The 72,089-nt window shown below is 38.9% G+C and overlaps 1 protein-coding gene, 3 long non-coding RNA genes and 1 other non-coding gene across 5 annotated transcripts; 2 read left to right on the top strand and 3 right to left on the bottom strand.

Annotated features, from left to right (window-relative positions):
- Positions 1 to 16,306: 16,306 nt before the first annotated feature.
- On the top strand, positions 16,307 to 16,725 carry LOC110901652. The gene is made up of 2 exons (XR_004876606.1): positions 16,307 to 16,342; positions 16,453 to 16,725. It is a non-coding gene; the product is annotated as an uncharacterized LOC110901652 (long non-coding RNA).
- A 6,560-nt stretch (positions 16,726 to 23,285) lies between these two features.
- Positions 23,286 to 25,099, top strand: LOC110908957. The gene is made up of 3 exons (XR_002575046.2): positions 23,286 to 23,482; positions 23,847 to 23,987; positions 24,774 to 25,099. It is a non-coding gene; the product is annotated as an uncharacterized LOC110908957 (long non-coding RNA).
- A 1,184-nt stretch (positions 25,100 to 26,283) lies between these two features.
- LOC118485548 lies at positions 26,284 to 28,052 on the bottom strand. Its single transcript, XR_004876605.1, has 5 exons — positions 27,956 to 28,052; positions 27,075 to 27,267; positions 26,803 to 26,876; positions 26,484 to 26,716; positions 26,284 to 26,391 (listed from the first exon to the last, which is right to left on the bottom strand). It is a non-coding gene; the product is annotated as an uncharacterized LOC118485548 (long non-coding RNA).
- On the bottom strand, positions 28,052 to 29,347 carry LOC110908898. Its single transcript, XR_004876604.1, has 3 exons — positions 28,799 to 29,347; positions 28,595 to 28,707; positions 28,052 to 28,235 (listed from the first exon to the last, which is right to left on the bottom strand). It is a non-coding gene; the product is annotated as an uncharacterized LOC110908898 (transcript).
- Positions 29,348 to 29,624: 277 nt separating this feature from the next.
- Positions 29,625 to 32,744, bottom strand: LOC118479332 (putative disease resistance RPP13-like protein 1). The gene is made up of 2 exons (XM_035982474.1): positions 29,741 to 32,744; positions 29,625 to 29,651 (listed from the first exon to the last, which is right to left on the bottom strand). The coding sequence occupies exons 1-2, from the start codon at positions 32,687 to 32,689 to the stop codon at positions 29,625 to 29,627; spliced, it is 2,976 nt and encodes a 991-aa protein (XP_035838367.1). The 5' UTR covers positions 32,690 to 32,744.
- Between the last annotated feature and the right edge of the window lie 39,345 nt (positions 32,745 to 72,089).

Here is a 72,089-nt window from a genome sequence, read left to right as displayed (position 1 = left end):
GGGGACTTGAAAGGCAATACCGGCGACAAAAAGTAGGTTATTAGCGGCGACAGCTGTCTCCGCTAAAAGTCTGTGTCCCACATTAAACCCTAGCCACACAAATCTTATCCTGATTAACCCAATAGCGGCGACGATAGGATCAATACCGGCGACAAAGCGTCTCCGCTAAAAGTCGAAACGTAAAAACACTTTATCAGCGACTTTCCCTCTTTCTTCTTCACTTTCCCCCCAAATTTCTTCCTTCCACCGCCGGTTCTTCCCGAATTTTGGCCCACTCGGTTAGTTTAACATGTTTATGCTACATTTCTTCTATACATTTGTTACATACGTGTTATAGGCTTTAATTTTTGCTATTTTTTGTGTATTTTTGTGTTTGTGGAAGAAACTCCGGTCACCACCATCTCTTCTCCAGTCACCACCATCTCTTCTCCGGTCACCACCTTCACTTCTCCGGTCACCACCTAAAAAACCGGTTAGTTTTTTTTTTTTTTATTTTTTTTTGTTTTAAGTTTAGAAATTCTATAATTTTTAGTTTTGGTATGTAAATTGTGTATGTTAGTATGTATGTTTGTATGATTGTTAGTATGTAAAGTGTATGAATGAATGTATGTAAGTTTGTATAATTGTTAGTATGTAAATTGTATAATGTAGGTGTATTTGAAAAATGTGTATGTCAATTGTATAATGGTTAGTTTTTTTTTTAAGTTTAGAAAATGTATAATTTTTAGTTTAGTATGTTAGTATGTATGTTTGTATTATTGTTAGTATGTAAATTGTATATTTTTTAGTTTAAGTTGTATGTGGGTATGTAAGTGTATGAATGAATGTATGTATGTTTGTATAATTGTTAGTATGTTTACATTGTATAATGTAGGTGTATTTGAAAAATGTGTATGTAAATTGTATAATGGTTCGTTTTTTTTTTAAGTTTAGAAATTGTATAATTTTTAGTTTAGGTATGTAAATTGTGTATGTTAGTATGTATGAAATCATCATTTCAAACATAACGAGCTAAGAAAACACCCAATCGAAATTGAAATCATGATTTAAAACATAACATTCCGCCCAAAATTTAAAACAATCATTGAGAACATAACAAGCTTAAAAAATTGTACCCGTGTTTGAATTAATCATTTTAAACATAGCGAGCTTAGAAATACCCGCCCGAAATTGATTTAGAAATTAATTTCGGGTTGTCCCCGTTTATCTTGGGACTGCTTTTTGAATACTTTATCTCATTTAGGATGTGAATGTGTATTACATGATTGTTTGTTTAAGAAGGATTCGGTTATCATTTTCTCTTTGCTCCTCGGGTATATATATCATTACATATATACTTGGGAGCTAAGAGGAAATGCTGCCGAATTTTTCTTAAACAAACAATCATGTAATACACATTCACATGTGAGATAAAGTGTTCAAAAAGTGGGTTTAGCAGCCTACCCTTGTCTTGTTAATCCTAAATTAGATTTTCTTTTAGTTGCATAATGCCTATCGATAAAAGTTGGATTGATTCCCCACGTCATTCACCTCACTACAAGCAACGCAAAACTCTGGGGTGGAAGTGGTTGGAGAGAACGGTGTGAAATTTTATGGCCAATTAGAAGAAATTATTGAGTTGCGTTATACAAATGATTATTCCACTGTCCTATTTCGGTGCAAGTGGTTTGATACTCAAAGGGGTGTAAACCATGACAATAATATCACCAGTATAAGCACTGAACATGAATGGGACAAAGACGATCAACTCATATTTGCTTCGCAAGCCAAACAAGTGTTCTTCATCCAAGAAACGTCTCGAAACCAAAAAAAATAAACATAGGTGGGTAGTCGAAAATGTTAATCATCGAAGAATTTGGGATCGGCCATTAAGTGATGACCGCGTCAATAAGGTTCAAAATGTTGGCAAACGCTTAGAAGATAGTGACGTTGTTGACAACAACTCTTCATCTGACTGTCCACTTGTCATTGACTTGACCCAATACTTTCAAATTGGATCTTCTCATGTTACTGCGGGTGAGCCTTCAATTGAAGTTGATCCCCCAACGGCCACCGTCGATGAAGTGTTTGAAGTCGAGACTGATTCTGATGAGGTCGAGGCTACTTATGATGAGTGATGTGCGGGTGTAAACACGTCATATTATGTATAGTTTGTGTAGGTTTTACGCGTTAGAGTGTGTTTATTTATAGTGATTTGTATATTTATTGGTTGTCGGGTTTTTCAGGCTTAACAGCGCGTAAATGCAGCACAATGACCATTCAAGCTGGAAAACGGGTATTACAAGGCAATACGGAGTGAGGAAGCGAAAATGCTGGAAAACATACTCCCTCGCGCCACGCGAGGGAGTCTATGTAAGGTATCGCGTGGCGCGACAGGTGAAAGTCAACGAGCAGTCAAATTATGCTCCCTCGCGCCACGCGAGGGTGTCTATGGAAGCTGTAACGTGGCGCGACAGTGGTACAGCGCGGAAAAGTGTGATTTTAACCTAGTTCGAGAAAAAAAACGGGAATCATTCAATACACAGCCGCCAGAGGACGTTTGGGAGGACTTTTGGGCGATTTCTTTTCATCATCTTCAATCTTCCAAGCAACCGGTTCATGTTTAACCAATTTCTGGCAGATTCTGAAGCAACAATGACCATGATGCGCGGCTAATTCGCTTGTAACTTCTACTCGGATGAACTTTTGCTTAGTTTTGCATTGAACTTTGTTTACGGATTCTTGTAACTGGTACAGCTTGACCACTCGTGTTGGATTCTTGGTAAACGTTTATTGTGTTTGAATTATTTGTCGTTTATTAAGCGTATTGGCAACTTTCTTGTGTTGTTAGCGGGTTGGTAAATTGGCGGGTAGTTGACACAATCATACGGGTTATTAGGTTGCATAGTGAATCTTAAAAACTATCCTTGATAACTGATCAGGTTCATTAATTCCGAGGCCATGTCTATGTGGTGTTTTGAATCAGTAAACAGGTTTTGATGTTAAACGGGTAATTGGGATTCCGGGTAGAGGTTATTCTTTCTTGTATTGATTACAACTCTCTTAATTAGTTTCTTAGTTTTTACAATCAAATTCACAAAACCCCCTTTCTAGTTAACTTAGTTCTTAGTTAAAATCACGACACTGACCACAAATTCCCCGTGGATACGATACCCTACTTACGCTATCTACGTAGCTTATTTAGGTTTTTGCATGACCCTTACGACAGTCATCAAAATGGCGCCGTTGCCGGGGAATTCGTGCGCTTAGTGTTAGTTTAGTATTAGTTGTTTCTTTTATTGTTTTTGAAAAAATCATAAAAACCCAAAAATATTTCTTTTTGTTTAGTTTTGTCTTGTTCGGTATTACGCTTTGTTTTCTTGTTTACTTGTGTGCAGGTGATCTTTTTGCATGCATACTAGGTTTTCAGGAAGATCTTCTCCGCTCTTGTTCGATCCCGAAATTGAAAAGACCGCACGCCAGAATCTGCTTCTTCGTTCAGCTTTGAAAGGAAAAGCAATTCAAAACACCATGAATCCATCAGAGAACCAATCCACTCCACAACAGCAAACACCACAACAAACATCAACTACTGAACTGCCACCAATGCCACCGCCTCCATTCACATCTGAACCACAACAACAGTCTACACCCACTGCACCATCATCAAGCACGACCACCCAACCAACCTCTGCTCCAACTGGAGAATTTCATTTTGTTGGTGGACCACTCTATTCTCTAGAAAGCCGATTACCACAGCCCGATCCTTTACGGACAGTGAATCAACCAAACTTGGTGCCACACCCGAATCGGTCGGGTGCTATGTTTGAGCAAGTGGATCATAGGGCAAGAACAGAGACATGGGATGATGGATACGGAGACGATGAATGGGGGATAAACGATGGGTATATGGGGTATCCAGCTGGGTACCAAAATCAGCCAGTTAATCGCAATCAACCGATGTATCAGCAACCAAGACAGCCACGGGGAGTAGATGCTTATCAGACCCCGCCACAGGTTCATAGGGCACCGGTTGCACCTCGACAAAGACAAAGAGATCCTCGTTTCCCGGATCCGAATATTCGAGGGGTTGAGAGCCACTTCAGGCCACATATTGCTGAGCATGCATCACCGATAGTGATGCCAGTTGCACCGGGTAATGTAGAACGGTCGTTTGAAGCAAAACCACATATTCTGAACATGCTACCTACCTTTCACGGGAAAGGTAATGAAGAGCCATATGCACATATAGCAGATTTTGAGGCAGTTTGTGGGATGATTGCGGGACACGGATTCACTCCAGATCAGGTGAAGTTGGTATTGTTTCAGTTTTCATTAAAGGATGCTGCGAGGGATTGGTTTACATCGTTGCCATATGCTAGCATTTATACATGGCAAGAGCTGCAACAACAATTCTTGGATGAGTACTATACCCCGCAAAGAACTAAAACGGGGAGATTAGCAATCAGAGAGTTCCAACAATTACCGGGTGAGCTTCTTTACGAGGCTTGGAAACGGTTCAATCAATTGATCCGTAATTGTCCTCACCACGGTATTCAAAGATGGGAGTTGATCACTGCATTCCACGATGGGATTTCCAATGAGGATAGACGGGATATTAAGGCTATCACTGGGGGTACATTTTTGAAAAATCATGTGGATGTAGATTGGGATTATTTGGATATTGTTGCAGCAGATTCGAAGAGACAGGCACAGTCGGATAGGAATAAAAAGTATCCGATTGTGGCACCATCAAGTACAGGAGCTTCTAATGCAAGGGTTGCTCAGTTAGAGAGAGAAAAGGAAGCATTGGAACGCCAGTTAGCAAAATTTCGAGGTTTGGGCGAACGAGATGCAGTGCATGCGACACAAACTTACCCGGTTTGTGATTCGTGTGGAAATTTGGGACATACGGTGGAGGCATGTCCGGGTCAGTTTGTAGCGGCTGAGGAGGACGTGAACATGGTTTACGGAGAGCAAAGGAATTATGATATGAATTCAAACACATATCATCCAGGTTTGCGGAATCATCCAAATTTTCGGTATAGTAATACTAATCAATTGAATCCTCATTTTCAGGTACCGAATCAAGGGAGGCAGCCGTACCAGAACCGTCAATCGAATTATAATCAGAATTACCCTCAAGGAAATTACAACAAGGGCAACCAAAGAAGCTATCAACAACAGCAAGAGCAAAGCAAGGTAAATACTTCAAACGAGGAGGTTTTCAATCGGGAGATTATGGAAATGTTGAAGCAAATGAAAAAAGACCAAGAAGTGCAAGCTAAATCCCATCAAGCATTGGAAAAGCAAGTCGCTCAACTGGCGACCGAGATGGCACAAGGGAGAAAAGATTCGAGTCGATTACCTAGTGATACCACGAAGAATCCACAGCATCAAGGGAGTTCGTCTAACGCCAGAGTTAATCAGGTAAGTATTCTTCGTTCTGGGAAAGTTTATGATAATCAGGTTGGGACTCCTCCACAGTTTGTTGAAGGTGTTGTGGAGGAGGTTGATGAGGAAAATGAGTCCGACGCGGAACCGGAACCTAGTAGCCCTAAAAAGAATAAAAAAGAAAATCTTGAAAATAATAGGGTGATAGATACTGAAACGGGTGATAAAAAGGAGAAGGGTATGGAGGGTAATACCGTACCATTTCCTAAGGCTTTAATTAATCCCGAAACAAAAGTTGTCAATAAACGGGGCCCACAACAGGATGAGATGTGGGAAGTTTTTAAACAAGTGAAAATTAACCTCCCGTTATTAGACGCGATCAAGCAGGTTCCGGCGTATGCAAAATATTTGAAAGAGCTTTGCACCCAAAAACGGCACAACAAATTTCCGAAAAAGATAGCTTTAACCGAAAAAGTTAGTGCCGTTTTATCGGGCGATCTTCCACCAAAGCTCCGAGATCCAGGCGCTCCTCTAATCCCCATTCAAGTTGGTGAATTTAAGATGAGTCGAGCTTTGCTGGATTTGGGAGCAAGTGTTAGCATCTTACCGGGAAGTTTATACGATCAATACGACTTCGGACCATTGAAACAAGCCGACACCACCGTGGTGTTGGCCGACTTGACGTTAAAACTACCCCGGGGGATCTTACGTGATGTCATTGTCAAAGTTGACGAGTTTTATTACCCAGTTGACTTTTTGGTTTTAGACTACGTGCAAATTGAAAATACTAAACAACCCAATGTCATACTTGGTCGACCATTTTTAGCAACCGCTAATGCACTAATCGATTGTAGAAATGGTACGGTTGACATCACATTTGGAAATCGTAAGGTCCGATTAAATGCTTTTGCCCGTGCATCTGATTCTCTAGTCAATGATGAATGCTTTATGGCGGACATTATTGACGGGTGTTATCCTCACGAAAGTGGGGAATGCACTATAGAGACGTGTTTTGTTTGTGACAGGGATTTGGCAGAAATAGAGGTGGAATTGGAATATGCAGAAGAAGAGTTGGAGGTGATGGCAGCTACGGAATTGAAGCCGACTTGGACACATCAAGTCGAGAATTTACCGGATCATATTGACACTCAATTGAAGCCATCACTTGAGTCACCTCCACAAGTCGAGTTGAAGACATTACCAAAGCATTTGAAGTATGCTTTTGTGGGCGACAACAACACCTTACCGGTAATTATTGCTTCCAATTTGTCACTTGAACAGGAAAAAGCTTTGATGGAAGTGTTGATAGCCAACCGGGCTGCAATTGGGTGGACAATCGCTGATCTCAAGGGGATTAGTCCATCCATTGTTATGCACAAGATCATCACGGAGGAGGGAGCAAAATCGGCTCGAGATGCTCAACGAAGACTGAACCCAAACATGCGGGAAATTGTGAAAAAGGAAGTTTTAAAGTGGTTGGATGCAGGGATCATCTATCCCATATCGGACAGTACTTGGGTGAGTCCGACACAGACGGTGCCTAAAAAGGCGGGCATCCAGATTGTTACAGGTGAAGATGGTAAGGAAGTAGCCACCCGGCCGGTAACCGGGTGGAGAATTTGCATAGATTATAGAAAGTTGAATGCTGCAACTTCAAAGGATCACTTCCCACTTCCTTTTATTGATCAGATTGTGGAAAAGCTCGCAGGTCAGAAATTTTACTGTTTTCTTGATGGTTATTCAGGTTATAATCAGATTGCTATTCATCCTGATGATCAGCAAAAGACTACGTTTACCTGTCCTTACGGTACTTTTGCGTTTAGGCGAATGCCGTTTGGACTGTGTAATGCCCCGGCCACCTTCCAAAGGTGTATGATGAGTATCTTTTCAGATATGGTCGGGGAGTCTTTAGAAATTTTTATGGATGATTTTTCAATCTTTGGCACATCTTTTGAGGCCTGTTTGGAACAATTGTCACGAGTGCTAAAAAGATGTGTCGAAACAAACCTGGTATTAAGTTGGGAAAAGAGCCATTTTATGGTTCAGGAAGGCATCGTGTTGGGACACGTTGTCTCGAGTAAGGGGATTGAAGTGGACCACGCAAAAATTCAAGTAATTTCGACCTTACCACCACCCACAAGTGTCAAAGGCGTCCGTTCCTTTCTTGGACACGCCGGTTTTTACAGACGGTTCATTAAAAATTTTTCAGTTATCACAAAACCGTTGTGCAATCTCTTGTTAAAAGATGTCCCATTTGTTTTTGACAAGCATTGTAAAAGATCTTTTGAGACACTAAAACAAAAGTTAGTTGAAGCACCCATCCTACAATCCCCTGATTGGTCACTTCCATTTGAAATAATGTGCGATGCTAGTGACTATGCAGTAGGTGCAGTTTTGGGACAGAGAGTTGACAAGAAACCGGTGGCAATCTATTATGCGAGCAAGACTCTCGCGGATGCTCAGTTGAATTACACAACCACGGAAAAGGAGCTACTTGCTGTTGTCTATGCTTTAGACAAGTTTAGACCTTATATTTGTGGTAGTAAAGTAATTGTGTTTTCTGATCACTCTGCCATCAGGTATCTTATGGAGAAAAAGGATGCAAAGCCGAGGCTTATCAGGTGGATCCTCTTATTGCAAGAATTTGACTTGGAGATACGAGATAAGAAGGGAAGCGAGAATGTGGTGGCGGACCACCTGTCACGAGTGGTGAACGAGATCGAAGGACCTGAACACGATATTCTGGAAACTTTTCCAGATGAGCATTTACTTACTATTGATACGCAACCATGGTTTGCTAACTTTGCTAATTATGCTCACTCAGGTATCATTCCGGACCATTGGTCGAGATCCAGGAAGGCGCACTTTCTTTCACAAGCAAAGCAGTATATATGGGATGAACCGGATCTGTTTAAAGTTGGAGCTGATCAGATTATCCGGAAGTGTGTTGAGGATGAAGAAATTCCATCAGTTCTGTCATTGGTGCACGAGTCCGCATGTGGTGGACATTTCAGTGGACAGAAAACAGCACGAAAAGTGCTATCGTGTGGGCTATATTGGCCTACGGTGTTTAGGGATTCGTTTGAATATGCGAAGAATTGTTTACGATGTCAACAGATGGGTAGCATTTCGAAACGGGATGAGATGCCCATGCAGCCAATCCTCGTTGTCGATATCTTCGACGTATGGGGAATTGACTTTATGGGCCCATTCCCGAATTCGTTTGGAAATCTTTACATCTTGGTGGCAGTGGATTATGTGTCCAAATGGGTTGAGGCCATTGCCACCAAGACGAATGACCATAAGGTTGTTTGCAAGTTCGTTCAATCGAACATTTTTTCGAGATTTGGTGTCCCTCGTGTGATCATCAGTGATGGGGGGTCTCATTTCAAGAATTTCAACTTTGGCAAACTCCTTAAGAGATATGGTGTTGATCATCGAATTGCCACTCCGTATCATCCTCAAACGAGTGGACAAGTCGAAGTTTCTAATCGGCAAATTAAAGAAATTCTACAAAAAACTGTGCGAGCCGACCGCAAGGATTGGTCCAATAAATTGGACGACGCTTTGTGGGCGTATCGTACAGCGTACAAAACACCGATTGGAACAACACCGTATCGATTGGTTTATGGGAAAGGATGTCACTTACCGGTTGAAATTGCACATCGTGCATTTTGGGCAGTTAAACAGATTAACATTGATTATGATACTGCAGGTAAGGAGAGACAATTGACATTGGGTGAACTGGAAGAGATTAGGAATGAAGCGTACGACTGTGCTGCTGCATATAAGGATAAGATGAAGAAAGTACACGACGCGAAGATTAAACCGAAAGTGTTTGAAGTTGGCCAGCTTGTGTGGTTATACAATTCCAGGCTGAAACTGTTCCCTGGAAAGCTGAAGAGTAAGTGGACAGGGCCGTATCGTGTGACGAAGGTTGGAAAACACGGTGATTTTGAGATTGAGGACTTTGATGATCATATCCGCCAGATGGTGAACGGCCACAGACTGAAGCCGTACCTTAATGCTCGAGAAATTAACGGTCCTGGGAAGAACGTGGAGGTGCTATACGTGAGCACAGTCCGCGAGGATGTTGAGTAATCGCACAGGTACGATCTGGCTGAAGATCTAAAACTTAGCGCTCTTAGGAGGCAGCCTAAGTCTCATTTGTAATTATTTTTCTTGCTTTCGTAGTTAATTAGACTGTTTTTAGTGAGTTTTTTGAGTATAACCGGGCCGTTAATCAAGTGTGGGGATGCTCGGGTGGTTTGGTTAAGCTTTAGTGCAGTTGAGGGCAACGCACATTCGTTGGGGGTAGGACAGGGTGATTTTCGGGTTGAGAAATCAGTTTTTGGGGCATTTTTGCACAATTTTCGGTTGTTTTCGGGTTGTTTACGGAGTATTGCAGGGATATAAGAGGATTCGGAAAAAGAAAACTATCATAGAGGAGTCCCAGGTACGTTTACATTGTTAAAAAATCATAAAATTTCGTTGTGGGGGGTGAAGGAAAGGAAAACAAGAAAGAACCAAAATTTTTTCTAAGGCATGGAAGCCATAAAAAAGAGCACACCCGCTGGAAAACATATTCCTTCACGCCACGCGAAGGAGTTATGTTTCTGGCGCGCCACGCGAGGGGTCGCGTTTCCGGCCCCAATTTGTTTGACCTAAAGGTCCGTAATTGTCTCACAAATCATTCACCCCCCTCATCGTTTTCTCTCACGATTCCCCCATCCACCGATAACCACCATCACCACGCACCTTTCCTCTTCACCACCTCCGACTATCCTACCCCCCCTCACTTCCTCGACGACCGGCCACCACCTACCACCCATCCCCGATTACCCTCGCCGACGATTACCCCCAACTTCCGACCGTCTTCACCTCCGATTCCCCTTCGACCGACCACCGTAACCACCGTCTCCTTCATCAACGGCCGACGACTACTCTCATACATCGCTGTACCCACCACCATCTTCATCGCTGTCGGCCGATCACCTTCCGGCGACGTTCGAGCGACCAGTCATCATCTCCGATTAGCATCAAAGTTCAAGTTTTTCTTAGTTTTCCGTTCAAATCGTGAATTCAGGTATGTAAATTTGGATTGTTATATGTTCTGAGCATATTTTACATGAATTAATTCTTGAATTAATTAAAGAATATAGCTTATGAGAGGGTAGTGAAAGTGATGAGTGGAAGATAGGTTTGAACACAGAGAGAATGCAAGAAGTGAGATAGGCTGGATTTAGGGCCAACTTATGTTAAAATTGGGATTAATGTGATTTTGTTGAATAGTGGAAGTTGAATGTAATTGTGAGAAAACTTGATGATTGAGCTGAGGGGGTTAAGTATTGAGTTGTGATGTTGGGCTCAAATTGCGACGAAACGCGACTTGGAATGTGTTCTGTGGGTAGTGTCGGATTGATCGGCGCTTAGGAGGTAGTGAGTTTAAGTTGAGTTGTTTATTATACTGTTCATGGTTTGAGAAAGTAAGTTAAGATAGGAAGTGAGTTGAGGCTAGTAATTAATATGTGCGATAATGCTTAGGATTGTAAGAAAAGGCCTATGAATGGGTAAATAGTATGTGTGCACTCGTTGAGAAGTTAAAGGGTATCAAAGAAGACGATAAAGTTCGCATTATAGTCATTGAGTGTGTATTAGTAGTTAAGATGTGCGAGTAGCAAGGAAAGTGAGTAGTGTCGAGGCAAATAAGTGAGCGCGGAGTCAAGATAGGTGGTTTCGTCGGGGCATAGCATGTATACATGTATATTAATATATATATATATATATAAAAAAAAAAAAATTACTATTGTTTGGTAATGACTTCGTAACCGCGAATGAAATGCTATACGGTTACGAATGTCGTCGGCACTAGAATAACTTGAATTTTTGTATGTTTTCAGGATGTCGGACGAAGGTGCATCAAGCGCAGGAGGAAAACGCAAGCGCAAGGCAACGAAAAAGAATCAACCGGTCCAATATAGGATGCCAGAGGAGCGTCCGGAACCTAATGCAGTGGCAGTGCCTCTTGATCAACGGGAGCTGCGAACTCATACACTGTTACAGTTCATGTTGGGCACCGATGAATATGAGAGATGCGAAAAGTTTTTGGAAATGGAGTTATTTCAGCACAGGACCGTAAATTGGGGAATGATTGATGCTATGGGTCAGCGAGAGAGATTGGAAGGATTGTTAGGACAGAGATGGTTAGAGGCGATACGGTGCGCAGAACCACAGTATGCAGAACTCACTGTTGAGTTTCATTCGACTTTTAAGTACTCGCCTGAGTGGTTCATGCAACCGTATACGGTTCAGTTTATGTTGGGGCGTCAGCCATTTCGGATGAGTGTTCCCCAGTTCGCAGAGGCGATTGGATTGTATACCAGGGAGGAATCAAGTGTAGTGGGTTTTAGGAGATCGTTACGGGGAGTTACAGTTAATCGAGAGGATTATCATGTGACGGAAGCAGAGTTAGCTGAGTTTTGGCTGACGATAGATGACTCAGAATGGTCGACACGTGCGGTGGCATCTTCGATTCGGGACCCGTTTGTCAGATATATTCATAGAATCATCGCATGCACAGTCATGGGTAGGAAGGGTGGAGAAGATAAGGTGAGTCAGAATGATCTGTTCTGCTTGTATTGCATTATGACTAGGAAAGAGGTGAATTTGGCGGCGGTGATGCTGACATCATTCGCACGGGGTCGGCGAAAGGGTGGTCAAGCTAGGCTGCCGTTGGGTACTTATGTCACTAGGTTGGCGAGGCATCTGAGGGTTACTGATGTATATGAGGAGCGTTTGCTGACTCCTGGTCCAGTTACAGTGGAGTTTGGGATTGAAGAGCTGCGCCGAGCGCAGATGATCTGCTTGGATGAGCCGCTTCGTTGGGAGGCGGTAAAGCAGGGTCCTCCTCACAGACAGAGAGTGCGGTTGCAGTCTGAGCGCCCCCCGTCTGCGCACCCTCGCGCGCAACGTCAGACACGTGCGCCTGCATCAGCACCAGTGACACTGGAGTCATTGAGGGATATGTTGCTGGTTCAAAATGACGTTTTGAGATATATTATGGAGCGTCAGCACATAGAGGTCCCGGATTGGTTTTTACCACCACAGCAGGCTGCTGGGGGTGATGAGGAGTCTGGAGGAGATGACGAGTAGATGGTTCTAGCAGTATCAGCGCCGGTGATTTTGAATTAATCATGAGTGGTATTTGGCCGGGAACTGTGGTTGGAGTATTAATGCGCTTTGGAAGGCATGGAACTAGACAGATGCAGAGCGGCACGGAAACCAGGGGAGTCTGTTCCATTTGTTGTTGTTGTAATTTTTAGTTTTATTTCTATTTTTATTTTTTTTCAGTTTGTTTGAGTTATAGTTTCCTTCTTCATTGAGGACAATGAACGGAATAAGTGTGGGGAGGGGGAAACTAGTGTCTAGTTTAGGTTGTCGTGTCATTGTGTCGTTAAAAAAAAAAAAAAAAAAAAAAAAATGGAAAAAAATAGAAAATGTCCCGTAAAGGTTGTCGCATAAAATGGAAAATGATAGGTGTAATTAAATCAATGGCTGTTCGATTACTATATATATAAGATAATAAATAATCGGCTACACGTCTAATTTAGGATATGTGGGTAGGCCCAGCCGGTTGAAAGGTTCCTTAGGCTTGATATAAACTAACTTAAAATAGGAGTCTTGTGGGTTCCCGCCTTAGGAGCTATAGTGAAACTGAAACTGTGGAAGGTATAAGAGGTACGTCATAAGTAAGAAACTTATAAGTTTCTCCGATTAAACTGGCACACCTGTTTCTTTTTGTGAAAACAAATCCGAAACAGTGTGGCGCCCGAAAAAAAATATTATCATTCCATCCATCCATTCATCTGAGCACATGCAAAAAGAAAAAAAAAAAAAAAGAAAAAAAAAATAAATAAAAAACGTGAGGTTTATGGCATTAACCATGGGGATGGTGACTCGTGTGGCGTATGTCCGCTAAACTGATCGTTTACAAAAGCATGTAAGCTCGCAATATCATCCATTCTTCCATCATAAAGTTTAATCGGACTAACATAAGAGTTTGTTATATAAGACGGTAGATTTAATATCTTTTAATCTCATAAGCCTGAAGTGGGAATAGGTGGAATCGTAGTCTTTTGAGAGTGGGATCCATAGGCAACTATATATTACTTGAACTTAACGGATCGAAAATAAGGGCTTGGAAACCGGCGGTTGGGTTTAAGTGGATCGTATATTCACAATCTTGGTTAACGTGTGGTTAGATTTGTTTAATAATATAATTGAATATATCGGAAGCCATTTGCTTTGATTGTGATTCCATTGCGAATAATTTTTCGGGGACGAAAAAAGATAAGTGTGGGGATGTGATGTGCGGGTGTAAACACGTCATATTATGTATAGTTTGTGTAGGTTTTACGCGTTAGAGTGTGTTTATTTATAGTGATTTGTATATTTATTGGTTGTCGGGTTTTTCAGGCTTAACAGCGCGTAAATGCAGCACAATGACCATTCAAGCTGGAAAACGGGTATTACAAGGCAATACGGAGTGAGGAAGCGAAAATGCTGGAAAACATACTCCCTCGCGCCACGCGAGGGAGTCTATGTAAGGTATCGCGTGGCGCGACAGGTGAAAGTCAACGAGCAGTCAAATTATGCTCCCTCGCGCCACGCGAGGGTGTCTATGGAAGCTGTAACGTGGCGCGACAGTGGTACAGCGCGGAAAAGTGTGATTTTAACCTAGTTCGAGAAAAAAAACGGGAATCATTCAATACACAGCCGCCAGAGGACGTTTGGGAGGACTTTTGGGCGATTTCTTTTCATCATCTTCAATCTTCCAAGCAACCGGTTCATGTTTAACCAATTTCTGGCAGATTCTGAAGCAACAATGACCATGATGCGCGGCTAATTCGCTTGTAACTTCTACTCGGATGAACTTTTGCTTAGTTTTGCATTGAACTTTGTTTACGGATTCTTGTAACTGGTACAGCTTGACCACTCGTGTTGGATTCTTGGTAAACGTTTATTGTGTTTGAATTATTTGTCGTTTATTAAGCGTATTGGCAACTTTCTTGTGTTGTTAGCGGGTTGGTAAATTGGCGGGTAGTTGACACAATCATACGGGTTATTAGGTTGCATAGTGAATCTTAAAAACTATCCTTGATAACTGATCAGGTTCATTAATTCCGAGGCCATGTCTATGTGGTGTTTTGAATCAGTAAACAGGTTTTGATGTTAAACGGGTAATTGGGATTCCGGGTAGAGGTTATTCTTTCTTGTATTGATTACAACTCTCTTAATTAGTTTCTTAGTTTTTACAATCAAATTCACAAAACCCCCTTTCTAGTTAACTTAGTTCTTAGTTAAAATCACGACACTGACCACAAATTCCCCGTGGATACGATACCCTACTTACGCTATCTACGTAGCTTATTTAGGTTTTTGCATGACCCTTACGACAGTCATCATGAGGATGATCCCGATTATGTGGAGTCTGACTAAAAGAAAAGTTATTGTAATTTTTATTGATTTGTAATTGATTAACACTTGTTTGAAATATTTATTTGAATTTGAGTTACACTTGTTGTACTTTCCCTTAATTTGTATTAGATACACATGCTGTAACATTTGTAACTTTATAGGGAGTATGTTTTCGATATTGTTGATATTCGCGTATCTGATGGCTGATGTGGCCCCCTGGGGACATGGGAGTGACGGCGCTGGTGATCCACCGATTCCTCCTGGTGGATTTCGTGGCACACATGAGACAGACGGTAAGTCTTTTACTAAATTATTTTGTAGTCCTTATATTTTATATATTATAAATGTTGTTACTAATTATTTTTGTTTTAATTGCAGCGGTTCCCCCGAAGAGGGTTAGGGGGAAAGCAAAAAACGAGAAACTAAGGCGTCTGGTAAAAGCGGGGGGGGGGGGGGGGGGGCCTGTATCGCTTACGTTTGACAGGCAGGTGACGTATACCCCTGTTGGTAAATCAAGGGATATGTTTTCACGGGAGGCCGGCCTGTATATGTGGCGGTCCATCCCCTTCGATAAAATTGGATGGGATAACGTTGAACAACATTACAAGGATGCCCTCATGAACCACTTACGGGTAAATAACTTATATGCATAAAATTTTATCAAATATTTAAGCACATGCAAATCTAATTTATATATGATATTTTAACTTTTTTATTTAATTTGTAGGAAAATTTCAATTTTGATGAAGTGGAACGTGACTATGAGGCCAAAAACTTGACGGGTGGCATTAGGGCTGTGCTTATGAAGCGGTACTCTGACCGCAAGTACGAGGCTAAAAAATTATTTAAGAGCAAGGGAGGTTACAATGATCTTGAGAGTGCACGGGCATTCCATCCCAAGGATATGCCCTATGATAACTGGTTGAGAACCATTGAAGGTTTCCGGGAAGCTAAATATATTAAAAGAAGCGAGGCCAACACACTAGTACGCGAGAAACAACAATTCCCATACCGTGGGGGGACATCTTCGTACGGTAGCACCGCCTATAAAAATGTAATGTTTTATGTATGTGTGCGTGTGTGTAAGCTTTTGTTTATTTAATGTCTAATCTAAGTTTAATGTTAAACAGGATATGGATTGGGTACCTACGTATGCTAAAACCCACACGGACAATCAAGGGAATTGGGTTGATCCGGTTGCTGAACAAAATTACGTAAGTATTTCTTTTAAGTATTATTTTCTATAACAAATATATATATATATATACACACACATATATTTAATCATCTTCGTAAAATACAGCGGAACATACAACAGGCCACAAGTCAATGGAGCGGTAAGGGTCCGCCAATTGCCCCGTATCAGGAAGCGTTGGGTGAGCGGCGAGGATGGTACCGCGGGATGGGGCCTAAACCTTCTTCCAACACGTCCTCGCACTCGTCATCTAACATGTCCTCTTCGCAAGCTCGGACGCAAGAACCCTTTTCCGAGGTAAACTGCACAATTTAAAAAATGACAAACGAACGCATGTTTCCTTGTTAAATATATGTTGGTAGCGTTAATTAATATGCTAATATACGTTTTGCTATCTATTATTGTAGGATTTTGTTAACAGCTTGTTCCAAACCCCGTCATTTTTGAACCAACTTAACAACTATCTTGCTTCACAAGGAAAAGGAAAAGGAAAGTCAAAAGGCTACGATTCTGACAACTTATTCGATAATGAATCCGACGATGAACCCAACGATAACGATGACGATGAGTGACTTGTTTTTAATGTATGCTTTGGATTTAATTAAACGTTGTAGGATATAATGTACGACTTAAACGTAGTTTTTAATTATATTACCTTTAGTATATGTTGATTATGTTCATTGCGTATGCTTGCGTTGTTTGAAAATAGGCAGGTTTTGTTTTTTCGGCCGTAAAACTGGCTGGGCAGCTGTATATACAGCTGCTGTATTAAAAAAAAAAAATAGACTTTTAGCGGCGACATGTGTCGCCGCTATTGCTCTTCACCCTTTACCGACGAAAGTCAACACCGGCGACACTTTTAGCGACGACATCTGTCGTCGCTAAAAGTGCAGCATCAATACCGGCGACAGTCAGTCAATAGCGTCTGAGCAATACCGGCGATGCTTTACCGGCGACATGTCGCCGCTAATAGTCAATAGCGGCGACAAAAGCGGTCAATACCGGCGACAGCCGTCGCCGCTAAAGGTGCCCTGTTCTTGTAGTGCAAATATTCAACCATATTTACACATGTCCAACTTTAGGGGTTGTCTCCCATGCATAACTGTTACTTAGTGTTTTACTTCAACGGATTATCTATGTTTTTATGTTTTATAAGTCCATAGTCCACTTAAAGACTCAACGCAAACTGAGTTATTGAAATTGTCTTCGATCTTGCTTTTTCGTTTTTAGGCATATTATACATGTCTAAGGTGAACTCATGTGGTGAGTTCATATTATACATATAAACGTAAATAAAATTTTTTTTTGTCTTTATGACGCTAAAAAACCAGTCTATCGGACGGGTATACTACTAGTTCTAATATGGTTAGAACCAGGGGCGGTTCTATGTGGTGGTGAGGGGTTGAACGGAGACCCCTCAACTTTTTTGACGAAGTGTAAATTTATTTTTAATCTCTGTTTTATTTATTGGGGATACTTCTAAGCAAATACTAGGATACCCCTGAGCGTGTAGGTGAATATAAGATGAACGGAAGTTATATGGTCGACGAAAACAAGAATTTTCTGGTCGCCGGAAGCTTCGAGCATCACATGTTGATAAAAAATAAAGAAGATGAATTATAATAATACAATAATAATATAAGCATCGGGATAAGGAATTATATTTAATCAAACTTCATCGGGGGCGCTGTCCTCTTCCATTATTATACCATTCAGTATGAAATTAACCGTTCAAAAAACCAACTATTTTTTTATTTTTTTCTTTGTTTATTTGAGTTTACATTTTTCACATACTATCTTTGATGTAGGGGTGTCAATTTCTAACACGACCTGAAAACACAATATGAATAATTAGATTTAATACCTATACAAATCAATTACTTGTTTAAATACAACAATCATTAATTATTGAAACTTAATCATATTTATTAATTAGTTTACATTGGAAATTAACCTATGCAGTCCCCAAAGTCCAAACATCTCGTGGATTTGGGCCCAAACCTAGTTATGGATTCAAGCCCATCAGCAAAGAAACCATGACTATGTTTGGGCCCAATGAAGAATACCACAGCCTAGCTACTCGGCCCATCAGTTAAAATTGAAAATTCTCTGTTTCTTTTCATTTTATTCATCACATTCAAAACCACCATTAACGATTCCAAGGTTTTTCAATATGATCTAAACAATTTAATATATGAATCAATTATATTCAAATTAAAACAACTCAAATGCATCTTCATTTGCATTATACACCTGGAAGTTTTGGCGGAATGGTGATGGAAACATACTAACTACTCTAAAAACACTCAACTACTTGACTTTCTATGTATCACTAACGAGTACCTTCAAAAGACGTTGATGGATGCATAGTTTGATAGAAGATCAAATACAACGCCGACATCATAACAACCAACTTACATAATATCATTTAACATGACTAAACTGAAAACTTTCATTCAATATGAATCAATAAGAGCATAATAAAACAGTTGAGATCTACATACTTGCGTTACAGATCTATAAACTCTAAGCCCTCTCACTACGAATCCTACGTGCAAGCTGGATATCCTTAGGCATGATCATTACTCTTTTAGCACTGAACTGCACACATATTAGAGTCCTCAATGGGTCCAACAAGGTATGCTTCAGCTGCCCCCTGGAGAGCAGCCGCTGCAGAGCATCTGTTTTGAAAACCTTATCGATTTCTCTCGCTATCCTCTCAAACAGAATCTCTTGATCAAAAGCTCAGCGCCCTCTTCTGGTAGTTCATGACCTGTCGCAACATGACAGTTGAAGGCCAAACACAGGCCCAAAGTAAGAGTAACAACCCCGCATAGGTTGTCATCAAAGTCAAAGTCCGGGCTCGAAATAAGTGAATTCGGATTATGGCTCTCTTAGTATGTTGGATGTGTCTTGTTCATTTGCCGAAACCCTAATAGAATGTCTTCTTTCTTCAACTGCAATTTTAAAAATTCAAGGGTCAAACAATTTTTGGTCAAACACATTGCTTTCCAAGTTTAAAGTAACAAGAATGCTAAAAAACAGCTTTTTCCGTTTGAGTTATGGTCAAAATACTGAAGAATAGTAATCAATTTGAATTCAATTTTTTTTTTGTTAGACATGAAGAGTGAAACTGCACTTCCTATGTTGAAAAGTTTATGGCAGTGGTTTGAGTCGAAGTAACATTTTACAAAATTCAAATCACTGAGCAAACTCAAATAAAAAAAAAGTAGGGTAAATTACTTTTTGAGTCCATGTGTTTTAGTGGTTTTAACTAGTTGAGTCCAAAAGCAAAAATTTTAACGACCTGAGTCCTGATGAGCATTTTCATTAACCATTTGAGTCCTTTTGAGTCCAAATTTTAACCTTCCGATTCCAATTTTTTGGACTCAAATCGTTATAAAATGAACAAAATTGGACTCAAAACGTTATAAAATAAATAGCTAAGGACTCAGGGCGTTAAACTTTTTGATTTTGGACTCAAGTGGTTAAAACCACAAAAACACAGGGACTCAGAGTAATTTACTAAAAAAAGTAACTTTTGCCCAGATTTAGAAACTGTAATCCAACATACCTTAACATAACTTTCGTCATCAGTCTTAAATATTGGCTGGGTCAGATGTATAAACCTTGTTGCGGAAAGGACTAACCAATCTGTAAGATTGTATTTATAGAACAAAAAAAGTAATTATTATTTAATTGTAATTTATTTGAAAGGAGACATATAGATGCAAATGTTTTATTCATATAGACAGTTATTGGTAAAACTGGGCAGACTGTTTAAACTAGGAAGCTCATGACATATGCAAATGAATTCAATAAACCAACATCTGAAATCTGCCCTTTCTGACAAAAATACATTTTATGATCATCAGTTTACTTTTGTATCTAGTCAAATGACAAAAATACCCTTCACATCCAAGTTTCACTCTAATGACATAACTTGAAGGTTGACTGTTTAACTAGACCACATCCAACTCTATACATGATCTTAACTAGAAGAAAATGGTTAATACATGATCTCAACTAGAAGAAAATGATATTAACCATATCATTGAAATGATAAAACTTTTGTTGACACAATATTTATTAAATTTTTGAAACAATTTTAGACAAAAAGAGCTTTGGGACGACGCAACCCATCCGATTTTAAATTGACAACTGTAATTTACTTAACTTATTGTGTTTACTATAAGATTAGAGATGTACAAAAAAAACCCATTTGGATTTTCAAACCGGTTCCTAACCTGGCTCAATACCACACCTGAAACCAGTTTGACCCACACCGATTCCAACCCGACCCAAATTGCCAATTTGTATATCAGTTCCAACTCTCGTTCCTAAAACCAGTTTGGACTCGAACCTGTTTGAAAAATCAGGATAATATTAGAAAACAATAGGTTTAAAAAAGCGAAACGGTTTCTACACGACCCAAACCGATTTGTATAGGATCAAATATTTTCCTTCATAACCGGTTTTGACTCAAAATGGTCTTGACCAAAGTTGACCAAACCGAGCCTGTTTTTCTAAAAAAAAAAAAAACAAATGTACACCTATACTACATTCTATAGATGAAATAGTTTATGTTGGGCTTAATACCATTCCTTAATTGTAAACCAGTTGGGCTTCCAACATTAAAACAGGCCCAAACAAGAAAGAAACGAGGAGCAGAAACTTTAAAAATAAATAATTTGAGGTTTAACGATGTTAATTGTCACCTGAGGGTGTGAGCAGCGTTCGGTTGTTGCAATAGGCCGTGCGTTCTGGTGGCAACTCCTTAGTTGTTTATAGTTGTAATGTGTTAACCATATGAAAATGCATGTTTCAACGTGTCCAATCTAACTCAGTGTAACATATATAATAGAATTGTGGTTAAATTGGACGATGATGACATTAGCTTGTGGGTACCCGCACGCGACATTACGCATTGTATGCTTTTTACACACCTTACCTGCGTAACATTAACATTATTAACATAAAAAAGGGTGTGTGTCGGTCATTGCGGGGTAAAGTCAAAAGTATTTTAGTGATGTGGGCCCAAGTGTGGAGGAACGGGCTATTTTGTACTTGGAGGCCCAAGACCGCGTAAGAAAAGGGCCTTCACTAAAATGGCCCTAACTTGGGCTACGGGGGTCCGTTTGGGACGTGCGACCAGGCGATTCGAAGGCGAGAACGAGCTCCATCTTGCTCCATGAGAGGGAAAGAAATTTCATGAAAAGATGAAGAAGAAGAAGAAGACGATAAACAGAGTTGGGTTTATGTAATTTAGGGGTGGCACCAGCATTAGGACTAGCCAACTGGCATCAGCTCTATGACACAAATGCCCTCCGTAATGACACAACTGCGTTTTGAAAAAGCATGTAGGTATTTTTCATCCAAACACTTTTTTAGATTATTTATGTTTTACAAACACAATAATCTAATAATCACTTCAAAACGTAATCCCAAACACCCTATAACTCAAGTCATAAATATAATAATCACTTTTTAACATTATTGACACAACTAAGTAAAAAATATGAATCACTGTTCAGGGTCTTTTGTGTATATACACTATAAATTTGGACCAAACTTTTAACGAAGTTAATGTAAACGATGTTCTCATAAAACGACCTTGAAATCTTCCGTTTTTGAAGATTTGTTGCTCTGATTTCTGGTTCGTACTCTCTCTCTCTCGTATCTGTTTACACGCTTGTTCAATTTCTAATTGTTATGCATATAAATAACGGGTAACTTTATAGAATAGTAACCAAGTTTTAAAAGTGTTCCAATTAGGTCACTCAAGTTTCAAAAGTGTTCCAATTAGGTCACTCAACATTCATTTTTTATTAAAATTAAGGGTTTTTTCATCCATTTCATAAGTAACCATGGTGATGTGGATTTTTGTTTCTTTTTTCCCTTTTATTTTATGCTAACTTTGAGTGATGCCGTGAATTGTAACTTGTTTTTTTATTTTTTAATGTCATTAAAGTGTTTTTATTTTTAATAAATATAATTTCATATATTAAAATAATCCGACCCCAACATCTTATTCTTCATTTATTTCTTGACACATAGAAAAAAGGACATGTCTCGATTTGAATGTTAAGTTATCTAATTGGGACAAAACGATACGAATGACCTAATTAGAACACTTTTGAAACTTGGTTACTATTCTGTGAAATATTCCCTATAATTAATATGTTTCCGTATATGTTCTAGGGTTCGCTAATTTCTCATTCAAGCCCTAATTATTGCAAAATTGCACATCATTTGTTAAACACAGTGATTTTCTTATTTTTCTTGTTGGTGCTTCTTTGTGTGATTATGTAACTGCATTATATTTCAATGACAGTAAGACCAAAGTAATATTGTCATGTATATATCATATGGTTTCCTCAGTTGGTAAAGTGGGTCGGTTGGCTAACTGGTCACATGGGTAAAGTTTTATACGGGTCCAAATGGATTGGAATTATTGTTATTTTAATAATATAGTCTGTTGTCTATCAAAATTCAACAATATAAAGCAACTTGTTTCCTTTCAGGGGCGGATCCAGGGGTGTTTTGGGGGTTCCCAGGAACCCCCTCGGTTTGGAAAAAAATGAAAAAAAAATAGTGGAAACCTTTGTATAATTTGGGAAAAATTACCTGGTGAAAAAAATTCCTGGATCCGTCACTGTTTCCTTTCTAGCTAAGTTGTAAAATTTCACCTATTCGACGCCTCTAATATCACAAACACATCCTTATTTCACATTCTTTATATTGCTGTATACAATCATGCAATTTTTTTATATATTCTGTAGGATAATTCACAGCAAGGTCAATGGAAGAGTCAACTAAGAGAAGAGAAAGACTAAAAGCTATGCGAATGGAAGCTTCACAGGAGGATGCAACTTATAATAATGACCATTCAGCTGTTAGTCTCACAAACCCGTTACTTGAAGCCACATTATTGTTCTTGTTGGTGCTTCTTTTCGTGTTTATGTAAGTGCATTATATTTATTTCAATCAAAGTGCGTGTGTTGGGTAACGGTTCACATGGGTAGAGTTGTTGATTTTTTGGAGCTTAAACAGATAATTATTGAATTTGTGTTTAAATCGCCCCTTCATTTGATTCTATATACCTTCCCTGTTTCAGGTGAGTTTAGTATGAATGAGTAAACCACAGCTGGAGGAGAGATTCAGTTGATTGATCTTTCTAATCTTTTGCAGTTGTTCTTCAATTCACATCAGGTGTGTGCTTGCGTTCGAACCACCACTTTTCCCCATAATCACGCTCCCAAAAAGTAATTTATACCTCCGTTTTAGTTGCTGTTTTCATTTCAATCGCTGCCCCCTTTGTGGGTTTTTTCCGCAGATGTGAAATTAGGGACGTATGTTGCGCTGTTGTACGTTTATTAGTTTTGCTTTCGCTTGTTTTGGAAGGGATTTTAGCTATTGAGTTTACATGCACACCAGGTGTTTGTTTTAATGCCTCAATGAAAGATGCCTCTTTTTGTTTCAGTTTTTGAAACGACTTTGTTTTCGGTGTTTAACTATGTGGGGTTTTGGAGCATATCTCAGGTTGTTAATTTGTTTAGAACATCAGCTGATTGCTTTGGGTATTTTGTTCTTCTGTTCATAACTAAATCATAGATCGAATTTGAACACTTGGTAAAATGATTGAACAGACCAAAGTAACACCCTTGGTTTCACAATTATTTGTTATCCGCTTTTAGAATAGGCTGGTTTAAGATTAAATTAAATTCAGATATTTTTTTTATTGCGATATTATTACTTTTAGTGTTATTAACTTTCTAAAGCTGTTTTGTTTATTTTTCAGCTTACAGATTGGGAGGAATGACATTTGAGAAAATATTAAAGACTCGAATCAAGTCAAGCCACAGGTAGAGCCGAGGTTGACTTGAAATTGTCAACCAAAGAGCATGAAGACTCAATTTCAGAAGAGGCTCATATTGTAGAGGTTGGTTCTTCGTTTTCATATATTTGAACTTAAATAAATTTGATTATAGCAGTTAAATTAAATGTGTCCTCAACAGATTTTATAGGTTGACCCGCAAACATTTATAGTTCATTCGTTTTTTTAACTAAATGCTGCATTAGTAATCTTAATATTCGAATAAGTTAATTTAGGATGATGCATGCATTTAAATAGACATTTGGCTACTCTCAGCCCTTTCTTTTTTTAAGTACGTTTAGATTAAATACACCACTAATCATTCATTTATTAGTAATCGGGTCGAATTTGCCACCTCTAGCTATAACTGAGTTTCAATTGCTGAGTTGTTGTCACATATGGTTTTATAGATGGTTATTGTATTGCATGCTGATTTTTGATGGTGAACTATGAAGCTTACTTTTCTTGTGGTAATGTTACACTATAAGAAGAATTCACACCTCGATCTGAAAATATTGAAACTATACACCTCTTTTTGGATGCGTTTCGACATGCTTATGTTAGAAGTTGTAAAATTTAGATACTTAAATGTTAGGCAAGCGCTGTTTATTTAGGAAACTAATAGGTAAAATGACCAAAACTGACATTTAACATTTTGGGAATAACTAAGGTTTTGTGAAATGAGTGCACTTGATCATATATTTGATTTTAGTTTCATTCTGACTCAATCCAGTCGAAACCTTTTGAATCATTTGCATTGTGCGGGTTCCTTCTAGTGTATTATTATACAACGCCTTAATAATTTGTTTGTCCTAGGTTAAATGTTTGACCACTCACTCTCTGTTCGATTAGGTTAAACCAGGAGCTGTTTGTGTGTATAGGGATCCAGATGGGAAAAACGGTTAAGTCATCAGTCAACATCCGATCAAAAACAGGGTACTCTGTTTTGGTCATCAGCGCCGCCTTGAAACGACTGCGTTTTAGGGTTAGATAATTTCAACAATTATTACAATCCTACCCTCAAAAGGGCTCGTCAACAATTGTTTGTAAAAAGTGGGATTTTTATTGTGGAAGGGGGCATAAATGATGCTGTTTTGCTGAACAAACTCTTTGAGGTACTACATGGGAATATTGCTGGTGTTGTTAGTATTCTTGAAGTCTGTAAAAATGCAAACCCACAGCTTGTAAAAAAGACTGAACAGATCAACCCCACCCACAAGCCTATACGCTACAACGAAAAATGCGGGTGAAGAAATCTCGCATACGTATAATCATATTTACGGGTTGTCACTAACGGGTTTAAGGTTCTTTACGGTTTATGGAAAGTGAAAGCGAAATGGTGATGTCCCGTTTACTCGTGCGAATATTAGTTTGGCGTAAAGGGAGTTTGGGTATAAACCAACGACGGATCTTCAAATGGGGTTGAATAAGTTTGTTAGATGGTATGAGAAGTATTATGGTTCGGGGAATAAAGGTGATCATTGAGGCAAAAAGTGGTAAACTTGTTCTTGAGTTCTTATTCGTTTTGATGTATATACTCAGCATGATCCTTTTGTTAATTTTGTACTTTTTGAAAACAACTTATATTGTTTTCAACTGTTAGGAGGAAAGAGGGATCTCAAACTCGTGCAAATGTAATTTTTATGTAGCGTTATTATTGTAGGATTGTTGACTAACAAAGAAAGTTTATGTGGTTGGACTTGTATGGTTTCTAAGAAAGAGGTATTAATTAAAAAATGTTTTTCGTTTTCAGCTTCTAATTAGTAATTTCTATTTATTTTGAAATTTTACTTGTCAATTAAAAATTATATCAAGATAGAAGGTAAACGGGCAACAAGCTACACGAATATCCCTTTTTGAATAGAAAAACCAAGTCTTTTAAAAACTACATTACTAAATCGAATGTTTCAATACATAATGTAAAGCTAGTCACAAATCACAATTGAAATTCAAGACGATATCCTAGCTATGCAAGATTCTACGACTTGCAAATTTCCTCTGAAGTTTGCACACATACGTTCATGCACCGAATTCACTCTCAACTACTTGACACAATAAGCTATGGGGTCGAGTGATAATAAATTCAATGCGGACTCATGTTTTTGTTATCTTGTTGAGATGTACGAAATTGACAAGTGACAGTTACGTATAACATCTTCTCAACCGATTGTCTTCGTCAAATGATAGGCTAACACGTGATATCTCTTCTTCATTAGCGAGACTTCATCGATCTTCACTAGAGGTAACTTGTTTCAGTGGTAAGTTCCTTTAATATTCATCAGATGGTAACTTGACATCATAGGCTAGTTCCATAATCCCCCATTAGTGGTAACTCGCCATTAGAGGCAAAATTCCATTAATTCTTCATTGGTTATAAATTCCAATAAAAGGTATGTAACTTGGACCATGAACGACAAGTGCCACCAGGCGCAACCTGTAACCGCTCCAAGGGTTCCTTGAAATTAACAGCCTAAAAAACAACGAATAAATATCTAGTTAAAAAATCAATCCCTTTTTTACAAACAGTCGAAATTAGTTAAAACTGCTAAAATTGGGGAAAACCTTGAGTTCAAAATTGGAGCTCTAGATGTCGAAATTGGGTGCTGAGAGTCAGAAAACCCGCCTATAGCATTTGTCCATTCATGTGGCTCGTTGAGGCGTATGTGTCCATTACTTATCCCCGTATAACTTCAAACGTAATGAAAGTTATGCCCTTTTTAGCTTGAACCATTTTCCAGTCCACTTCCGTGTGTCTAGTCGCACCAAATACGAGTATGCTAGATCATGGATCAACTCTGTATCACCATCAATGTGAAGATTAAGCATCATTCTGTACTTTGCACTTTTGTTTTTAATCAACTTGAAAATGAAAGAACTTAACTAAACAGAAGCAAAGATCTTCATCTGCACACATGCAGATTCTTGAGCCAAACAAATTTTGTCTCGCTTGTGTTTCTGCATCAAAACAGTAAATCATGTCAAAATCGTAAACAAACAATATACATTTTATGATAAATAATTTTGCTTTGCTCATATGACGTAACTTTAAGGTTGACTGTTAAACCGGACCACATAAAATTTTACATATCAAGGGTTTAGTTACATGATCTGAATGAAAAAGAAATGATCGATATGGGTTGTATTTTTACTAACCTGCAAAGCTGTAAACTTAAAGGAGCTTTCTGGGTGAAAGCAACAATGTGATGAAACCATCTTCTGGTTCAAACTCATCAAACTTAACCCTTGTGTATGGTACGGTATCTCCTTTCTTCACCTCATAACCAACAGATACATCATCACACCGGAAAGCATACATAAATATGGCATCTGATGGTATTATTTCCACCTAAACATTTCATCTTAGTAAACAAGAGCATATGAAAATTGCAACATTTTAATTACCTCATTTTATCTTTATAGGATATAAAGATACCCAAAGTGTATTTTTTTAAAAATAAGATCCTTGAAATTATTTTAATAAAAATATTAGACTATCATTGAAACATTACTTCTTTTGTTGAGACCCTAATTAAAGTAAACTGCCATTTTGGTCCCTGAGGTTTGGTCAATTTTGCCACTTTAGTCCAAAACTCAAACCTTTGGGTCCGTGTGGTTTCACTTTTATTGCCATTTTGGTCCAAAAATGAAATCAACTGATATTTGGCTAATAAAATCCTGTTATTTTGTCCTTTTTATCCGGGGCAAAACAATCAATATAATTTTATTATAATACATAATTAATTAAATTAATGAAATCAACTGATATTTGGCTATTTTGATTTGGCTATTTTGCCCCTGAGGAAAATGACAAAATAACAGGATTTTATTAGCCAAATATCAGCTGATTTCATTTTTTGGACCAAAATGGCAATAAAAGTGAAACCACAAGGACCCAGATTTAAAAGGTTTGAGTTTTGGACTAAAGTGTCAAAAGTGACCAAACCTCAGGGACCAAAATGACAGTTTACTCCCCTAATTATTAAAAATAATTAATTTATAATTTTTAGACAAAAAGAGCTTTGGGTCGGCCTAACCTGTACGAGACTCTCCTGTAAGTCGAAGTATGAAGATTTTGCAATTTTTTCTTGGCTTTCTTCACTCACAGCATTTGCAAATTCTACAACATTTTTGTTTCTCATTTTTGTTGTTTCTTTGATTTCTGTTGCAACCTTATCTTGAATCTCATGATGTTTGAAGCATGTAAGTGAACCAAGTTAACGCAGTAGACGTAGTACCCTTTCCAGCAATTCTGATGTATCTTGGATCCGTTTTGTTGATTTGAAGAAACCTTGATAGATTTTATTCTTTCTTTAACTGCAATTTTAAAAATTCAAGGGTCAAACAACACTCTTTGATGTTAGAAAACTAGGGGTTTAAAAAGGTGAAACTCTTTCTACGCGACCCAAACCGATTTGTATCAAATATTTTACTTCATAACCGGCTTACAACCGAACAGATTTTGACTCAAAACGGTTTTAACCAAACCGAGCTGGTTTTGCTAAACACCCAAATGAAGACTATGAATTATGAAATAGTTTATGTTGGGCTAAATAACATTCCTTAATTGTAAACCAGTTGGGCTTCCAACATTAAAACAGGCCCAAACTAGAAAGAAACCAGTAGCCAAAACATTGAAAATAAATAATTAGAGGTTTGGCGACGTTAATTGTTACCTGACGGGTCGCCGGAACAGCTGTGGTGGCTTTATAAATCCGATATGATGTGTGAAGATGGTGGTACGATGTCGGTGATTTGGTATTCACGACAGGAAATCTTTTTTCAGTGACTACAGAGAAAGAAGAAGAAGGTAAGGGTTATTTATTTAAAACAACGTCTAGCAATAATTATTAACTGATATTTAATTAACATGTATGTACCTTTCTTTCAATTAGTCTTCAATTGTCGATGCAGGGGATATGAGAGATGAGGGGCCAGTAATGGGAGCCTCTTCCTTCACACCTTTCTTTCAATTTTGGGCATTCCAGTATTCTCAAACTCAAAAGTGAAGGTAACAGCGTCTCTGGTAGATCGTTCACCTTTGGGCAGCTGAAAATGGCCAGATGTTGAAGGGATGTGAGGTGTTGGAGTCCCCTTGAAACTGATTCCAGATTATCAAAGTCGATTATTGCCGAAGTTGTAAGAGAAGAAGGGAAAAGGTGGGACAATTGACTAAAATCACTCACATGGGGTTCACCATATAACGTTAGGTGAACAAGGGAAGTTGGAAAATTCAGATCCCCCCACTCTGATATGGGCTTCTTCAACCCTTCTAGTTCAAGGGAACACAATTTGGGAGGCCAACATCCACCATGAATGGAAACATCAATACCTCGACAGCTTCTGATTACCAGATCTTTTAACAAGGTGAGATTTGATAGCTTAGGTAATGACGCCAGACGTTCACAATCAAAAATTGACAAACGGGTGAGGTTTGATAGCTGAAGCTCTGGAAGTGACATGATATGTGGACAACTTTCTATATACAGGCTGGCGAGGTGAGTGGAGTTACTCAATTCACTGATTGATCTTAGATTTTCCCATTTATAAATAGTTAGGGTTTCAAGCATTGGCATGCTTGTGTTGTTGATTTTTCCCTCAAGTTTATCACAGCTGCTTATACGAAGTGATTTGAGCTTATTCCCTCCTTCTTTTGGGAGGTAGACATCTGTAACTGAGCAATGAAGAATTTCCAAGCTCTCAATGCTATTTGGACAACATAAATGCTTTATGCTATAACAAGAGTATACATGCAAACGTCTAAGAGATAACAGGTTGCTGCTCCCAAAATTGTCATCCTCCTCTTTCTCTTCTAAACTTACCAAACCTGAACATCTCCTTAATCTCAATTCCTTTAATCTCACAAGAAGCTTACTTGCCTCTGTTTCTGATTCCCACAAGTATTTTATTTCATTACATCTCCCGATACTTAATCCTTCAACTTCCTTAAGATACCTTATAACTCCTCTCCACACCTCATATGTAAGCCCTGAGATAGAATCTATTTCCAACTTAGTGACTGATGAAGCTACCTGAACCAGACTTCTCAACACACCATCACCACATCTGTTAATTTCAAGAACCTTGAGTGAAGGCAGTGCTTGAAGTGAGACATTTATCAATTGTGGACAATCGATTATAGAAAGCTCTTTAAGGCATGGAAACACTGCTGCTGAACCCTCATTTTTAGTTGACCACCCCTCCCATCCAGACATATCTTCAAATCTTAGAACTTCAAGTGAACGGAAGGCGTTAACATCATTTCCGATTAACTCCAAACCTATGATTTTAACCTCATCCATGCCTTGAATCTGCAACCTCTTAAGCGAAGGGAGCAACCCAAATGGGGGTAGAGATGTGCATTTTTTACAACCACGTATTGACACATCAACCAACTCATGAAAAGAGCGATCACCAACCCAATTTGAAATTTGTGTTCCCCCGTATGACACGACTGAAAGCGTTTTCAACGTATCACTATTAGGTTTCAGCTCATTGAGAACTTCCTCTTCAAGTGTATCCATTCGTGAGCCATCAACCACATCAACCCATTGCAACTCTAATCCAGTAATCTTTTTTAGAGATAAGTTCGCCTCCCGTGCATGCTTTGCGCTTTGCACTTTGTGCAATCCCTTAATTGAAACTTCCCCGTGGAGATTTGTTAATCCCTTGAGCTCATTTATTGCAAAACCATCATCTCCTTCAATGATGATCTTGGTGAGAGTTTGAAGGCTTTCCAACTCACCAATCCCCAATGGCAGCTTCTCCAACGGAGTATTCCTTATGTCAAAATGCCGTAACCGTGTAAGCTTTAAGAAGCTTTTAGGCAACTTAGTTAAGGCCCAACACCCAGAAACAATCAATGTCTGTAGATTATAAAGGTTGCCAACATTCTCTGGTAACTCTTTTATATTTGTTCGAGACAAGTTAAGATACCGCAAGTGTTTCAAAGTACCAATGAACTCCGGTACCTCACTTATCTCAAAACGACTCAAAGAAAGGACTCTTAACAATGTTAACTCTGGAAGTAAGTCACCCAAAATCTTAGAGGATAAGTAATACCAACCTTTATCCACACCGAGAGATACAGCTAAAAATGTTCTCAAGCTTTTGGCTCCTTTGAATGCCTCAAACTTTTGGTAACCTACATAGTGCTCGCGAGTAAATGACATATGGCGATACTTTGCCAAAGCTTCTGTCTTTGTCTTCATATGATTGTCAAACCTTAGGAAAAATTCTCCGGCAACAAAAGTGGCCAAGTCATTCATCAGATCATGCATGATAAACAATGATTCATCATTAGGTGCATGTTGGAAAAATGACCTTGATAATAAAATTTCAAAATATTCACGGCCCAAGCGTTCTGGTAACTTGGATGGGTTCAGAAACCCTTCTGCCATCCACAACGATACCAACTCCTCCTTGTCAAACAAAAAGTCTTTGGGGAACAAGGAACAGTATGCAAACAACTGCTTCAAATCTGCAGAAAGTTCTTGGTAGCTTATCCGAAGTGCCGGAACAATCTTATCACTATTTTCCACATCTTTACCATTTTCAGTGGCATTACCAATTTCTACATCCCATATCTCGCTATTCAACACGTCATCCCAGTCTTCTCTATCTGTTTTTGTCCTTAAAAGCCTTCCAATTGCCTTTAAAGCCAAAGGCAAACAACCACACTTTTTCACAATACCTTCACCTTGTGGTTTAAGTGTCGTGTGTGAGTCGAAGTTATCTACCCCCAATGCATTTACTGCAAGTAAACGCAATGCATCTTCACTCGACAAACTCTTGAGACAGTCTACATTATGAAAACCTATCTGTTTGAGCAACTGCTCCTTACGAGTTGTCATGATTATCCTACTTCCAGGAGCACATGATAGAAATGGGCGCACTAGGTTTTCCCAATCACCATAGTTTTCACTCCACACGTCATCAACTACTAGTAGAAATCGTTTGTCCTTAAATTGCTCAGTGAGAGCCTTTTGAAGCTGATTTAGATCTTTAAATTTCTTGTTTTCTTTAGTCACATCTTGAAGGATAGCATCAGTTATCTTGAAAATATCAAAATCATCTGAAACACAAACCCATGCCTTGGGTTCAAAGTGATCCTGCACCTTTGTATCGTTATACAAAAGTCTGGCTAGAGTGGTTTTTCCAACCCCACCCATACCAACTATAGGTAAGACACTAAAGTTATCCTGAGATGACCCATCATCATCCCCCAACAACTTTTTAAGCAACTGCTCTTTCTCAACTTCTCGTCCGACAACATCGCGTTCTGGCAAAGAGGTTTCGCTTCTTCTACTAGTATTTCTTGGCTTCTCATCAATCTTAAGCAAACCTAGATCCGTTTTTCGTTTCTCTAGATTTTCTAAGTCTCTGTTAATCCTATCTAACTTGGGAGACAGCCTATGAGTTAGTGAGAAATTTGTGCAGCATGATGGGATGAGCTTTCTTACCTTGCTGGTGGATGCTGCAGGTTCCTGCAGGGTGAGCTCACGATGCATAGCTTCAGTTGCCACGTCGTCGAGTACGTCGTCGATATCGTAAGCCAAATGTTGGAGAGCATTCAGCCATTCTTTGACAGATTTATGGGTAACCTCCTTCTGAGAGGCATCGGTAAGCAGATCTTGGATCCTGGAGAGTGTCTTCTTCAACTCCTTGAGCTCGTTGTAAATTCCCTGAGCGCGAGCAATTCGCTTGAAGGCTTCATCGGTCATCTTCTTAACAAGGACTTTGAGGAGTTCATTTGCAAGAGTTTCAGCCATGGTTAACAGTGAACAAGTGAAATGGGTGAACGAGAGGAGTGTAGATAAGATATGAGTGGAGTGCGTAGAATGAATGAATGAAGGTAGTCATGGTTTTATAGTCAGTCAATATAACCAGTGGTGACAAGGGGAGTTGAGATAAGATATGAGTGGACTGAAAGAAGGATTCTGTTCATGGTCTTATCTACAATGGTCTTGGTCAACATTGTTCTCAAGCATATTCCATTAATATATTTTTGTAACATTTTATGAATTAAATGGCCAGCTTGCCAACACTCATTTACATTTCTTAGTAAAAACTAAAAAGGGTATGTTTGTATAACGGAATCGGCATGTTTCTGGTTTAATAAACACGTCGTGCTTGTGTTTGATGTTACGATAACACCGGTTATGTTCGGTTGATCTATTTAACCCGTTAATTTAATTACACAGTTCGACCCGTCATCCCGTTTATTTAAACAAGTCAACCCATCGAATAGTTTAACACATTTTTTTAGAACTCTTCGACCGGTTTAGCTCGTCTCCTTTTTATCCTTTCACCATACCTCTTCATCTCATTTGCCACTTGTAAACACACGTGACTTCAACTTTCTATAACCACATCTTTCAATATCTAATATGGATCCCTATCTAATATATATTCTTGTTTTTCACATCTCAGTTGGAATTATATATTTTTACAATATCATTTAATAATTTTTAACATTCTACCTAATTTTATTTCAGTTGGAATTATATACTTTTACAATATCATTTAATAATTTTTAACATTCTACCTTATTTTTATTTCAGTTGGAATCATATACTTTTACAGTATCATTTAATAATTTTTAACATTCTACCTTATTTTTATTGTTTATATTGATATTGATATACTGATCTTTTCCAACTAATAATAAGGTTAAATTTTATTGCAATAATAAGATACAACTTTATATCTTGTTAGGGACTATTTGCAACCTTTAAAAATATTTAGATGCAATGGCATAAAGACTAAAGACCAGCGACCACACCTCACCGTCTCCAATAAATCCCTCCCCGCGGGCGTCACCCATATCCGGTCGCTACCTCACTATCTCTCGCTCTGTTACCGCCCACGTCAACCATCACCCACCGCCTTCTATTTCCACCGTTGGAACAAAACCACCCTTTAAGAGATCAAGCCCACAACCACCATGTCACGTCCCGTAGGACCAGCTATAATGGCTAAGGGGTGTATTCTCCCAGTTATCTGGTAGCTGCACAGGGGAAAACGGGTCAACAAATGGCGATGACCTACAAAGTCAATCGATAGAATTCTCATCACTCTGCGTGATTGTGAAATCTGCTTATGATTTTTTATTTGTTCGCCGGAAATAAGGGCGTTGGAAAAGCAAATGAGCCCTGAGATAAAAACGTCCCCTGGCTGGTGGTCCTCCCCGCCCACCCCAGGGCCGGCTCAGCTCTTAACAGTAATTTAAATATTTAAGTTATATAAAATATTTAAAGAAAAAAGGATAAAAAAGTGTTTGTGAATCAACACATGATATCAAAAGATTGCCTGTTTAACCACCAAACCCAAATATTTTGTTACCTCTGTTATCATTGTATAAAAACTACTATAATAATAAACATATAATAAAAAAGCAAAAGTTACCAACGAAGCACAAACAAAAATAGTCAAGAAACAAGACATTCAAGAACTTCCTATACAAATATCCATTTTATATCTCAATGGCCAAGGTAAACTCGGTCAACACATAGACCGTTTCTTCATTAACCCTTTGGATGGTTAAAGACCCATTTACCTACCAACCCATGACCCGTTTTCTATTCTGTGACCCATTTAAACAAAACCGGTAACCGACTTGACCCGTACATGACCGGTAACATCAAAATCAAACCCAACACCCACTGATGTTACGGGTTGTGTACGGGTCAAGTCGGTTACTAAATCTAAGTCCTCCACTTATGGGTGGTCAAAGGTTGTTGACTTAAAAAAAAACTTACACTTGAGACTTTGATTGTTATTAAAATGCTGATTCAATGAACATGTGTGACCGTTTACTCCATTTTGCTGTATATTACACTGCTAAAATATTTCTCAATACTGGTCTTGAAGATCCTTTAACATGCCATGGGTATAAGTTCCCTGCAAGTTTAGTAGTAACATATAAGATATTCGGTTGGTCCACTGGTTCTTTAAAGAAGATCACAATTTACAATAATAAAATTTATATACCACTAATCTAATTTTCTAGATGAAGCAAATAAGAACTAGAGTACGAGTCTACGTTACACCAAATTAAGACTTTTCCTTTCTAGAAAAATCTTATACTTTGACCCATTTGACTCTTAAGGAAATGGAAGATAACCCAAATGACCAGTTTACGTAGAAATTGCCCCCTTTAATTATACAGGAAAAGAAGTAAAAACACGCACATGAAAGGATAAAACCAAACCTTCAGAAGCCTCTTTATGAGCAACGTCGGCATTCATTAGCCCTGCTGCAGCTTCTATTCCAGTAACACCTGTGCGTTTGTTTACTTTGAACAACTTTGGCTTCATCCACCTTTAAAGCGTTTCGATTGTCCTCATCAGTGGTGGCAAAGTGGGCAAGTTGGATGGGTTTGGGTTAGGATGGGTATAGGTCAGAATGGATATTTTAAAAAAGGGTTGGATGGGTAATGGGTCAAGATGGGTTTGGGTTAGGATGGGTTTGGGTTAAGATGGGTTCTGAAAAATCAAAAAAATTCTAAAAAATCAAGAAAAATAAAAAAATTCTAAAAAATCCAAAAAAAATCTCAAAAATCAAAATAATTCTAAAAAATCATAAAAATTCTAGAAAAATCCAAAAAAATCAAAAAATTTTAAAAAATCATCATCATGGGAGCTTAGCCTAAGGGTTGGAACAATTTCATTCAGCATTTTCTAAATCCCATATCTTACTATTCAACAGGTCATCCAAGTCTTCTCCATCTGTTTTCGTTCTCAATAGCCTTCCAATTGCCTTTATAGCCAAAGGCAAACCACCACAGTTTTTTCACAATACCATCACCTTGTGGTTTTCGTGTTGCATGTGAGTTAAAGTTACCATCACCTTGTGTGTTTAGTGCTCATTGAAGCTCCTGCAGAACGTGCAATTTTGCCACCAGCATCTTCTGATGATTGCTTCTTACCAGCTTCTGCCCTGACTACTACCCCCAAATCGGATTTATTAGGTTGAAAACAGAGACATACACATACATACATACATATATATACAAATAGGTTGAACCAATAAACCGGTTAGTACATACATGAACACATATAGATATGTGAAAAGAAGACCATGAAGCCGCAATTTGAATTACAAACTCATGTACAAAAAGAAACAGGCATTCTGCTCATAAGTTAGTTTAAATCCAAAGTAACCAGTAACAACAGTTGATGAACAAAACACAGAATGACAATTAAGTAAGTTAGGTTACGCAAAGTTACATTGAATCCATGAAAATCATGAACAAGAAACCTTTAAATTGTCGGTTCCCATGTAATCAATGTCCAACTTCCAACAAACCCATAAACCCAATTTAATCAAAATCAAGATTCAAACAGATAATTGCAATTAGAATTCATAAAATTAAAGTACTAATCAGCAAATCAAACCCATCAATCATCAATCAGAATCAGGGCACAAAATATAGTAAATTACTAATCGAAATTCCAATTATCAACAAACCCATAAACCCATGACTAGGTTTGGGCCCCATGGAGAATGTCTAAACAAAACCAGAGCCTAGCTGCTCGGCCCACCAGTTAAAAATTCAAGATAAAGAAGTAAATAATATAAAGATCCCAATAAATCTCCTTTTTCTGCAAGGTGATTTATTTGAAAAGAAGAGCAATATATATCTTGAAAGAAAGTGAAAAAAAAGGCATTAAATCAATCACATATTTTTCCAAATAAACCATTTGTCAAGCAGTAAAACTTGGTGCCTGAATGAAAACAAAAACAAAATATTTAATTTATGCATATTGAAAGAGTCAAAAGTGTATTAAGTAAACAAGTACCATTAGTAGTCTCTTGTGTTGTGATGCTGGAAGTAGTTCCGGTGGTGGAAGAAGTGTGTTGTGATGCTGAAAGCAATTCGATGAAACGGAAGGAACCTATGAAGCTCGAAGATCGAATATTTATTGGCTTAGGTTTATTATGTTCGTCTGAATCGGCAACGGCGGCAGGGTGGCCGGAAGTTAACTCCGTTCGTCTCCGAAAGGGGAACTGGTTTGAGTCGCATAGGGCAATTAATTAATGATTAGGTTGGGTCAAGTCCAACTTGTTAAACAAAGTCACTTAAGCCCAACTTAACATACTTTAGGGAGCTAATTAAAAGAGTAAATTGTCATTTTAGTTCCTGAGTTTTGTCCAAATTTATCATTTTAGTCCAAATAGTTTTTTTTTGTCTCAAGGTCCCTGACTTTCCCTTTTGTTGCCATTTTGATCACATACACTAACTCCATCCAAAAACTCCATCTTTAACCAAGGGTATTTTGGGGATTTTCATTTTAAATGTTTTCAATTGCCATTTTGATCCAATTCCAAAAAATCAAAAAAATTCCAAAAAATCAAAAAATTTCAAAAAATTCTAAAAAATAATAATAATTCTAAAAAATCATAAAAATTCTAAAAAAATCCAAAAAAATCCTTTTCGGCGCAAACTGTTTCGAACGCCAACCGTTTCGAGCTGAACTGTTTCGACGCGAACCGTTTTGACCCGTACCGTTTCGACCCGAACAGTTTCGACGCGAACCGTTTCGACCCGTACCGTTTCAAGCCGTACCGTTTCGAACCGAAACGTGCCGTATCGAACCGTGCCTATCGAACCGAGCCGTTTCGAACCGAACCGTTTCGAGCTGAACCGTTTTGACGTGAACCGTTTCGACCCGTACCGTTTCGACCCAAACCGTTTTGACGTGAACCGTTTCGACCCGTACCGTTTCGACCCGAACCGTTTCGACGCGAACCATTTCGACGCGAACCGTTTCGAACCGTACCGTTTCGAACCGTACCGTTTCGATGCGAACCGTTTCGAACCGAACCGTTTCGACCCGAACCGTTTCGACCCGAACCGTTTCGACGCGAACCGTTTCGGGCCGTACCGTTTCGACCCGAACCGTTCCGACCCGAACCGTTCCGACCCAAACCGTTTCGACGCGAACCGTTTCGAAGCCGAACCGTTTCGAGCTGAAACGGTACGCGCAGAAACGGTTCGCGCCGAAACGGCACGATTCGATACGGCACGGTTCGCGTCGAAACGGTATAGCTCGAAATGGTTCGGTTCGATACGGCACGGTTCGGTTCGGTTCGAAACGGTACGGGTCAAAACGGTTCGGCTTGAAACGATTCGGCTTCGAAACGGTACGGGTCGAAACGGTTCGCGTCGAAACGGTTCGGCTTCAAAACGGTTAGGCTTCGAAACGGTTCGGCTTCGAAATGGTACAGGTCGAAACGGTACGGGTCAAAACGGTTCGCGTCGAAATGGTTCAGCTCAAAACGATTCGGGTCAAAACGGTACGGGTTGAAACGGTTCGGCTTGAAACGGTTCGGCTTCGAAACGGTACGGGTCGAAACGGTACGGGTCGAAACGCTTCAGCTCGAAACGGTTCGGGTTCGAAACGGTTCGCGCCGAAACGGATTTTTTGGATTTTTTAGAATTTTTATAATTTTTATAATTTTTTTAATTTTTTGGAATTGGATCAAAATGGCAATTGAAAACATTTAAAATTAAAATCTCCAAAATACCCCTGGTTAAAGATGGAGTTTTTGGATGGAGTTAGTGTATGTGATCAAAATGGCAACAAAAGGGAAAAGTCAGGGACCCAGAGGCAAAAAAAAACTATTTGCACTAAAATGGCAAATTTGGACAAAACTGAGGGACTAAAATGGCAATTTACTCTAATTAAAAACTGATTTATTTGTAATTGGTTTCAAACTGGCCTAAAAAGGTGGTTCGTAATAAAAAAAAATTGAATAATTAGGTTTAATAACCATGCAAATCAATTGCTTATTTCAATATAACAATCATCAATTATTAAAACTTAATTATATTTAATTAGTTAAGAGAGGACATTAACCTATGTAGTCTCTAAAGTCCAAACCTCTCGTGGCCACCCCTTTTTCTATATCTTTTCATGGGTTGGCTTCAAGCCCATCAGCAAAGAAACCATGACTACGTTTGGCTCCGATGGAGAATGTCTAAACAAAACCAGTGCACCAGGCCCACCAGTTAAAAATTCTAGATAAAGAAGTAAATGATATAAAGATCCCAATAAATCTCCTTTTTCTGCAAGGTGATTTATTTGAAAAGAAGATCAATATATATCCTGAAAGAAAGTGAAAAAAAGGGCATTAAATCAATAACTTATTTTTCCAAATAAACCATTTGTCAAGCCGTAAAATTTGGTGCCTGGATGAAAACACAAAAAAAAAATATTTAATTTATGCATATTGAAAGAGTCAAAAGTGTATTTTGTAAACAAGTACCAGTAGTAGTAGTCTCTGGTGTTGATGTAGGAGATATGAGAGACGATAGGCCTGCTGATTATAGTGGGAGCCTCTTCCATTACACCTTTCTTCAAGATTTTGGCATCCACAGGTTTCCATCCATAATTGGACGGTCTATGATAAAAAGACATTTTAACAATGTGAGATTCTATAGCCCGAGGTTGTTGGTAATCAAAGACACAATTGATTGAATTCAAAGAATAAGAACAGAATTAACAATTGACACAAACTAAATTTCTGATTACTGAATCATGCTTGGCAATCGTTTCCTACTTATACATATTGAACCGGCATGAAACAAGCGACGCAGCGATTGAGATATACCGGTTTACTTAAATGACACCCTAAACCCCTTACATAATAAACTATAGACCTTAAACATACTTTACAATGATAACGCTTATACCTATGCCTGACAAAATGAGCGGGTCAGATTGGGTGTAGTGACGGATCAAAATGGGTTCGGGTCAGAATGGGTGCGGGTCAGAACGGGTCATGTTAAGGAAAGAGTCATTTTGGTTTGGGTTAATGGATTTGGGTCAGATTGGGTTCGGGTTAGAACAGTCATTTTACATATTGATGTCTGTACCCAGCAGTAATAGAATCTTTATTCCCTACAGTGTAAAACAGGCCCGGCTATTGGGCTGGGCAACCCGGGCGAATGTCAAGGCCCAAAATTAAAAGGTGCCCAAAATTGAAATGTTGTATACATATATTTTATTGATGTTGGGGCTTGGGTCATTAGGGTTGGAGTGCTTCAATGGGACGGCTAAAAGAGGTGGGATATCTGGGGATGAGAGGCTTTCACTTTTGATTATATGTTTTTAAGTGAAAAAATAAGTGTCTACAGTTAAATCCTTTTTTTAAATAAAGGACAAAACTAAATAACATCTTTACCTTCATAAAATACTTAATGTATTAAAAAGGAGCGTCTATTTTAATATTTTCTAACATAAAATAAATTATCCCTTAATATTCAATAATATGTTAATTTAATAGTTTAATAAATTTTGATTATTAAATAATCAAAATAAGTAATTTTATCTTATCAATATTCTACGGTGAATATTTGAAAACAAAAAAGTATTAGTGGAGTTAGACTTTATATGATGAAAATGTAATATCGCACTAAGTTATGTAGGGGCGGATCTAGTGTATAACAAGGGGTAATGCCAGTTACCTTTTGACGCTCCGGCGGCAGTGTAAAATTGGTGTAAACTTTTGAAAAACTTGACGTTTTTTATATTTCGTTACCGCTTATTTATAAAACGTTACCGCTTAGCGCGAATCCTAGATCCACCACTGAACTTATGAACATATTTTTTTAGCAAATTACTTTCTGAGTCCCTGTGTTTTAGTGGTTTTAAACACTTGAGTCCAAAATCAAAAGGTTTAATGCCTTGAGTCCCTAACCGTTTATTATATAACGTTTTGAGTCCAATTTTGTTCATTTTACAACGTTCTAGGTCCAATTTTGTTAAAAAAAAAGTGGACTCAAAAGGTTAAAATTTGGACTCAAAGGGACTCAAATGGTTATAAAAAAACGTCTAGGGATTTACGGTGTTAAAATATTTTGATTTTGGACTCAAATGGTTAAAACTAATAAAACACAAGGACTCAAAAAGTAATTTACTTTTTTTTTTAATTCTGGATTATTGGCACAAGAAAGAAACCCACAAAAAAATAAATCTAAGGGTAAATAATTGTAACACCCGTTCTTATAAATTAAGGTTTTACGTATCATTTACGAAAACAATCATGTAATTAAGATTATATATGCATTGGAAAGTATGGGTTTGTTAAAAACTTTTTACAATTTAAAAGTATACAACATATCATGTGTACGTTCGTTGTTTAACATAATACCGATACATAGTGCGGAAGCTTATTTCATAATCGTGTTCGGTTCTTGCTCGACGCTTATTTTGACCCGTTAAGGGTATTTAAGCACTTTCGAACCTAAAATCGCTTTCGATTGCTTCTAACATTCCATCACCACATTTCTTATCCTAAAATCTCCCACCACAACTGTAATTAAGGTGAGTTTAATGTGGTGATCAATATAAACCAAATTTTTTACCTCTTGGTTCATTAATTTACGGCAAAAACTAAAATAGTGCCTTTTGACTAACATATTACATCTTTCAACTTCTATACTTATTCCAAGTATTTATCTAATCATGAAATTCGCTTCCAAACAACCTTTAAGGGTTGTTTGTTCAACTTAGCCTACAAAGGTGTTTTGGTCGATTTTGGTCCTTTTGCGACGAAGGACTCTCTCTCAAATTATTCGACCAAAATATCATTCTTAACTACAACATAATTATGCGTACCTGGCCCGGATCAATAAATAGACCCGATTTATACCTCGTTTTCATTATCACACCATCAATGGTGACGTAATTATCCAATTTGCTAATTGGTCCTGTTAACATAAGACTTGACAACCACATTAGTCGATATTGTCAAATGGTGTTATCTCCACCATTCGACCCGTTTGGAGTATATGCCCACATTATCTATTTAATCAAAAACATCGTTTTTGATCTCCAATTCATACATCCATCCCATCCCGGATTTAATTACCATACCCTTTTTTTTCTTTTACACTCTTTTCTCACAAATTCAACCCATTTCGGCTTACGCCATGGGTATCCTTTTAACCTTGATTTACATTAGACGATATTTGACAAATTTCCATATTTCCAATATTATTGTTATCACGTTTACAATGTATCGAATAAACGGGTATTCTACATAAGTGTGTAAATTACACTTACCTTGCATCCGAGCTACGCTTTTCTTCTACGCTTGACTCGTTTGACCCGCTTTCACTCCAAGCTTCACCTGGCTTGTTTAAGCGCCAACTATTATTTATCATTTACAAGGCGGTTAAATTAGTCAATAACAATCACGACTATTCCACCTCACTTATTTTCTATGTCTAATTATCATTCATCACATCGTAGGTCAGTTTGACTTTTTCTAAAAGTCAAATGCCCGTTTGTATACTAATTGCATAATCGAGTTCATCAACTAGTTTTAGCGTTCTTTAATTACCCGGTAGGCGTTATCTTTAGACCACTGTTTAACCAAAGTTCTAACCACGTTTATCACATTTAGAACTCTTTTTAATCACAAAACATCACAATTAGGTGTTTTAACTACAAAAATTCTAGTTTCGAGCCTTCTTGGAGGCATTTCAACAAACACTTTAAGGGCAGAATTTTACATGTTTTATTTATCAAGTCTCTAGCTTATCTCTTAGCCCTAATTTCACATAAACCAACCATCTTACAAAGTTGTTAACTTCTATAATTCTGAAGTCACTTCACAATTGTCAAATTACACTAGAATATCACCCAATTGCCTAGTGTTTATTAAAATCTACATAACCCACTAATCACCTACAATGGTGATCATGGATTTTACTAAAATCTCACATGATTTCAACTTGTATTTGTCTAGGGTTTGTCGCTAGACACTATAGTTGTTCCTAAATCATCATAAGACACGCATGCAACCATAATTTCAGATTTTCCCAATTTCATGAGAATTTCAAGTTGAGAGTTTTCATCAGATTTTACATACCTTGTAATCCTCTTGTGATGAGGATCGATAATCTATGCTCAATTTTCGTTTTGGACCAGATTTGCACCTCCAATTTGAGAGTTTTGGTGAGGATTTTAGGGTTTGAAGAAACCCAGGTCGCCTCCTGCTTCTTTGTACGACCAGACATCCCCAAATGGGGTGTTTGGTTTTTGTTTTAATTAAAATTAGCAACATAAGTTTCAATTTTAACATCTATGGTGTGACAACTCGTAATTTGAACCTACTTTCTGTAACGCTACATGCTTACGTGAGCTACTTTAATTCAATGAATGCATGTTTACGTGATATGTGTTTCTATTGTATGTTACGAATTAAATGATTGTATGTATGTCACTCGAACTAAAACCGCACAACATGGATCAATCACACAAGGCCATTTGGGCCGTAATCCTTGTAACCGAAACCAAGGGGCAACCCAAGTGGGGTTCGGCCCGTTCCCTCTTTCCCTCTTGTACGTATATAAACAAACACCCTTAGGGTTGTTTTCTCTTTTGGTTACAACAACACAACACACACAAACTCTAGTGCTCTTCTCTCTCTAAGCCGGTGGCCATCACTTTCCCGAATCGGATCACCTTCTATCAATCGGTTAGTGCTTGATTATTCGTAAATGATGATTTGATTGTATATGATTATGTGTTAGAATTCATGAGTAGGGATGTTTACATGATAATCGGATATCTTGCAATATGTTGTTCGGATCCTTATTAAGATGATGTTGAACCGAATGCTTGTTGAATCGGACATGTTTATGTTAAACGTATGTTGCCATGATTCGGGTTACATGTCAGTGATTTAGAGCTGTATAGTTGATTAATCTAATGATCCGGTTGCATATTATGTAATATTGAATTACTGTTCTTGATGATGATGATATGAATGTTGAATGTTGAAATAATTGTGATTTGATTTGATTGTGAAACTGCCAAATCTGTTTGCAACTATTACGGGAATCATAAACTGCAATTAAGGAAATTAGTTACAACAGGGATTGCGAGTCGAGAACTCACTGTCTCGACTCGAGACCGACACACACCAACGCAAAACAGCATGAACCGAAACCCCGGTTGCGAGTCCAATTGCGACTCGAGACCAGCGTTGCGAGTCCCGTCGCGACTCGAGACCACAACACTCGCACACAAACAGCACAAGCCGAAACCATGGTTGCGAGTCCGGTTGCGACTCGAAACCGTGTAGTCTCGACTAGAACGTGACAACCCGAGACCGACATTGCGAGTCCTGTTGCGACTCGAAACCTCCTTCGGTTGCGACTCGAAATCTCAACACCAATATGACTCGAGACCGGCTACACCTGTACACTATTGGACCTACACTGATACGAGCCCAACTGATTGGGCCGGATACTTGGACTTAGTTTGTTTATGTGACTTTGCTGTTGTTGGATTGCCATGATTATATGTGTGAGTTGCCATGATCAATACGAGTTAGTAACAATACGTGCTTGAATACGAACCTGACTTGAATGATAAACGTGCTAGGACGTGGTTGATCACATTGTAGCTTAACCGAACCTTTTCGTGTATCATACCGAGCAACCCCAGGTGAGTTCATTGCATTTTCTCAAGCATGCGTCCCGGTGGTTTGGGACAACTGGTAAACATTTGGAAGGGAAACTTTGGGTAAACAATTTAATCGGTTTGGTTATTGAACATGGGATCTATCATCAGATTGCCTGGAGGGCAATGGGGGTAATTAGTTGATAGCGCTATTAGGTGGGAAACCTCACACCGGGCCGTAAGGACGGGCGTGAACTAATTATCTGTGTAGGGCTATGGTTTTTAGAGGCACACTCCTCGGATACATATGGGCACACTCCCTAGGGTATCTAACGATGGCAACATAGCAATCAGTCGTTAAGGGGTACCCACTCCCCGGATACACATGGGCACATTCCCTAGGGTATCTAACATGAGTAACATCGTAACGCAACATTGAATCGCATTAACATACATCCGGTAACTCAACACGTTAACAAAATCTTGAACTCACCAGCGTAGTCTGACACACTTGTTTGCATACTTGTAGGTCGTTAACCTTGGAACTTGGACTTGCTATCTGGGAGTGCTGGAGTGGTCATGGATCGAAGCTATTGGAATACTTATAATTGATACATTGGTTTTGAGTTTTATTATGAAACAATTGCTAAACGATTTGTTATATGCTTCCGCTACATATAACCCTTTGTGAATCGATACTATGTTTGACATTTAATCTTGGCAATTAAGGACATGTTTTATTTAAATATTTATCATTGGTTCAATGTGATTGGTGGCTCAGACTCTGAGGTGTAACACGCCTCGCGGGGTTCCCGCGGGTGGTATTTTGGGGGTGTTACAGTTTGGTATCAGAGCCAGGTTTTAGTGAACTAGGTTTTAAAACGTTTTGTAAAACCAGACTATAACCAAACAACTTCGAAAAAAAAAATCGATCATGACACTCAGCTCCAGATTGCAAGGTTCGTCTCTCTCTCACTTTATACATTATTTACTTAGCAGTCACACACTCACAATGTATATTGACTGAAACATCTAACACCATAATGACTTGATAGTGTGACACTACTCTTCGACCCATGTGAACCATAGACCTGTGATACCATCTGTTGTGTTGTTTGAACGGGGGAAACTTCGAGCGCAAGCTAAGAGGCACCGAGATAAGCATGCAAATTGCCTTATTATTATGGGTGCACACTTAATAATAACGCAGGGTGCATGCAAGTCCCAGTGAGGCTTATCAAGCGTGAAGAGGGTTCTGCCTTACTATGTGTGAACTTGGTAGTACGTAAATATCAGTATGATACTTGATTTCCATCTCGTTTCGATTTCTAAATCGGTTTATTCCCAACTATAGAAACATGAGTAGACGAGGACACGGACGTGGCAACATCACCATGACTCAGGCTGAGTTGACTGACCTAATCAATACCCGCGTGGCTGAGGCCTTAGCAGCCTATCAAGCTGGTACGGAATGTACCAAGTGCTTTTTACTCTTATACCATGTACACGTCTTTTCACTTCTATAATGTGTTCCCTTTCGTCATTTAGGTCAGCAAGCGCAACCTCAACCTAACCCGCCCGCGTGCACATTCAAAATGTTTATGGACTGTAAGCCACAGACCTTCACCGGGACTGAAGGGGCTGTGGGACTTCTGAGATGGTTCGAGAAAGCAGAGTCCGTGTTTGCTATCTGTAACTGTCCCGCTGGGGACAGAGTGAAATATGCTGCGGGTACCATGGCAGATGGTGCCCTAACGTGGTGGAACGCCCAAGTACAGTTGTTGGGCATCGAGGCAGCGAATGCCACAACCTGGGAAGACTTTAACGAACTGATCAGGGAGGAGTACTGTCCTCGGGATGAGGTCCAGAAGTTGGAAAACGAATACTACGACTTGAAAATGGTTGGATCTGAAGTCGAAGCGTATGTGAAGCGATCGTATGAACTGGCCGACATGTGCCCGAACTTGTCTTGGCCTATGTCACGGAGGATTGAGTTATTCATCAAAGGGTTGCCTCCGCGTGTGAAGAGCTTGGTCACTGCAGCCCATCTCAATGATTTGACACAGATCGTTCGTCTGACTCATAAGATTGTGGACCAAGAGATGGAAAGCAATTCGTTACCCCCGCGTATTTCGGCCACTACTACTGCTACACCCACTGCCACTGCGTCCGCTAATGATAACAAGCAGAAGTGGGGTGATTATGACAAAGCATCCAGTGCTGGCCAGACTCAGAAAAGGCCAGACAACAACAACAACCGCAGCATCAGCCAGTCGTCTTCCGTCAATCAAGGCCAGGGAAGTGGCCACAGCCAGGGTTCGTATGCAGGGAAGAAGCCACGATGTAACAAGTGTGGCTATCATCATTTCGGGGCGTGTAGTCGGATGTGTAACAGGTGTGGTAAGGCGGGTCATGAGGCCAGGGATTGTAGGGCCTCACAACCTATACACCAGCAGCAACAGAACCAGCAAAACCAGAGACAACATGGACAACCACCTCAGCAGAACCAAGGTTTCAGGAAGGGGTGCTATCAGTGTGGGGATGAGGGTCACTTTAAGCGGGATTGCCCTCAACTTAACCAGAACGCTAACGAAAACAATCGCCCGAATAATAACAATGCTGGGAACAACAGCAACGGCAACAATGGGGGAAATGGTGCTCGAGGCAGAGTGTTCCAGATTGGAGCTGGTGAGGCTCGAAACGACGGCAATGTAGTCACTGGTACGTTCTCTGTGAATGGTGTTTACGCTTCTATTTCATTTGACTCGGGTGCCGATTGGAGTTATGTGTCTACGGGGTTCAGTAGTCGTCTAGGATTGAGTCCTACACCTCTTGTTGTTAAGCATGTAGTGGAAATAGCAAATGGTAAAACTATTGAAGCGTCTCATGTCCTCATGGGTTGCAAACTAGATCTCTTAGGTCAAATATTTGACATTGACCTACTTCCTGTTACTCTCGGAAGCTTCGATGTAGTTGTCGGGATGGATTGGTTATCCAAATATCAGGCAGAAATTCTCTGCAAGGAGAAACTCGTTCGTATTCCCCTTGCTAGTGGTGAAACGTTATCGGTTCAGGGTCATCGTAGCGGTGCTACAGTAAGTATTATCTCAGCCATGAAGGCTCTAAGTTGTCTACGTAAGGGCTATCCTTCCCTTTTGGCCCTTGTTACTGAGTCTCAGACTGACGAGAGGAAACTCGAAGACCTCCCTGTTGTTCGAGAGTTTCCTGATGTCTTTCCTGAAGAGCTCCCTGGTTTACCTCCGCATCGTCAGGTAGAATTTCAGATCGAACTCCAGCCAGGAGCAGCACCGATTGCTCGTGCTCCATACCGCCTTGCACCAGGGGAAATGCAAGAATTATCGAATCAACTTCAAGAGTTACTAGACAGGGGTTTCATTCGTCCTAGCTCTTCTCCTTGGGGAGCCCCTGTATTATTTGTGAAGAAGAAGGACGGGTCTTTTTGCATGTGCATCGACTATCGTGAGCTCAACAAGGTGACGATCAAGAATCGTTATCCTCTGCCACGCATTGATGAATTGTTTGACCAGCTGCAAGGGTCAAGTTTCTATTCCAAGATTGATTTGAGGTCCGGATATCATCAGGTACGGGTTAGAGAGGAGGATGTGCCTCGGACAACTTTTCGAACGCGCTACGGACACTATGAGTTTTTGGTCATGCCGTTTGGGTTGACTAATGCACCAGCGGTCTTCATGGATCTCATGAACCGCGTATGTAAGCCATACCTCGACGAGTTTGTTATAGTGTTCATTGACGACATCCTGGTTTATTCAAAGAACAAGGAAGATCACGAGCGCCACCTACGTCTCATCTTGGAACTTTTGAGAAGAGAACAACTGTACGCGAAGTTTTCTAAGTGCGACTTTTGGATTCGAGAAGTGCATTTCCTTGGACATGTGGTTAACGAAAAAGGGATACATGTGGATCCTGCAAAAGTGGACGCGGTTAAGAATTGGGCAGCACCAAAGAATCCTTCGGAGGTGCGTCAATTTCTTGGTCTTGCGGGATATTATCGTCGGTTTATCCGACGGGATTTTTCTAAGATTGCTCAACCACTCACCGCCCTGACTCAAAAGAAAGTTGTTTACTTTTGGGGTTCGAAGCAGGAAGAGGCCTTCCAGCTATTAAAACAGAAGCTTTGCAGTGCACCGATCTTGTCTCTGCCAGAGGGTACCGAAGATTTTGTAGTCTACTGTGATGCATCAATTCAAGGACTCGGCTGTGTGTTAATGCAACGCGAGAAGGTGATAGCCTATGCCTCGCGACAGTTGAAGATTCATGAGAAAAACTACACGACACACGACTTGGAGTTAGGAGCGGTGGTATTTGCGTTGATGATCTGGAGGCACTATCTGTACGGTACCAAATGCACCATCTACACCGACCATAGGAGTCTTCAGCATATCTTCGACCAGAAGGAATTGAATATGCGGCAACGGCGATGGGTTGAATTATTGAATGATTATGAATGTGCCATCAAGTATCATCCGGGCAAGGCGAACGTTGTAGCTGACGCCCTCAGCAGAAAGGATAATGCACCTAGGCGTGTACGAGCGTTGCAACTCACGATCCAGTCCAATCTTCCTTCCCAGATACGAGACGCTCAGGTAGAAGCATTGAAACCAGAGAACATCCAAGCTGAAGCTTTACGCGGCTCAAGACAACGACTAGAACAAAAGGGAGACGGTGCTTACTACGTAACCAGACGCATCTGGGTTCCACTCTACGGTGACTTACGAGAACTTGTAATGGAGGAAGCGCATAAATCACGCTACTCTGTACATCCTGGATCAGATAAGATGTACCACGACTTAAAAACCACATACTGGTGGCCCAGCATGAAGGCTCATATAGCAACCTATGTCAGCAAATGTTTGACTTGTGCTAAAGTCAAAGCAGAACATCAAAAGCCCTCGGGTCTACTCCAGCAGCCAGAAATACCCACATGGAAGTGGGAACAGATCTCCATGGATTTCGTGACAGGGTTACCTCGAACTCAGGCTGGGAACGATACCATTTGGGTGATTGTCGACCGCCTCACTAAATCAGCGCATTTTCTGGCAATCAAAGAAACAGATAAGTTTTCGCAACTGGCAGCGATCTACCTTAAGGAAGTAGTTTCTAGGCACGGGGTGCCAACTTCTATCATTTCAGATCGAGATCCGCGTTTCACTTCTGATCTTTGGCAATCAATGCATAAGCTGTTTGGTTCACGACTCGACATGAGTACAGCCTATCATCCACAGACGGATGGTCAGAGCGAGCATACCATTCAGACACTTGAAGACATGTTGCGGGCATGTGTGATTGATTTTGGGAAAGGGTGGGAGAAACACTTGCCGCTGATAGAATTCTCCTACAACAACAGCTACCATACAAGTATTAAGGCAGCTCCGTTCGAAGCACTATACGGACGAAAATGCCGTTCACCTCTCTGTTGGCATGAGGTGGGTGATAGTCAGATCACAGGGCCCGAGTTTGTGCTTGAGGCATCAGAAAGTATTGTGCAGATCCGAAACCGTATGGCCGCAGCTCGCGACCGCCAGAAAAGCTACGCTGACAAGCGTAGTAAACCACTAGAATTTGAAGTTAATGACCGCGTTATGTTAAAGGTTTCACCCTGGAAGGGTGTGGTGCGTTTTGGGAAACGCGGCAAACTAAACCCTCGTTATGTAGGACCCTTCAAAGTTGTAGAACGGATTGGAAAGGTGGCCTACAGGTTGGAATTACCGGCTGCGTTGGGTAATGTCCACGATGTATTTCACGTCTCGCAGCTAAAGAAGTGTTTGGTTGATGAAACACTAGTAGTACCATTTCAAGAGCTGAAGATAGACGACAAATTGCAGTTTGTCGAAGAACCAATTGAGATTATGGATCGGGAGGTTAAAGTTCGTAAACACAGCCGTATACCGATTGTGAGGGTTCGTTGGAACTCAAGACGTGGTCCAGAGTTCACGTGGGAACGAGAGGACCAGATGAAACTTAAGTATCCACATTTGTTCCCCGAAGACCAGTCAGAACCTAGCAAACCTAATGTTGATGCAACTAGTGAATTTTAGGACGAAATTCCCATTCAAGTTGGGGAGGATGTGACACCCCAGGAAAACCAGCAAACGAAATAACAAACCTAGCTTTAACTTATCTAGCTGCTCCAACTTATCTAGCTTTCTCAGTGAGTGCGTACCAAATTTCGGGACGAAATTTCTTTTTAGTTGGGGATACTGTGACAACTCGTAATTTGAACCTACTTTCTGTAACGCTACGTGCTTACGTGAGCTACTTTAATTGAATGAATGCATGCTTACGTGATATGTGTTTCTATTTTATGTTACGAATTAAATGATTGTATGTATGTCACTCGAACTAAAACCGCACAACATGGATCAATCACACAAGGCCATTTGGGCCGTAATCCTTGTAACCGAAACCAAGGGGCAACCCAAGTGGGGTTCGGCCCATTCCCTCTTTCCCTCTTGTACGTATATAAACAAACACCCTTAGGGTTGTTTTCTCTTTTGGTTACAACAACACAACACACACAAACTCTAGTGCTCTTCTCTCTCTAAGCCGGTGGCCATCACTTTCCCGAATCGGATCACCTTCTATCAATCGGTTAGTGCTTGATTATTCGTAAATGATGATTTGATTGTATATGATTATGTGTTAGAATTCATGAGTAGGGATGTTTACATGATAATCGGATATCTTGCAATATGTTGTTCGGATCCTTATTAAGATGATGTTGAACCGAATGCTTGTTGAATCGGACATGTTTATGTTAAACGTATGTTGCCATGATTCGGGTTACATGTCAGTGATTTAGAGCTGTATAGTTGATTAATCTAATGATCCGGTTGCATATTATGTAATATTGAATTACTGTTCTTGATGATGATGATATGAATGTTGAATGTTGAAATAATTGTGATTTGATTTGATTGTGAAACTGCCAAATCTGTTTGCAACTATTACGGGAATCATAAACTGCAATTAAGGAAATTAGTTACAACAGGGATTGCGAGTCGAGAACTCACTGTCTCGACTCGAGACCGACACACACCAACGCAAAACAACATGAACCGAAACCCCGGTTGCGAGTCCAATTGCGACTCGAGACCAGCGTTGCGAGTCCCGTCGCGACTCGAGACCACAACACTCGCACACAAACAGCACAAGCCGAAACCATGGTTGCGAGTCCGGTTGCGACTCGAAACCGTGTAGTCTCGACTAGAACGTGACAACCCGAGACCGACATTGCGAGTCCTGTTGCGACTCGAAACCTCCTTTGGTTGCGACTCGGAATCTCAACACCAATATGACTCGAGACCGGCTACACCTGTACACTATTGGACCTACACTGATACGAGCCCAACTGATTGGGCCGGATACTTGGACTTAGTTAGTTTACGTGAATTTGCTGTTGTTGGATTGCCATGATTATATGTGTGAGTTGCCATGATCAATACGAGTTAGTAACAATACGTGCTTGAATACGAACCTGACTTGAATGATAAACGTGCTAGGACGTGGTTGATCACATTGTAGCTTAACCGAACCTTTTCGTGTATCATACCGAGCAACCCCAGGTGAGTTCATTGCATTTTCTCAAGCATGCGTCCCGATGGTTTGGGACAACTGGTAAACATTTGGAAGGGAAACTTTGGGTAAACAATTTAATCGGTTTGGTTATTGAACATGGGATCTATCATCAGATTGCCTGGAGGGCAATGGGGGTAATTAGTTGATAGCGCTATTAGGTGGGAAACCTCACACCGGGCCGTAAGGACGGGCGTGAACTAATTATCTGTGTAGGGCTACGGTTGTTAGAGGCACACTCATCGGATACATATGGGCACACTCCCTAGGGTATCTAACGATGGCAACATAGCAATCAGTCGTTAAGGGGTACCCACTCCCCGGATACACATGGGCACATTCCCTAGGGTATCTAACATGAGTAACATCGTAACGCAACATTGAATCGCATTAACATACATCCGGTAACTCAACACGTTAACAAAATCTTGAACTCACCAGCGTAGTCTGACACACTTGTTTGCATGCTTGTAGGTCGTTAACCTTGGAACTTGGACTTGCTATCTGGGAGTGCTGGAGTGGTCATGGATCGAAGCTATTGGAATACTTATAATTGATACATTGGTTTTGAGTTTTATTATGAAACAATTGCTAAAGGATTTGTTATATGCTTCTGCTACATATAACCCTTTGTGAATCGATATTATGTTTGACATTTAATCTTGGCAATTAAGGACATGTTTTATTTAAATATTTATCATTGGTTCAATGTGATTGGTGGCTCAGACTCTGAGGTGTAACACGCCTCGCGGGGTTCCCGCAGGTGGTATTTTGGGGGTGTTACATATGGCCCCTCCATTTTCCTTAGTTCATGATTTAAGTGTTTTAACCCACTTATAAGTCACTATCTAACTAGGTTAAAATTATCCTAGTTAGCTTAGTAGGTTCGGAAAGTCGTAACCCGTTTTACTTTAAGTCACGTTAAATCGGGACTTATATCTTCCTATTTTCTTGAAATGCTCTTATTTACTTTAAATAAATATTAGGATTATTTAAATAAATTCCTAATACTTACCAATTTACTTTTACCACTAACGGTACTTTCCCCATCTTTAGTATTAACGGAATTTAATTACCAAACTCGTTTTCGGGGTGTTACAAGTCTACCCCCTTTCCCCATCTTTAGTATTAACGGAATTTAATTCCTAATACTTACCAATTAGTCGATATTGTCAAATGGTGTTATCACCACCATTCGACCCGTTTGGAGTATATGCCCACATTATCTATTTAATCAAAAACATCGTTTTTGATCTCCAATTCATACATCCATCCCATCCCGGATTTTATTACCATACCCCTTTTTTTCTTTTACACTCTTTTCTTACAAATTCAACCCATTTCGGCTTACGCCATGGGTATCCTTTTAACCTTGATTTACATTAGACGATGTTTGACAAATTTCCATATTTCCAATATTATTGTTATCACGTTTACAATGTATCGAATAAACGGGTATTCTACATAAGTGTGTAAATTACACTTACCTTGCATCCGAGCTACGCTTTTCTTCTACGCCTGATTTGTTTGACCCGCTTTCACTCCAAGCTTCACCTGGCTTGTTTAAGCGCCAACTATTATTCATCATTTACAAGGCGGTTAAATTAGTCAATAACAATCACGACTATTCCACCTCACTTATTTTCTATGTCTAATTATCATTCATCACATCGTAGGTCAGTTTGACTTTTTCTAAAAGTCAAATGCCCGTTTGTATACTAATTGCATAATCGAGTTCATCAACTAGTTTTAGCGTTCTTTAATTACCCGGTAGGCGTTATCTTTAGACCACCGTTTAACCAAAGTTCTAACCACGTTTATCACATTTAGAACTCTTTTTAATCACAAAACATCACAATTAGGTGTTTTAACTACAAAAATTCTAGTTTCGAGCCTTCTTTGAGGCATTTCAACAAACACTTTAAGGGCAAAATTTTACATGTTTATTTATCAAGTCTCTAGCTTATCTCTTAGCCCTAATTTCACATAAACCAACCATCTTACAAAGTTGTTAACTTCTATAATTCTGAAGTCACTTCACAATTGTCAAATTACACTAGAATATCGCCCAATTGCCTAGTGTTTATTAAAATCTACATAATCCACTAATCACCTACAATGGTCCATCATGGATTTTACTAAAATCTCACATGATTTCAACTTGTATTTGTCTAGGGTTTGTCCCTAGACACTATAGTTGTTCCTAAATCATCATAAGACACACATGCAACCATAATTTCAGATTTTCCCAATTTCATGAGAATTTCAAGTTGAGAGTTTTCATCAGATTTTACATACCTTGTAATCCTCTTGTGATGAGGATCAATAATCTATGCTCAATTTTCGTTTTGGACCAGATTTGCACCTCCAATTTGAGAGTTTTGGTGAGGATTTTAGGGTTTGAAGAAACCCAGGTCGCCTCCTGCTTCTTTGTACGACCAGACATCCCCAAATGGGGTGTTTGTTTTTTTTAATTAAAATTAGCAACATAAGTTTCAATTTTAACATCTATGGCCCCTCCATTTTCCTTAGTTCATGATTTAAGTATTTTAACCCACTTATAAGTCACTATCTAACTAGGTTAGAATTATCCTAGTTAGCTTAGTAGGTTCGGAAAGTCGTAACCCGTTTTTCTTTAAGTCACGTTAAATTGGGACTTATATCTTCCTATTTTCTTGAAATGCTCTTATTTACTTTAAATAAATATTAGGATTATTTAAATAAATTCCTAACCAATTTACTTTTACCACTAACGGTACTTTCCCCATCTTTAGTATTAACGGAATTTAATTACCAAACCCGTTTTCGGGGTGTTACAAGTCTACCCCCCTTAAATATGTTTCGTCCTCGAAACCTTTTCTTACATAATTCATTGAGTTTAAACTCAATGTATTCTATCCGAGAAATTACTTATACTTTTTAACCAATCGTTAGTATTACCCGAAAGTATGGTAACATCTTTTTGGTTACTAATTGTCTACATATTTCATACGACATAGTGTAACTTCAAAATAACGTAATCTCGTTATTTCCACTAGTTTAGTTAACTTAGTGATATCCATCGCTTTCATATACTATCGAATTCCTTATGAATCCGTTACTTTGACCCGCTTAAAGGTCTTTAGTGAAATCTTTCACTTTTAGCAACAATTTCTTTTGTTTTAAAATTCATTTATTCGGTTAAGTTATACCGAATCCACCGCTTACAAGCAACCAAATTACTTGAATGACCTCAACCGGTCTCACTAACTAGACTTATTAGTCCAGTTACTTTTTACCCTCGTTTAGTTATAATGTGATTCTTCCTCACATTGCATTTCTTGACCGTGATCATGTCACGTCATTCTAAATTTCATATCAACTTTTTATTTCCGAAAATGTTACTTTTTGAATATATCTCCTTGCACCAATCAGTGTCAAGACTTATATCTTTCATGTTTACCGTTTATACGTCTATAATATTTTCGAAGAAACGTTATTTCTTACCCAACCGAAGTTTTAGTTTAGCGTCTTCCTTTTAACCTTTGTCAATTATCCATACCGGGATATTAACACTCCAAAATTTATTCTTTTACAGTCTTAGTTTTATGCGGGGATTCTCAACTGATTCCCTCGCTTTATCTAATTAACCCGTAGGTTTTATCACTTAGCCTTATGGGCTATTTTTATTAGACTTTCACCTCTTTAAGGCGAAGTTCTTATAATTTCTTTCTAATCATGACCCGTGGGTCGTTTTATCCTCATAGACCTTTCCGTTGTTTATAACCCCAAAGGTTATATTGATCCCGTAGATCATTCCTTGCTCATGACATTCTTAAAATTTCATGTTTGGTGTCAAGGCACCATGTTTTTGTTTAACATCATTTATTTTCGTCTTGATATTATCTTTGACCTTGACCGTAGTCTAAGGCTACATTCGTTTCTTTTCGGACACATTTTCCGACTTTATGACTTCTCACGTCATTTATGCGTCGGTTTATCTTATGTTCACCATTATCCAGTTTACTTACATTCGTATTTGATTATGTCCCATTACCGGGCTCATTATTCTTTTGCTTTTAATGTTACTATTGTCCCGCTTGTGTTTACTCATGCCGTCCGGCATGATATTATATTCGATCTGTTCAACTTTAAAATAGTTGAACATAATTTATTCACAACTCTATTTACATTATCTTGTCATCTTTTAGTTATGACCCTAAAACCCAAGTCTTTTAACTTTCTATCCGAGTTCCCGTTTCTCGGTCTACGCATGTGTTTAATTCATACCCATCAAACGGGTGTTTTACCGAAGTCGTTATTATTGCAACCCTCCCAGTATGCATTAAGATCTCGCTTCATCTTTATATTCCGACTTTATCCTCACGTTTGGCGTTTCACAAAAACGACCCATTTAGAGACATATTCGCATTTTCCTGGTTCGAGTGTAAGTACACCCCCTCCCAGTGCATATCTTGATCATTCTACATGTTTATATTCTTCGGGTTCAAGTGTAAGTACACCCCCTCCCAATATATGTCTACATCATTTTACATGTTTCCATGTCTACATGTTTATATTCTTCGGGTTCAAGTGTAAGCACACCCCCTCCCAATACATGTCTACATCATTTTACATGTTTCCATGTCTACATGTTTATATTATTCGGGTTCGAGTGTAAGTACACCCCCTCCCAATACATGTCTACATCATTTTACATGTTTCTTTGTCCCTTCTCTCGGGCTCATTATACTAATATAATACGCTTCTGTCACTCGGCTGTGCGTGTACATTATGATCAAATATTTTGCTTATCTGATTCATTTGGGTACTTTTTAATTTGTCCCACTCACCCCGTCTTTACTACATCGGATGTAAGTATGTCCATCATAAAAAGTTCATGGTATCATGTGTTCATTACCTACTTGGCTAGAGTAGGCGATCAACACATGACATACATGACCCTTTTATAACTTTCACATCACACCCCATGTAAGTAACACCTCTATTTATTTCTCTTGGAAATAATATCCTGGATAGGTATTCTATTCAGGTTTTTCCAAGTTTTCGATCTACATATGCAACTATCAGTTTCAACGTATTTGTTGCATATTTCTATTCATGCAATAATTTAAACGTGCACCTGGTAAATGCTTGTCCTAACGGGCTTTATTGCCATTACTTATTTGCGATCGTTACGCGATTTAGGTCCTTAATGAGTATGCTCTTCTTGTCATATCTCGGACCGTTCCATCATCATATCCACAATTCGTCCAACTCTCGTCATCTTCAGACGCGAGTGTCCTTCAATTAAAACATTCACAAGAGTTAGTCATGTCAACTTTAATAATCGCCCGTATGATAATACAAGGCTTTTTCTACTATACGCGTCAATGCGCGTATTTTCGTCAACCATATCAACCATTTTAGTTGGGGTAACGTGAATCACACGATAGCCCTATGTGCTGTTTACAACACTTTAGCATGCTAACTATTAACATACATGTACTCACCGGATTTGCGATCAAGCCTCGAACCGAACACCAATCTTTATCAAGAGCGTAAGGTTTAAGTCCAAGCAAAGCTTTCCCGCCATACTTGAATCTCTTAAACCAAGTCTCTGATACCAACTTGTAACACCCGTTCTTATAAATTAAGGTTTTACGTATCATTTACGAAAACAATCATGTAATTAAGATTATATATGCATTGATTTTAAGAACAAAATTGTATTCACTGTTGCAGATCTCAGTTTCTGCATCTCAATTTCACTCGCAATTGACGGTTTCTAGTAAAACGACATCGTTTTGATACTTGAAACATCTTGTGTTTCTTTAACTTCAATTCGTCTATGCAATGTGATGAAATTAGTTGTTTTAGGTCGAGAACTGATTGTAATTCAGTTCAATTTGATTTAATTTGATTCAATTGTGTTGTGTTTTGAGTGTTTTTCAACTTAATGTGTTCAGTTTGTCAATGTAATGTGATAAAATTAGGGTTTTAGTTCCAGAAATGCTACTCTTTCTGGTAATTTGATTCGGTTTTGTTCAATTTGATTCAATTTTGTTGTGTTTTGAGTGCATGCATTGATTTTAAGAACAAAATTGTATTCACTGTTGCAGATCTCAGTTTCTACATCTCAATTTCACTCGCAATTGATAGTTTCTAGTAAGACGACATCGTTTTGATACTTGAAACATCTTGTGTTTCTTTAACTTCAATTCTCCATTGTAATGTGATATTGTTAGGGTTTTAGTTCGAGAACTGATACTCTATCAGGTAATTCGATTCAATTTGCTTCAATTTGATTCAATTGTGTCGTGTTTTGAGTGTTTTTCAACTTAATGTGTTCAATTTGTCAATGTAATGTGATAAAATTAGGGTTTTAGTTTCAGAAATGTTACTCTTTCTGATAATTTGATTCAGTTTTGTTCAGTTTGATTCAATTTTGTTGTGTTTTGAATGCATGCATTGATTTTAAGAACAAAATTGTATTCACTGTTGCAGATCTCAGTTTCTACATCTCAGTTTCACTCGCAATTGACAGTTTCTAGTAAAACGACATCGTTTTGATACTTGAAACATCTTGTGTTTCTTTAACTTCAATTCGTCAATGCAATGTGATGAAATTAGTTGTTTTAGGTCGAGAACTGATTGTAATTTAGTTCAATTTGATTCAATTGTGTCGTGTTTTGAGTGTTTTTCAACTTAATGTGTTCAAATTGTCAATGTAATGTGATAAAATTAGGGTTTTAGTTACGGAAATGCTACTCTTTCTGGTAATTTGATTCAGTTTTGTTCAGTTTGGTTCAATTTTGTTGTGTTTTGAATGCATGCATTGATTTTAAGAACAAAATTGTATTCACTATTGCATATCTCAGTTTCTGCATCTCAATTTCACTCGCAATTGATAGTTTCTAGTAAAACGACATCGTTTTGGTACTTGAAACATCTTGTGTTTCTTTAACTTCAATTCTCCATTGTAATGTGATATTGTTAGGGTTTTAGTTCGAGAACTGATACTCTATCAGGTAATTCCGTTCAATTTGCTTCAATTTGATTCAATTGTGTCGTGTTTTGAGTGTTTTTCAACTTAATGTGTTCAATTTGTCAGTGAAATGTGATAAAATTAGGGTTTTAGTTCCAGAAATGCTACTCTTTCTGATAATTTGATTCGGTTTTGTTCAATTTGATTCAATTTGATTCAATTTTGTTGTGTTTTGAATGCATGCATTGATTTTAAGAACAAAATTGTATTCACTGTTGCAGATCTCAGTTTCTACATCTCAATTTCACTCGCAATTGATAGTTTCTAGTAAAACAACATCGTTTTGATACTTGAAACATCTTGTGTTTCTTTAACTTCAATTCGTCAATGCAGTGTAATGAAATAAGCTGTTTTAGGTCGACAACTGATTGTAATTCAGTTCAATTCGATTCAATTGTGTCGTGTTTTGAGTGTTTTTCAACTTAATGTGTTCAATTTGTCAATGTAATGTGATAAAATTAGGGTTTTAGTTCCAAAAATGCTACTCTTTCTGATAATTTGATTCAGTTTTGTTCAATTTGATTCAATTTTGTTGTGTTTTGAATGCATGCATTGATTTTAAGAACAAAATTATATTCACTGTTGCAGATCTCAGTTTCTACATCTCAATTTCACTCGCAATTGACGGTGTCTAGTAAAACGACATCGTTTTGATACTTGAAACATCTTGTGTTTCTTTAACTTTAATTCGTCAATGCAATGTGATAAAATTAGTTTTTAAGTTCGAGAACCGATTGTAATTCAGTTCAATTTGATTCAATTTGGCTCAATAGTGTTGTGTTTTGAATGTATGTATTGATTTTAAGAACAAAGTTATGTTCAATGTTGCCGATCTCAGTTTCTACATCTCTATTTTCACTCGCAATTCACAGTTTCCAGTAAAACAACGTCGTTTCGATACTTGAAACATCTTGTGTTTAGTTCGCCTATGTAATGTGATAAAATTAGGGTTTTAGTTCGAGAGGTGGTACTCGTTTGCTTGATCTTACTTTTTGTTTGGTACTTTGATTCAATTGTTTTGTGTTTTGAGTGTTTTTTAACTTTGTAGGTTTAATTCACCATTCTAATTTGATAAAATCAACTCTTTCACTTGATCTTCCTCTCATCCTGGTAGATGTATTCAATTTGATTAATTTCTGTTATGTTTTTAGTGTTTTTCCACTTTATGTGTTCAATTCGCAAATGTAATTTGGTAATACTAGGGTTTTAGTTCGAGTAGTGATATTGGTTTACTTGATCTCTCTATCTGTTAGGTAATTTGGTTCAATTTGATCAAATTCGATTCAATTGTATTGTGTTTTGAATAACGTTAAAAGAGGGGGATGGTTAATCATGCATCATGTGGTGGCGTTGATAGCCGAAATACAAGGGAATACATGCACTAATCGGTCTTTGTCTTAGTTGCTGAGTGTTATGTGCCTCGTGTCCAAGGCTTGATGCAAAACTACTATCGAGCCCGGGGTCTCACTGGAAGCAGCCTCTTTATTCCTACAGGGTAGAGGCAAGGTTGTCACATCTTACCCTCCTCAGACCCTACCTTAGCTTTGCTATTGGTGGGATTTACTGAGTATGATGATCATGATGTGTTGTGATGTGTTTTGAATGTATGCATTGATTTAAGAACAATTTTTGATGATTTGTATTATTTTGTAGGGGATATGGCGACAATGGCTGTGACAACCCGAACTCTCACGGTTAGTAAACGCTTATATCTTGTGACCTAATTAACTCGGTTAGGTTATATACCTTGTAACTTGGGCCAATACTTATAACTTGCTAGTAACATTATTCTTGTTCGTTAGCCCAACTATTTCTAGTTAGGAAGCCCAACACTATCCTTGTTAGTCAGCCCAACAAGTTATGGGGCCTTATATCTTGTGACCAATAGTATAAGTAAATAAATCGACCCAGTAGCTTAACATTTGGACCTTTACTATTTTGGGTTTAGCCAAGACAACCGGCCCAGTAGCTTAACAAACGTATTAGACTCCAATTCGTTTTCATGATCAGTTTAAAACTCAAACAACCCCCACTTCTTCTTCCTTGATTTCGACATCAGCAAACAAACCCTATCCCCCTCTTACGTGATTCGCATCAGACGAAGGAGACCCCCCTCACCCCTGATCGTACGAACTGTGGCAGCCCCTCACCCTTGTGAAATATCTTTCGGGTACCAACAATCTTGGTTAGTAAATCCGCACTGTGCTCGGTATTATTTGATTGTTTCTTGGTTGCCTGATTATATTCGATGTTGTATGAATGCATAGAGATTGAATTGAATTAAGTTGTGATAATATCCGTTTATATGGCAAGATGTCAAGCATGGCTGCATGTTCAATTAATAAAGTTGTTTATTTAATAAAGTTGATGACAATCATGGCTGCATGATTCGATGATAACCTGCTACCCAATTGGACCGCACCATACCACCACATGCTATTTTATTTTCTGTTTGATTCTTGTGATAAGGATATGGAATTTCATTAAATGATGTCGGTGGTCAACATGTACCAAGTTATATCTAATTTAATTAAGGGCTGTATGTCATGCATTAAAAGGGCCGAACATGGGCCCAATGGGGCGGCTGGGTTAAATCAGGTGGAACAACAGGAACTTGTTATTATATCTTATATCTTTGCATTGTACGATGATGATGATAGTAATTGTTAGGAAATTTAGTATGAAGTTTAAAGTCAACTGTTAATAAATGATTTGCTGATTAACAAGAGTGGACCTAATATGGCGGCCATGAGGTTCAATGTGGTCCAATGATATTTTGAGGTGTTCTGCATGTCGGCCATCATGTTTGATTTGATATAGGCATGTGTATTAATTGTTCTGTATAAATAAACAATGATTCATTAACTTGTAGAAATCGGTAGTAGGGGGTGGCTCTTATGATTTTTCCGATTGGTTGTGGTGGACGGCCAAGGAAGGGTATTGGGCATAGAATTGGTCCAATAGTCATGTTGAGGGCATTATATATATGTTCAACCAATAGTAATTAGTTGTTTGATAGTGAGCCGCCTTGGTAGTTTTGATATTTGCTCCACGTGCACAAGGTTAATGATACTGTCAAAAAAATAGGATAACTTTATAAAAAAAGAAGGGTGATAAAATTTGGGTAATGTGAGTATTGGTATGGTGGGCCGATACCAGTTGATGGGTTACAGAATATATGGGCCACAAGATGTTAATGGTTTACGGATGATTACACTATGGGATTTGGGTCAGAGATGGAGCGGCCTGATAACGACTGATTGGGTGGACTTTGTGGGTTAATTGCGATCATGGCCCACATCTGTTAGATAACTACATGAAAACAACTTGTTAAATTGTGATGTGGTGTGATATGAATTTGTATTGTTTATACACTCAATTGTTTGCTATGATTTGCTTTATAATATGCGTGTTACTTATTCGTAACCTGTGTGGTAAATGCAAGTAACTGACTAACTTTGATAACCACAATAGGGGTTAATTAACCAACTGGAAAATACGTACTTTAATCTTACCGAGCAAACCTAAGGTGAGTTCATTGCTCTTTTCTCAAGCATGGATCCCAGTGGAGGGTTAACGGGTAACGTTCCGATGAGGAATGCATGGGTAACGGGATGTTGGTTATTGTACTCTGTTTTTCTATCACTGTAAGACCACTACATCTACCGGCACGTTGCTTGTAGGGCAACGGGGGTTATTAGTTGATAGCGCTATTAGGTTTGGCACCCTCACGACGTTCAAGGGGAACGGGCGTGAACTAATTACCTTAAAACATGACCAATGCTTTGATAGAGGCATTGGGGTTGGCAATCACATATCATATGGCCATTCGGTACTCGAGTAATAACAACATCGAAACATTAAACATCTTAACAACAAACAACTTATTGTCTTGTAAACTGTTTTGCTCATCTGATTGGTAACACAACTTGGTAAACAAACACAAACCTTGAACTCACCAGCGTAGTCTGACACACTTGTTTACATGCTTGTAGGTGATTATTGAAGGAACTTGGGAGCTTGCTGTCTGATGCTGCTGGAGTGGTTATGATCATAATAAACAGTTACTTTGATTTGGTTTCGATACATTATACATTTAAACTTTTATGCTTCCGCTCAGTACTTTGGTTTTGGTTTAACTTTCAAACAATACATTTCTTTTAATTTGGTATTTCATTACAACTTGTGTTTGATATGATTGGTGGCTCTTTGTTGAATCGTTACACCTCCATTAGGGACACGCCCTAGGTGGTAATTTGGGGGTGTGACAGTTTGGTATCAGAGCCAGGTTATAGAGAACTCGGTTTTAAAAATGTTTTCATAAAACCAGACTATAACCGAATTGATCCAAACGATGACCATGACACTCAGCTTCAGACTGCAAGGTTCGTTCCTCCTCAGCTTATGCTTTATATGCCTAGTAAACGTAACTATATTTATAGCATGCACGATATGACATGGTAGGCATCATGACACATTGATAGTGCAACATAACACTTGCATCTAGTAAATTTTAATCTTGTTGGTAGTGCTTATTTTGTGTTGATTGGAGTGGGAGAAACTTCAAACATAAGTTAAGAAGCATCGAGAGGAGCATGCAAACCGCCTTATTATCATGGGTGCACACATAATAATAACGCGTGGTGCATGCAAATCCCAATGAGGCTTAACGAGTGTAAGAGGGGTTCTTCCCTATTTGTGTATGAACATGGTAGATAATCGTCCCTAACGTGATAAACCTGAATACTTTCCTCGTTTTCGACTCCTAAATTCGTTCCCTTCTCCTATTATAGAAACATGAGTGGACGAGGACACGGTCGCGGTAGCATCAACATGACTCAGGCTGAACTAACAAATCTGATAAACACACGTGTGGCTGAGGCACTGGCAGCCTACCAAGCTGGTATGAACTGTACCAAATACTTATAATCCTATATCGTGAATCCAACTCTTACTCTTGTGTCGTATCTTCTTTCATTCAGCGCACCCAAACAACCAGCCTGCCTGTACGTTCAAAATGTTTATGGATTGCAAGCCACAGACCTTCAGCGGGACGGAAGGGGCTGTGGGACTTTTAAGGTGGTTCGAGAAAGCTGAGTCGGTGTTTGCTATGTGCAACTGTCCTGTGGGGGACCACGTGAAGTATGCGACAGGCACGCTTGAGGATGGTGCCTTAACCTGGTGGAATGCCCAGGTTCAGCTGCTGGGTATTGAGGCAGCAAACGCTACTACTTGGGACGACTTCAAGGAATTAATGAGGGAGGAATACTGTCCTCGTGACGAGATACAGAAGCTAGAGAACGAGTATTACGATCTGAAACTGGTAGGGTCTGAGGTTGAGGCGTATGTGAAGCGATCGTATGAGCTGGCTGATTTGTGTCCAAATTTGTCTCGACCTATGTCTCGAAGGATCGAGTTATTCATCAAGGGGTTACCTCCGCGAGTGAAGGGTTTGGTTACTGCCGCAAACCTCAATAACCTAACCCAGATCGTCCGGTTGACTCACAAAATTATTGATCAGGAGGTGGAAAGCAACTCACTGCCACCGCGTATTTCTAAAGCTACTACTGCCGCCATCACCGCCACTACTCCTGCCACTGATAGTAAACGCAAGTGGGGTGATGTGGACAAAGCGTCCAACTCGGTTCAGCCCCAAAAGAAGACAGACACTGGCAGTACTCGCAGCTTTAGCCAGTCATCCCCAGTGAATCAAAGTCAGAGGTCTTATGCAGGAAAGAAGCCTCAGTGTGGCAAATGTGGGTTTCATCACTATGGGCAGTGTGATCGGGTTTGTCGCAGGTGCGACAAGGTAGGCCATGAGGCCAAAGATTGTAGGGCTCCTCAGCCAAAGCAGCAGACACAGTCGAATCAGAGACAGCAAGGGCAGCAATCTCAGCAGAGTCAGGGGTCTAAAAAGGGGTGTTATCAGTGTGGGGCTGAGGGGCATATGAAGCGGGATTGCCCGCAGTTGAAACAGAACACAGGTGGTAACAACGCAGGGAGCAATGGTGGAAACAATGGGGGCAACGTGGCGCGTGGGCGTGGATTTACTATTGGAGCTGGTGAAGCTCGGAACGACGGCAACGTAGTTACTGGTACGTTCTCCATTAATGGTGTTTTTGCTTCTATATTATTTGATTCGGGCGCCGATTGGAGTTATGTGTCTACGGGGTTCAGTAGTCGCCTAGGATTGAGTCCTACGCCTCTTGTTGTTAAGCATGTAGTAGAAATAGCAAATGGTAAAACTATTGAAGCATCTCATGTCCTCATGGGGTGTAAATTAGACCTCTTGGGCCAAGTATTTGACATTGACCTACTCCCTGTCACTCTCGGAAGCTTCGATGTAGTTGTCGGAATGGATTGGTTATCCAAACATCAGGCGGAAATTCTCTGCAAGGAGAAAGTCGTTCGTATTCCTCTTGCTAGTGGTGAATCTCTATCTGTCCAGGGCCATCGTAGCGGTGCTACAATAGGCATTATCTCAGCTATGAAGGCTCTAAGTTGTCTACGAAAGGGCTATCCTTCCCTCTTGGCCCTTATTACTGACTCTCAGACTGACGAAAGGAAACTCGAAGACCTTCCTGTTGTTCGAGAGTTTCCTGACGTTTTTCCTGAAGAGCTTCCTGGTTTACTGTAACAACTGTCACTAAAATCCCTAATTAGGATAGTAATTAGCTATTAAGGAAACTCTAATTGAGACACCCAAGTGATTCTACACAAACCCTAAAATTTTCAGAATTTTCAGAATCAGGATCAGGGCCCCTAAAACTCAGGGGGGGATAAACCCTAGCTAACGATTATCTTCATAACTCATTATAAAATTCGAAATTTATAAAACCATCGACACAGCAAGCCTACCTGCACGAAGGGCTACCCTATGAAAATAGGGTGGTCACTCGCGTAGCGCGACGGCTAAGGGGGTACCCCTCGCGCTACGCGACGGTGTCAAAATTTCAGTATAAATAGCAGGGGTTGGGACTTGAATTTTGGCACTGGAACGACGAAAAGCGGAGTTACGTAGGTCGAGTTATAAGCAAAACAGTCCAACACACACACACAATTATCGAATCGCTGCCACAGAATAGAGTAATTACTCGATCGCTATTACGATTCAGTTTCCGGAATCAATACATTCAAAGAATGTCTAAGTGCCGCCCACATTGGGCTATGCTTTATCGTTGTCGATAATTCGATAATGAGCCGAAGCATTGTACTTTGTCGTTGTCGATAATTCGATATACGAGTTGAAGTACTATACTTTATCGTTTGTCATTTTGATAAATGAGCCGAAGTATTGCACTTGGACATTCATTGTCAAAATTGATCTCGGGGAATTATCGTAACTGCTGTATTGATCACTAATCCTGTTTTGTGTGCATTATTGTTAAATTAGAAATAATCAAGGCTAATCAGTAGGCTTATACACTGCTCGTTAAATCTGCAATGTGAGTCATTCTTCTTTTTATCAACTATTTTACAATACTCCAAATTATTTTCAAAGTGTTATAATTACAGGGACTAAGTCGTGGATATCTTGATTTATTGGTTAGTGGGGTATTGTGCACATTACTATTTCTCTCAGTTAGGTTCATTGACCTACTAGGGAGAAACGTCACTATTAGAGTTCATTGACCTAATAGTGGTATGACCATCGTCACCATTGTGACTTGTCACCATTGTGGCAGAAAGCCAGATAAAAATAAAGATGTAAACCATTGTAATCGCTCTTATGCTGTAATTTATAACTATGGGTCATTTCCTAAAAACTGAATGAACTCACTCAGTATTTCCCCGCTGACAAAACCTTTTTCAAACATGTTTCAGGTAATCTGTTGTGAGCAAAGAAAAGTGCCAGGAAGCACTACCAGCTTAGAAAAGTGGCTCAGTGTAAATAAATAAAGAAACATGTTTTGGAAAATAAAGATTTCCATTGAAATCACATTATTGTAAATTACTGGGTTTTATCCCTAAATTATATAATGAGCAGTTTAATACTAAAGATCCTGTTTTAAAAAGACTTCCGCTGTCGCCTAAATTAAATACCGCGGGATTTCTGTTCCGCGGCTCCTGAAACGGGTCAAACCGGGTCGGGGGCCGTGACAGAAATAAGGTGGTATCAGAGCCACTTCTCAAGCCACTGATTTAAGCCAATTAAGTATTTAGAAAATACTTAATTTCCATTAATTGCTATTTTGTGATTATTTGTTTATTTATCTGACTAATTGTGTACAGTATGAGCAGATCTTTATATGCTAGTCAATGTAGTAAGTCATGCAAATTCTTAAATAATTTGACTCAAGTATTAGTACCTTTATTATCTACAGTCTAGAAGTCTTATCAAGAAAATCATAAAATTTACAAATAAAACCTCGTGTGATGTAAATTCCAATAGTACCCAGTAGGAACTAATATTTAAAAAGTTTTCTATAAATTTTATGAATTCTGACTATGTCTATTTTTGCTAAACAACATGAGTAACTTGTCTGAGGCCCTTCAGAATTTAAATCTCTATCCAGTAAGAATAGAAGTTTCCAGAGATTTCAATAGGTATATACCAGATATAAAAGAACCTATAGAATTCGATGCTTTACCTCTCGAAAAACCCAAACCCAAGGAAATAGAAATTGGGGAAAGTTCTAGGCAAATTGAAAAGTTACCATCTCAGGAAGAGTTAGATTCTATAATGGCAAGCCATAATACTATTAAGCCTGTTAATGAAAATATTTTTAATCACTCTTTCAAAACACAACTACCAATGAACTTAGAACCAGCTACTCCAAACCCTTCAATCCACTCACAAATAGACGAATGGTTAGTTAATGAAATACAGTTACAAAACCATCCCTATAAGCTTTTTCCTCAAGTTCCATCTAGAACCTTTACCAAATCCACCAATGAGTAACAAGAATAAAGCTGAACTTCGCTTTGGTGAAGAACTAATGGATACTGGGAATAGGATCCAAGAGATTGGGGGACAGATCTCCTGAAACTACGATAAGAGGGAACACAGTTACTAGAATATCGTTGACAAAAAGAATAGGGGATTTATGAAACTATTATTTAATAATAATAGTAAAATCAGTATGTGTAAGATAAATAATACGGTTGTATATAGAAGCATGAAAATTTAGAAAATTTATAAATTCTGTTCGTATACGTGATTATGTGCAATTAAGTGTGATATTGGATTATTTCTTGTATACTAATTATTTATCTATAACTTAGTTGTCAAATGGAAAACGCTAATAATGAACCAGTTAATGAGGCTAATGATTCTGAGCAACAACTGGGGGATCAATATATGACTAGGCAGGATATAGAAAATATCGTTGCTCAAGGGATAGCCAACACTATTCCAACAATGATAGCTCAAGGGATAGCCAACGCTATTCCAGCCATCGTTGCTGCTGTTAAAAATCCAATAGAACCACAACAACCCGTTCCTAGCAAACGTATTTCTGAAGATAACTTCAGTAATAGCATAAACGGAGGCAATGATCATGTTAATCATGACAATGAACCACAACCAGCGCCGCTCCCTAAGAAAATGAAAGCTGCAACACCTGGTTGCACTTACAAGGAATTTCTTGCTTGTAAACCATCTGAGTTTGCAGGCAACGAAGGAGCGACTGCGGCACTACGTTGGTTAGAGAAAACTGAGGCAGTAATTGCCATAAGTAAATGTGCTCAGGATGATCAGGTCATGTACGCGTCAAACCTTTTCAAAGAAGGAGCGCTAGAATGGTGGAATACGGTGATACAATCAAAAGGAAGAAGGATGGCGTATGCTATAAACTGGGAAGAATTTAAGAGCTTGGTAGAAAGAAAATTCTGTCCCGAATATGAAAAGGAACAAATGACAAACAAGTTTTTAACCCACCGAATGGTTGATGTAGATTGTCGAAAGTATACTACGACATTCTTCGAATATGCTCGAATAGTACCAACCCTGGCTTCGCCAGAGCCAGTACTTATTTCTCGATATATTTGGGGATTGATTTCTGAAATCCGTAACATCGTCAAGGCTGCGAAACCTTGCACGATTGATGATGCGGTAGATTTAGCCAATACTCTGACCGACGAACTAGTACGGACAAGAGAAGAAAATAGAAGGAAGGAAGTAGCCCAAAAGATTACCCAGGTAATCCGTTCGGATAACCATAACGATTTTAAGAAAGGAGGGAATGGGCAATTTTCTACTAGTTCATTTTGCAATTTTTGTAAAAGGAAGCATTTTGGAAAATGCAAAGGATACTGCAATTTTTGCAAAATTCCAGGGCATCAGGAAGAAGACTGCAGGAGGAAGAAATTTTCAGTTTGTTACAACTGTGGAGAAACTGGACATCTTAGGCCAAATTGTCCAAAACTGAACAAACCATCTGACACTAAAGCCAAACCTGCAGAAGAAGCAAAAAGGAATGCAAGAGCCTTTCAATTGACTGCTCAGGAGACAGAGCTCATTCCAGATGTAATAGCCGGTACGTCCTAGGTTACAACGTTACACAAAAAGTATTAACTGACTCTGATGCACACCAAAGTTTTATAAATACTTCATTCTGTCAAACTCTTAACTTAGACAAATCTTTACAGTCAAAACAGGCAAAAAGGAAAATATAGAACTCTTAGGTCATATAATTCTTCGCTAACCTAATTCCTATGAAATTAGCCGAATTCGATGTTGTATCAGAAATAGATTGGTTAGTAGCCAACCCTACTCGAATTCTCTGTGATAAGAACTTTATAGAAAATCCAGGTACCCGCCAGAGAAGTATTTATGATTATAAGAAATAAACCACGTAAGGTCACATGATAAATCATGAAGATATTTACTTAGATCCTGCTAAGATAACAATGGAAGAGTTCGCAATCTTTAAATGAAAAGTAGGAATTTTGTAAAATTAGCCGGATACTATAGGCAGCTTATTAAGGATTCTCTTAAAATAGATACATCCTTAACTAAGTTAACACAGTTAATTCTAAATAAGAACCTAAACAAAAAGAAGCCTCTAGCTAGCCTTACCAGAAGAATCAGAAGATTTTAAAGTATACGGTAATGCTTCAAAGTTAAAATTTGGATATATGGTAATGCGACACAAAAAGGTAATTGTGTATGCATCAAGGCAATTACAAAAGCACGAAGAAAGCCTTACCACTTGTAAGCCTAAAAAATTAGAAACCACAAGTTATCCTTAAGATTAGGAAACATTATCTAAGCAAGTTTACTATCCAGATGGGTCATAAGAATTTAAGATACATATTTGAGCAACAAGAATTAAACATGAGGAAAAAGGGAAAACCTCGATGATTACGACTGTGATATTCAGTATCACGAAGGAAAGGCTGAAGACGGTTAGAAGAATTATACAAATAATAAACAAACGCCATCAAAGTCCGAGTTGGAGACAAAATGCTATTGAAAGTATTTCCTTGGAAAGGAATTTATAAATTCGGTAAGAGAAGAAGCTAAGTCTCTTATATGTAGGACCATATAGGACCAGTGGCTTATTATTTACAATTACCAGAAGAATTAGCAGGAGTACATGATGTGTTTCATATATCCAATCTCAAGAAACACCTATCAGGCAAATCCTTGGTAGTACCTCTTCAAGATATAGAGATAAATGATAGAGAAACCCCTACAAATAGAAGATCGGAAAATTAAGTTTCTCAAACACAAACGACTAGTGTTAGTGAAAGTCCAATGGGAATCCAGAAGAGAACAAGAGTATACTTGGGAACTGGAATCAGAGATGAAGTGAAAATACCCTCATCTATTTCAGTGAATCTCGAGGACGAGATTTTTCTTAAGGTGGGGAGGATGTAACAACTGTCACTAAAATCCCTAATTAGGATAGTAATTAGCTATTAAGGAAACTCTAATTGAGACACCCAAGTGATTCTACACAAACCCTAAAATTTTCAGAATTTTCAGAATCAGGATCAGGGCCCCTAAAACTCAGGGGGGTTTAAACCCTAGCTAACGATTATCTTCATAACTCATTATAAAATTCGAAATTTATAAAACCATCGACACAGCAAGCCTACCTGCACGAAGGGCTACCCTATGAAAATAGGGTGGTCACTCGCGTAGCGCGACGGCTAAGGGGGTACCCCTCGCGCTACGCGACGGTGTCAAAATTTCAGTATAAATAGCAGGGGTTGGGACTTGAATTTTGGCACTGGAACGACGAAAAGCGGAGTTACGTAGGTCGAGTTATAAGCAAAACAGTCCAACACACACACACAATTATCGAATCGCTGCCACAGAATAGAGTAATTACTCGATCGCTATTACGATTCAGTTTCCGGAATCAATACATTCAAAGAATGTCTAAGTGCCGCCCACATTGGGCTATGCTTTATCGTTGTCGATAATTCGATAATGAGCCGAAGCATTGTACTTTGTCGTTGTCGATAATTCGATATACGAGTTGAAGTACTATACTTTATCGTTTGTCATTTTGATAAATGAGCCGAAGTATTGCACTTGGACATTCATTGTCAAAATTGATCTCGGGGAATTATCGTAACTGCTGTATTGATCACTAATCCTGTTTTGTGTGCATTATTGTTAAATTAGAAATAATCAAGGCTAATCAGTAGGCTTATACACTGCTCGTTAAATCTGCAATGTGAGTCATTCTTCTTTTTATCAACTATTTTACAATACTCCAAATTATTTTCAAAGTGTTATAATTACAGGGACTAAGTCGTGGATATCTTGATTTATTGGTTAGTGGGGTATTGTGCACATTACTATTTCTCTCAGTTAGGTTCATTGACCTACTAGGGAGAAACGTCACTATTAGAGTTCATTGACCTAATAGTGGTATGACCATCGTCACCATTGTGACTTGTCACCATTGTGGCAGAAAGCCAGATAAAAATAAAGATGTAAACCATTGTAATCGCTCTTATGCTGTAATTTATAACTATGGGTCATTTCCTAAAAACTGAATGAACTCACTCAGTATTTCCCCGCTGACAAAACCTTTTTCAAACATGTTTCAGGTAATCTGTTGTGAGCAAAGAAAAGTGCCAGGAAGCACTACCAGCTTAGAAAAGTGGCTCAGTGTAAATAAATAAAGAAACATGTTTTGGAAAATA

Source organism: Helianthus annuus, chromosome 13 (assembly GCF_002127325.2).
Source record: "Helianthus annuus cultivar XRQ/B chromosome 13, HanXRQr2.0-SUNRISE, whole genome shotgun sequence".
In the NCBI taxonomy this organism is placed as follows: Eukaryota; Viridiplantae; Streptophyta; class Magnoliopsida; order Asterales; family Asteraceae; genus Helianthus; species Helianthus annuus.
Note: the sequence above shows the minus strand (reverse complement) of the source record. Positions and strands in the feature narration are given on the sequence as shown.

Coding starts and splice junctions, on each gene's coding strand:
- LOC118479332 (XM_035982474.1), bottom strand. CDS start 32,689: ATGGCTGAAACTCTTGCAAATGAACTCCTCAAAGTCCTTGTTAAGAAG. Junction 29,652..29,740: donor TAAGGAGATGTTCAGGTTTG/GTAAGTTTAGAA, acceptor CTCTTGTTATAG/CATAAAGCATTTATGTTGTC.